The 72,089-nt window shown below is 42.7% G+C and overlaps 2 protein-coding genes and 1 pseudogene across 4 annotated transcripts in view; 2 read left to right on the forward strand and 1 right to left on the reverse strand.

Moving 5' to 3' along the window:
* Positions 1-16,509: 16,509 nt before the first annotated feature.
* On the forward strand, positions 16,510-25,982 carry LOC139415160 (uncharacterized). Of its 3 annotated transcripts, none has more exons than XM_071163032.1 (15): positions 16,510-16,591; positions 17,316-17,454; positions 17,715-17,770; positions 18,021-18,094; positions 18,316-18,641; positions 18,729-19,307; positions 19,544-19,668; positions 19,757-19,843; positions 19,922-20,020; positions 21,685-21,852; positions 23,385-23,579; positions 23,693-23,794; positions 23,912-23,974; positions 24,165-24,263; positions 24,420-25,982. In XM_071163032.1, the coding sequence occupies exons 2-15, from the start codon at positions 17,343-17,345 to the stop codon at positions 24,852-24,854; spliced, it is 2,520 nt and encodes an 839-aa protein (XP_071019133.1). In that variant the 5' UTR covers positions 16,510-16,591; positions 17,316-17,342; the 3' UTR covers positions 24,855-25,982. The 3 variants fall into 3 exon arrangements, with proteins under 3 accessions (XP_071019133.1, XP_071019132.1, XP_071019134.1); XM_071163031.1 differs by having other exon boundaries at positions 16,543-17,058; XM_071163033.1 differs by lacking the exon at positions 16,510-16,591 and adding an exon at positions 16,619-17,149.
* An 8,313-nt stretch (positions 25,983-34,295) lies between these two features.
* LOC139415420 (general transcription factor 3C polypeptide 2-like) lies at positions 34,296-42,439 on the forward strand (annotated as a pseudogene).
* A 20,118-nt stretch (positions 42,440-62,557) lies between these two features.
* Positions 62,558-72,089, reverse strand: part of LOC139415601 (proton-coupled zinc antiporter SLC30A2-like) — an 11,412-nt gene continuing 1,880 nt past the window's right edge. Inside the window, exons 2-8 of the mRNA XM_071163715.1 lie at positions 66,829-67,037; positions 64,922-65,068; positions 64,593-64,746; positions 64,137-64,374; positions 63,224-63,329; positions 62,896-63,030; positions 62,558-62,703 (exon numbers count right to left, since the gene is read on the reverse strand). Of these exons, the coding sequence (XP_071019816.1) occupies positions 62,558-62,703; positions 62,896-63,030; positions 63,224-63,329; positions 64,137-64,374; positions 64,593-64,746; positions 64,922-65,068; positions 66,829-67,037 (1,135 nt within the window). The remainder of the gene's footprint in view (positions 62,704-62,895; positions 63,031-63,223; positions 63,330-64,136; positions 64,375-64,592; positions 64,747-64,921; positions 65,069-66,828; positions 67,038-72,089) is intronic.

Here is a 72,089-nt window from a genome sequence, read left to right on the forward strand (position 1 = left end):
TGGTTGGATTGTCCTCGGGTTTTCGCCTGCCATATCAGTTGTTATACTGACAGACATTATTTTAACAGTTTTGTAAACTTTAGAGTGTTTTCTATCCAAATCTACTAACTATATGCATATCCTAGCTTATGGGCCTGAGTAGCAGGCAGTTTAATTTGGGCACGCTTTTCATCCAAAATTCCGAATGCTGCCCTCTACCCCCCTCAAGCCAATGTCTCCACGCCTTCAAAGCCTTGACGACAGCCAACAGCTCCCAGTCCCCCACTTCATAGTTTTGCTCCACCTGGCTGAGCTTCCTCGAGAAGAAGGCACAAGGGCGGAGCTTCGGTGGCGTACCCGAGCGCTGAGAGAGCACGGCTCCTATCCCAGCCTTGGACGCTTCCACCTCCACTGTGAACGCCAAAGAGGGATCCGGATGGGCCTGCACGGGAGCCAAGGTAAACAGAGCCCTTAGGTGTGGCAGGGTAGCCTAGTGGTTAGAGCGTTGGACTAGTAACCGAAAGGTTGCAAGTTCAAATCCCCGAGCTGACAAGGTACAAATCTGTCATTCTGACCCTGAACAGGCAATTAACCCACTGATCCTAGGCTATCATTGAAAATAAGAATTTGTTCTTATCTCACTTGCCTAGTAAAATAAATTAGGTGAGTGAGAATTTTAACAAAGATAATCTGAAAACAAGGCTCCCTAAATTTTAACAGCATATCGAATGCGCGACCCGGGCAGGCAGCATTCTGGATCATTGCTCCTCTAACTTCCCGCGACGCATACAAAGCCCTCCCTCGCCCTCCTTTTGGCAAATCTGATCACGACTCCATTATGTTGCCCCCAGCCTATAGACAGAAACTAAAACAGGAAACGCCCGTGCTCAGGTCTGTTCAACGCTGGTCTGACCAGTCAGATTCCACGTTTCAAGATTGTTTCGATCACATGGACTGGGATGTGTTCCGGATAGCCTCAGACGACAACATTGAGTTAATTAGCAAGTGTGATGTTGTACCAACGGTGACAATTAAAACCTTCCCCAACCAGAAACCATGGATTGATGGCAGCGTTCACGCAAAACTGAAAGCGCGAACCACTGCTTTCAATCATGGCAAGGCAAACGGAAACATGACCGAATACAAACAGTGTAGCTATTCCCTCAGCAAGTCAATCAAACAAGCAAAGTGTCAGTTTAGAGACAAAGTAGAGTCACAATTCAACGGCTCAGACACGAGACGCATGTGGCAGGGTCTACAGTCAATCATGGATTACAAAAAGAAAAGAATCTCCGTCGAGGACACCGATGTCTTGTTCCCAGACAAATTAAACAACTTCTTTGCTCGCTTTGAGGACAGCACAGTGCCACTGAATGGCCCGCTACCAAAACCTGCGGGCTCTCCTTCACCGGGGCAAACAGGAGTAAAACATTTAAACATGTTAACCCTCGCAAGGCTGCCGGCCCAGACGGCATCCCTAGCCGAGTCCTCAGAGCATGCGCAGACCAGCTGGCTGGTGTGTTAACGGACATATTCAATCAATCCCTACCCCAGTCTGCTCTTCCCACATGCTTCAAGAAGGTCACCATTGTCCCTGTTCCCAAGAAAGCTAAGGTAACTGATCTAAATGACTATCGCCCCGTAGCACTCACTTCCGTCATCATGAAGGGCTTTGAGAGACTAGTCAAGGACCATATCACCTCCACCCTACCTGACACCCTAAACCCACTCCAATTTGCTTACCGCCCCAATAGGTCCACAGACGACGCAATCACACTGCACACTGCCCTAACCCATCTGGCCAAGAGGAATACCTATGTAAGAATGCTGTTCAATGATTACAGCTCAGCATTTAACACCATAGTACCCTCCAAACTCGTCTCGACCCCGCCCTGTGCAACTGGATCATGGACTTCCTGACGGGCAGCTCCCAGGTGGTTAGGGTAGGAAACAACATCTCCACCCCGCTGATCCTCAACACTGGAGCCCGACAAGGGTGCGTTCTCAGCCCTCTCCTGTATTCCCTGTTCACATACAGTGAGGCAAAAAAGTGTTTAGTCAGCCACCAATTGTGCAAGTTCTCCCACTTAAAAAGATGAGAGAGGCCTGTCATTTTCATCATAGGTACACTTGAAAAATGACAGACAAAATGAGAAGAAAAAAAATCCAGAAAATCACATTGTAGGATTTTTAATGACACCAGAAACAACATTGTAGACCTGCACCAGGCTGGGAAGACTGAATCTGCAATTGGTAAGCAGCTTGGTTTGAAGAAATCAACTGTGGGCGCAATTATTAGGAAATGGAAGACATACAAGACCACTGATAATCTCCCTCGATCTGGGGCTCCACGCAAGATCTCACCCCGTGGGGTCAAAATGATCACAAGAACGGTGAGCAAAAATCCCAGAACCACACGGGGGGACCTAGTGAATGACCTGCAGAGAGCTGGCACCAAAGTAACAAAGCCTACCATCAGTAACACACTACGCCGCCAGGGACTCAAATCCTGCAGTGCCAGACGTGTCCCCCTGCTTAAGCCAGTACATGTCCAGGCCCATCTGAAGTTTTCTAGAGAGCATTTGGATGATCCAGAAGAAGATTGGGAGAATGTCATATGGTCAGATGAAACCAAAATATAACTTTTTAGTAAAAACTCAACTCGTCGTGTTTGGAGGACAAAGAATGCTGAGTTGCATCCAAAGAACACCATACCTACTGTGAAGCATGGGGGTGGAAACATCATGCTTTGGGGCTGTTTTTCTGCAAAGGGACCAGGACGACTGATCCGTGTAAAGGAAAGAATGAATGGGGCCATGTATCGTGAGATTTTGAGTGAAAACCTACTTCCATCGGCAAGGGCATTGAAGATGAAACGTGGCTGGGTCTTTCAGCATGACAATGATCCCAAATACACCACCCGGGCAACGAAGGAGTGGCTTCGTAAGAAGCATTTCAAGGTCCTGGAGTGGCCTAGCCAGTCTCCAGATCTCAACCCCATAGAAAATCTTTGGAGGGAGTTGAAAGTCCGCGTTGCCCAGCAACAGCCCCCAAACATCACTGCTCTAGAGGAGATCTGCATGGAGGAATGGGCCAAAATACCAGCAACAGTGTGTGAAAACCTTGTGAAGACTTACAGAAAATGTTTGACCTCTGTCATTGCCAACAAAGAGTATATAACAAAGTATTGAGATAAACTTTTGTTATTGACCAAATACTTATTTTCCACCATAATTTACAAAGAAATTCATTAAAAGTCCTAAAATGGGATTTTCTGGATTTTTCTTCTCATTTTGTCTGTCATAGTTGAAGTGTACCAATGATGAAAATTACAGGCATCTCTCATATTTTTAAGTTGGAGAACTTGCACAATTGGTGGCTGACTAAATACTTTTTTGCCCTACTGCACATAGGTATCTGGTTAGACTGTAATCTCTCCTTCCAGACTCACATTAAACATCTCCAATCAAAAATTAAATCTAGAATCAGCTTCCTATTTCGCAACAAAGCATCCTTCACTCATGTTGCCAATCATACGCTCATAAAACTGACCACCCTACCGATCCTCGACTTCGGTGATGTCATTTACAAAATAGCCTCCAACGCTCTACTCAACAAATTGGATGCAGTCTATCACAGTGCCATCGGTTTTGTCACCAAAGCCCCATATACTACCCACCACTGCAACCTGTATGCTCTCGTTGGCTGGCCCTCACTTCATACTCGTCGCCGAACCCACTGACTCCAGGTCATCTACAAGTCTCTGCTAGGTAAAGTCCCGCCTTATCTCAGCTCACTTGTCACATTAGCAGCACCCACCCATAGCACGCGCTCCAGCAGGTATATCTCACTGGTCACCCCCAAAGCCAATTCTTCCTTAGGCCGCCTCTCCTTCCAGTTCTTCCAGCTGCCAATGATTGGAACGAACTGTAAAAATATCTGAAGCTGGAGACTCTTACCTCCCCCACTAGCTTTAAGCACCAGCTGTCAGAGCAGCTCACAAATTACTAGACCTGTACATAGCTCTTCTGTAAATAGCCCATCCAATCTACCTCATCCCCATACTGTATTAATTAATTTATTTATCTTGCTCCTTTGCACCCCAGTATCTCTATGTGCACATTCATCTTCTGCACACCCTACCATTCCAGTGTTTAATTGCTATATTGTAATTACTTCGCCACCATGGCCTATGTATTGCCTTTACTCTCTTATCCTACCTCATTTGCACATGCTGTATATAGATTTTTCTACTGTATTATTGATTGTATGTTTGTTTATTCCATATGTAACTCTGTGTTGTTGTGTCGAACTGCTTTGCTTTATCTTGGCCAGGTCGCAGTTGAAAATGATAACTTTTTCTCAACTAGCCTACCTGGTTAAATAAAGGTTAAATAACACAAATTTTAAAAAAAATAAAAAATTTGATTGGACATTATTTGTAATGGCACACACCTGTCTATATAAGTTCCCACAGTTGACCGCCCATGACAGAGCAAAAAGCAAGCCATGAGGTTGAATAAATTGTCTGTAGAGCTCAGAGACAGAATTATGTCAAGGTACAGATCTGGGGAAGGGTACGAACAAATGTCTGCAGCATTGAAGGTCCCCAAGAACACAGTGGCCTCCATCATTTTTAAATGGTAGAAGTTTGGAACCACCAAGGCTATTCTTAGAGCTGGCCGCCTGGCTAAACTGAGTAATTGTTGGAGATTAGCCTTGGCCAGGGAGGTGATCAAGAACCTGATGATCTCCAGAGTTCCTCTGTGGAGATGGGAAAACCTTCCAGAAGCATAACCATCTTCACAACACTCCACCAATCAGGTCTTTATGGTAGAGTGGCCAGACGGAAGCCACTTTTCAATAAAAGGCACTTGACAGCCCGCTTGGAGTTTGCCAAAAGGCACGTGAAGACTCTCAGACCATGAGAAACAGATTCTCTGGTCTGATGAAACCAAGATTGAACTGCTTGGCCTGAATGCTAAGCGTCACGTCTGGAGGAAACCTGGAACCAGCATGATGTGGGGATGTTTTTCAGCGGCAGGGACTGGGAGACTAGTCAGGATCGAGGGAAAGATGAACTGCGCAAAGTACAGAGAGATCCTTGATGAAAACCTGCTCCAGAGCACCCAGGACCTCAGACTGGGGCGAAGGTTCAACGTCCATCAGGAAAATGACCCTAAACACACAGCCAAGACAACGCACGTGTGGCTTCGGGACAAGTCCCCAAATGTGCTTCAGTGGCCGAGCCAAAGTCCGGACTTGAACCCAATCGAACATCTCTGGAGGGACCTGAAAACAGCTGTGCAGCGACACTCCCTATCCAACCCGGCAGATCTTGAGAGGATCTGCAGAGAAAAACTTGTAGCATCATACCCAAGAAGACTCAAGACTATAATCGCTGCCAAAGGTGCTTCAACAAAGTACTGAGTAAAGGGTCTGAATACTTATGTAAATGTGATATTTACATTTTTTTATTTAACCTGTTTTTGCTTTGTCATTATGGGGTATTGTGTGTTGATTGAGGAGGGGGAAAAAATATTTAATCCAATTTAGAATAAGGCTGTATTGTAACAAAATCTGGAAAAAATCATGGGGTCTGAAAATTGTCCGAATGCACCGTATAAAAGTTACTGAAAATAGTGTAATGTTGTAGAATTTTGTTTTAATAATAATAGACTTACAACACCTGACTGCCCTGATGCAACCAAGGATCCTGGAACACACCATCTGGAAATTAAAACAATTGGAAAAAGACACATTGGCTTCAGAACCCTCAGAATAGTATGGAGGTTGTACTGTATATTTACTACATTACTAGCAACACGTAGACCTCTGAATGGGACTTTGACCAACAATACAAAAGAAGAAATCATGAAAATAAAGAGACCCTGCTTGTAAAAAAAAAATCCAATATGAAAGTTGGTTGAGAGGGTATAATACAGTATATTTCTGATGTATTTTGTAATTTACAATATTTTTCCATGCCCTGAGCAGACCCATACATACAGATCCAGATTCAGTCTGTAAAAGAAAGATTAAAACATTATCTTTAGCTCTCATAGTACAAAATTAGCAGAGTGAAATTCAAAATGTTGGTGATGAATTAATACCTTAGGATGTATACTGGGCTTCTTCAAAATCTCTTTGACTGCTGCTTCATTGCGATGACACTCCAATAGTCCCTGGCTCTCATGGAAGAGACAGTCCACTGTGAGTATTACATCACCTCTGGTCACTAGTCTGCTGCTGTCAGGTACAGTGTCTTCTGAGTGGAAGCCAGTATCTCTCACATAACTATAATGAGATTCACTTTCTATGATCTATCTCCCTCTCTGCTCTGATACACATGAGCCTACAACTCTCATCTCTCCACGTTGCACTTTGTCATTTCTTTCCTAATAGTGCAATAGCCGCGCGAAGGGTTCTGAAGGAACTGCAGCACCCCTGATGAATTTAAATACATTTGACAAAGTTATAGAATTACTGCTGTCTAATCAGAAATACAGTGCATTGCGAAAGTATTCGGCCCCCTTGAACTTTGCGACCTTTTGCCACATTTCAGGCTTCAAACATAAAGATATAAAACTGTATTTTTTTGTGAAGAATCAACAACAAGTGGGACACAATCATGAAGTGGAACGACATTTATTGGATATTTCAAACTTTTTTAACAAATCAAAAACTGAAAAATTGGGCGTGCAAAATTATTCAGCATGCAGACAAAACAGACCTTTAGCAAAATTTCAAATACAATTGAGGGAAAACACAGGTTGTAAAGCAAATCGTTCCTGCTGAAAAGAGAAGACTTATCCGTCTGCTGTAGGAGAACAAAATATTGTTTTACAAAAGAGGATAGGCTTTTGGAATGAATGAATTGGCCATCTCCAGTAAGTAAACTGTACATCATTGGGTGAGTAAGGAATTTTAGGACTATAATTTCATCCTCACAGTGTAGCCTGCATTATGAGTCTCCACACACATAAACCTAGGCTATTGATGGATTCAAGACAAGGTCGTTTTTATTGATCTCAGATTATCAGTTTGTCAGTGTCAAAGTAGCCTGCCATTTCCATAATTTGTGCGGTATTAAAATATATTCTGCCAAAATCTCCAGTCATGTAAAATGAAGTAGAATTGCATGAAATGCATTTATAAAAGGCCACATTTTTCTCGGATGCAAGGCTACTAAAATGTTCTCTATGTCTGCAACTTCTGTAAGTGCCTCTGCTCTACTGCTCTATATCACTTCGGAAATGTGAGGACATGAATGCAATGCTTTATTATAAAGGTGTTTTTTTTCATGCGTTCCAGTACCTCAGAACTCCCCAGGTCACCCCACTCTTGCGCTCACTGATGTTCAATCTACATCAACTCTGATATGGAAATAGAACAGATAGAAGAGATGTGTGTGTTTCAAAAACAAAGGGAAGGGGTGTGTGTTCAACAATGCCGGCTAGTGGCTAGTGAAACAGCTACTAACCCCTCTGCACGAAAGGCATGAGTCAGGGGCGACCGATGAAAACCGGTTATCACAGATATCGTTAATTAACCAGATGAATGAGAGCATTAGATCTTCTACACAGGACACCCCATAGACCCCCGCCATTAAAGCCCATGTCCGAAGAGTCTGAAACGCAATACAATGTTTTTGAGGAATTGGAAAATTGTCTAATAAATCAGGAGGGAGATGGTATTGATAGAAGTGTCCAGGTTGTGTACCGAAAGAAATTCAACAATACAGAGATTCGACAGTTTTTCAATTTCACATGGGTGAATCAGAACCTTGACTATGTGGTGTTTTATGTGATGATATTGGATACTCTGAACGTACTGTTAGACAGGGCAAGAGATTATGGCGAACCTCGTGATGTCTTACAGTTGGAAATTTGTGGAGATAGCCTGCATAACACTGTATCTCTTATTTTACCCAATGGTGAAGCAGATCTTGAACAATTTATAGCCCTGCTGGAACGACTTGTTCAGTCAAATTTATCCGTCATAGCCGATAGGACCCTCGAGCTTGTAGTGCAAATAATACGTCAACCCCAGGGTGGTGGGGGTCAGAGAAGGAAGCTAGATAGCCTAATGCAATCAGAAAACATAAGCAATAAAAGAGCCTACCTCATAAATGTTCACAATCCTGGTAATAAGCTATGCTTTGCAATAGGCCTAGCATATTTACTCAACCCTGGGTGTTGTCGTGTCTTTACTATCATTAACTGAAGACTGATAGTTTTTATCAAAGATTCTCTGTAATTAGTTATTACGCGATTAGACTGATTAATCATGTAACCGTAATTACTAGGAAGTCGGGGCACCAAGGAAAAATATTCAGATTACAAAGTTATAATTTCCTAAAATAACTTTTCAGATATTTTATCTGATCAATTAGTCTTTGAATTCATGAATGATTTACTTTACCTCAAAGTAAGTCTCATTCCAAACATCGTAAATTGTTGGTTATCTGCACAAACCCAGTAATCCCGATCTTTCAGGGTGGTTAGACTTTTGAATGACTTTTGAATGACTATGATTAAATTCAATTTAACATTTGTGGCATTCTTGAAACATTTGACTTGAGCATAGGCCTTGATTACACGGTCTTAAAGGACACATATCTTGCACTTGTATGATGCTGTAGTATATCTTTGATCCGTTTTTGGTCATTTTTGGTCAAAAATTCTTTAATAGATTTGGGGAAATGTGAAAAACCGGGGGGAAAGCCGTAGGAATAAAATAAAAAAAAATGTTCTTCCTCCTTCGTCTTCTAATGTCACAGCTTGCCAATGTTCACCCGGCATGTGTTTAGGATGGGTATTGACAATAAGCATGGCCGGCCGCTCCGGCCATTTCTCAATAAGCAATTCATCACAAGCCAACACTGTCACGCCCTGACATTAGAGATCCTTTTTATGTCTCTATTTGGTTTGGTCAGGGTGTGATTTGGGGTGGTTATTCTATGTTCTATTATTTGTATTTCTATGTTTTGGCCGGGTAGGGTTCTCAATCAGGGACAGCTGTCTGTCGTTGTCTCTGATTGAGAACCATACTTAGGTAGCCCTTTCCCACCTGTCTTTGTGGGAAGTTGACTTTTGTTTATGGCACATAGCGTGTAGCTTCACGGTTTGTTTTGTAGTGTTTATTGTTTTGTTCGGCGTATTTTCTAAATAAAATAGTATGTACACTCACAACGCTGCACCTTGGTCCAGTCCCTTCAACAGCAGTGACAGAACTTCCCACCACCAAAGGACCAAGCAGTGTGGTCAGGAGGAGAGGACACGACAGAAACCTGAGAGGCAGCCCCAAAATATTGTGGGTGTCAGTGGTGCGGGGTGAGTCCGAGACCGAGGAGGAATTCTTGGACCGTTTGAGCGAGGAGTGGTTGGCAGTGGAGAGGGACGAAAGAGTTTGGAGGGGTTGGAGTGTGGAGCAAGACAGTCGATTTGAGGAGCATGTGACCCTTCAGGCACCATGGTTTGTGGTTACACGTACTGTGTCGCCGGTACGCATCCACAGCCCAGTGTGTCCTGTGCCAGCGCCCCGCAGTTGCCGGGCTAGGGTAAGCATCCAGCCAGGATGGGTTGTGACAGCTCTGCGCTCCAGACCTCCGGTGCATCTCCACGGCCCAGTATATCCTGTGCCAGCTCCACGCACCCAGTCTCCTGTACATCTGCCCAGCCCGGTAAGCCCTGTGCCAGCTCTACGCACTAAGCCTCCTATATGTCTCCCCAGCCTGGTGAGTCCTGTGCCTGCTCCCAGAGCCAGGCCTCCTGTGTGTCTCTCCACTCGAGTGATGATCCATGGCAAGAAGCCTCGAGTGATGATCCATGGCAAGAAGCCTCGAGTGATGATCCATGGCAAGAAGCCTCGAGTGATGATCCATGGCAAGAAGCCTCGAGTGATGATCCATGGCAAGAAGCCTCGAGTGATGATCCATGGCAAGAAGCCTCGAGTGATGATCCATGGCAAGAAGCCTCGAGTGATGATCCATGGCAAGAAGCCTCGAGTGATGATCCATGGCAAGAAGCCTCGAGTGATGATCCATGGCAAGAAGCCTCGAGTGATGATCCATGGCAAGAAGCCTCGAGTGATGATCCATGGCAAGAAGCCTCGAGTGATGATCCATGGCAAGAAGCCTCGAGTGATGATCCATGGCAAGAAGCCTCGAGTGATGATCCATGGCACGAAGCCTCCAGTGATGATCCATGGCACGAAGCCTCCAGTGATGATCCATGGCACGAAGCCTCCAACGAAGGCCTACAGTCCGGCGCCTCCAGCGACGTCCTCCAGTCCGGAGCCCCCAGCGACGTCCTCCAGTCTGGAGCCCACAACGAGGGTCCCCGCACCAGAGGTGCCACCAAAGTGGGGTGAGCCTGTGGTAGAGCGGAGTCTGCGTCCCGCATCTGAGCCGCCACCGCGGATAGATGCGCACCCAGACCCTCCCCTATAGGTTTAGGTTTTGCGGCCGGAGTCCGCACCTTTGAGGGGGGGGGGGGGTACTGTCACACCCTGACATTAGAGATCCTTTTTTATCTCTATTTGGTTTGGTCAGGGTGTGATTTGGGGTGGGTATTCTATGTTCTATTATTTGTATTTCTATGTTTTGGCCGGGTAGGGTTCTCAATCAGGGACAGCTGTCTATCGTTGTCTCTGATTGAGAACCATACTTAGGTAGCCCTTTCCCACCTGTCTTTGTGGGAAGTTGACTTTTGTTTATGGCACATAGCCTGTAGCTTCACGGTTTGTTTTGTAGTGTTTATTGTTTTGTTCGGCGTCTTTTCTAAATAAAATAATATGTACACTCACAACGCTGCACCTTGGTCCAGTTCCTTCAACAGCCGTGACAAACACTCCACAAAATTGTTTTCCAATCAATCGGTTCATGAGCCCTTCCAACTCTTGGGTATTCATGTCTTTGCGCAACGATCCTTAATATTAATCCACTAAGACCTGTCTTCGGGCATTCACTTCCAAGATTGAATCAGAGCATGCATAAACAATCATGCTAATGGTACAGGCTAAAGGTGTACGGAAACATTTCCAGCCTGAGGTTACCTTGGGACACCACAGACAGATTTCCTGAGGTGTCATCAGGTGATAAATTGAAAGCATACAATGTGTAACCCTCTGAAAAATAATTTCTGTCAATAGCTAAAGAGATCTTTTAGATGCCTCCCGGTAGCCAGGAATAGATTGTAAAATTCTCGCACAGATATGTTATTAAATTGCAGTTGGAAAGCCTTATCAGGGACCTGACGTCCGACCTGACGTCCGTCCTGTCCATACTCTGCATTGAAGTGTTAAATTAAATGGGTTTTTATGTAAGCTGCCCGTATTAGAGGCGTTATCCCCCAATCCTATAACAATGTATCAGGGTAAAGGACCTAGAAAAAGGTTTTCTTGACTGCAGATTCTACTGGCCACAGGTATGCGAAAGGTTTTCATGGTAATTCTTTGGAGGGGTAAATGGCCTTTCCTTTCATCAAAGCCTGTGAGTGACCCAGACGAACTGCTGGAGATACAGACACTTTTTAAATAAAAAGCGTTGCTCCAAACACGTTTAAACTAAAGTCCCCGTCCTGGGCAGACATCAGGCAAAACTCATAATTGGCCCTGGTTAATATTAGTCTTATATCAACCGAATTTAAGAGTAAACGTTCTTGAAAGAAAATGTCAGTGTATAGGCCCTAGCAGATGACACTCTTGAGATTCGGCACAGTAGAGTATTCTTTTTGTCGTTTTTGGTCCAGACCTCCTCACTTTACCACGTCTGACTTACTGAGTTTCTTTTAATGGTTAACCTCTGCTTTTTAGGGGCAGGCCTGCGCCTTATACCCGGAGGTCTCTTTTTTTGGTCTTCGAGACAACATAAGCCCCGAGCCTTCTTGATGCTCGACATCTGGTGACGCCCTTCTGGTCATAGCATTGGCTACAACCTCACTATATTTTTAGCCGCTGATTTTAACTGTGGTTTGGCTATGCTGAGGCCTCTCTTCATAAACGGTAAAACCATCCTAAAGAGGTTACGAAATATACCTCCTATCCCCGAACCGTATATGGTCAGGGATCCATAATAGCCGGGTAACCCATTACCCACTTGAGCAACATAGTATGAGACATAGCGGTTAGGGTCGAGATGTTGGTGGTCCATAACCCTTTAAATGTATTTGTATTATGTATATAAAATATATATAATACTAATATTATATTATATATGTAGAAAGGTTTTTGTGGATCTAAAGTGGAGTTTTACCATAAGTTAATTCAAGTTTTCGTTCTGATCCGTTTTAAGCTCAATCAGAATGTTTTCAATATATTTCTTGCTTACAGGTTCGTAGTGTGGCTTGTCGTAGTTGACAGTGACTATCGCCATCCTTTCCATCTATATGAACTGTTCTCAGGAGGGGCACACAACTGTCTCCGACCCTTTGATAGGATATGATGTCAGTATAAACAAATATGTTATAAAATCCTACATGTATATCCGCGGGGAATGGGAATAATTTATCTTTCACATACGTCCATTTATTGGGACCCATCCCCAACATGTAGGCTAAATTACAGCTGGTCTTTATACCCCCACCAGCATCCCCTGAGATTTGTAGACTTTTATGTATAGGGTTGTAGAGCAAGAGTATTTCCATATTGTTCTGGGTTAGGAGTTCATTCAACTCTGAGACGATCCTGTCGACGGTTCTATATAACCCTTTTTTTAAGCTTAAGTTTTGCAGGTTCCGATATCCTTTTGCAAAAAAAAATCACGGTCCTTATCTTTGATATTATACCAACTATGGGGGTATGTAAGCTCGCTGAGACCTACTTCCCAGGCCTCTGATAACTCTATAGGCGTTGGAAAATTGGTTGTATAATTCAAACTTTGGTTATTACGGTATATATGTGAAAACGCATTACTGGGGAGAGTCAGGTAGAAGCCGCTGTGTTCCATGATGCACTCCTGTGTACACGCAAATTATGTTGTATTTATCATGCATGAGAGTTTAAGTTAACCCCTGATGCCTCCACCACATCGTGCTCTAATACCCAACTGTTGAACTTTTAGGGCCAGTTTTTCCAGCGGACCAACACCCATTTTTTTACCCTTTTCTCTCTTTTGATCTAGAATCTCCTCCAAGTGTACCTTCCCAACTGTACCTTCTGTAATTCCTTCTCATAAAAAAGATCCATCTATAAGCTCCCTGTCATAATCTTCAAACTTGTAGACTTGTATGCGCGGTAGACATTCGGTAACGGTGGACACCTCGTCGCTGTAACCTTGCTCATATATTTTGCCGAAAAAACACCCCTCAACTTGGATATACACACCAAGTCCCCCACTATGAATTTAAAATGTAAAATAATTATTACGACGAAGGGGGAACAAACCATACAGATTTTTAAAGACTTGAAAAGAGTTTTCAGAAGAGACCTCGGAGGGCTTCATCCATATACTCATATGGTAGCTGTTGTTGTACCCCTTTACTAAATCTTGAACTATATCGATATATCTATGCATGTTGTGAGCTGTAAAATATTGCCACATCCGCTCCTTCAGAGTTCTGTTAAAGCGTTCAACAACTGAAGCTTTCAAATCCGAGCCTGTAGCAAAATGTACTATATTGTGCTTCTTCATGAGTTTCTGAAAAGTATTATTAAAAAATGATTTTCCGCAATCAGTCTGCACTTTCTGGGGGCTCCTTCTTCCTTCAAGATAGAGTCGAAGGCCAGGGTCACCTCTGCCCCTCTCTTATTTTTTTAAGCCCCTTACAAATGCTATTTTAGAGAAAATATCTATAACCGTTAGCATATAGCGATTTCCATAATTTCTATCTGCAAGGGCCTGCATGTCACATAGACCCACCTGAAACTGGACAAGGGATGAGTAGAAAAAACTCTTTATTGGAAATTGTTTTCGTACAGGTTTATGTAGAGCATCCTGCTCGGCTAACCACTCATTCACTTTAGCAGCTACCTGTTTCTTCAGCTATAGCTCTCTGTAAACGCTCCTTACCACCATAAGACCCGGGGTTAGAGGGGTTATAATAAATGTTTTCAACATCTGCTCCGCCATCCTTCTTGCCGCTCTGAGGTACAATAACGTTAATGAGCCACATTCAAATAACGACAACATTTCATTTTCATTTTGAATTTAGATTTTTTTTTGCAAACATAAAGTATTACGTATACAGACAATTCAGGATTCGTTGCAGGATACTTGTCCCCGTTTTCTCAACAATCCCAGCATGCAACACCCTGTATATTTGGTATAGATTTACAGGCTCGTGTCGCTGAATTTTTAAAACACACACATCCACTATATAAGTATATAAACAACAAATACGATACGTTACAATTAAATGGTGTTTCAAACAAATAAAGTAAAATCTTAGACAAAGTTGTTTCTAGTTCTTTAGAATCATCCACAAGACGGGATACCAGTTGTGTCCAATGTAGACTCTCGCCCGTATGTCGTACATGATTCATGATTTGCTCCATTTTTAGCACACGCTCTACATTAGCCCAGGCATTGTGTGTTGTGTAGAACGATACAATGTTCACTTTATTTTCAATAATTTGATGCATAACATTTGTAAGTTCTCTCAAAAGAAAAAATGTATAACATCGTATGCATATAGTTGCCCATTGCTTTACATCTAAATAACAAATATGTATTGTCACTCGGTCTCTTGGGGTTTATTGAGCCAGAAAGTCATCACATCAGCCACCACAGCTTCCCTGTATTTGTTGTCCACCAGGGTGTGTCGTATTTCTTTGAGTTTCTCGTGGATGTAGATCGCCTCCTTCAGTTCATGTAGGAAAGCCTCGGTTACCCCGTAAACTCTGGGAATAGATGGCACAAGACCCATAGACTCCAGGGCTCTGACCAGCGAAGGTATAAACCTGCAGGACCACAGTCTTTTCACCAGCTCCTCAAAATGGTTGAAGAAGTAGTATCTTGGGGGCTCGTATAGGCACGGATGACGGTGCTGGCTGGGGTGATTGATCTCACAACCAATGCATTTTTCTCTTATATACTCTCAAATCACCACATCTAAAAGTGTGGCTACAGAGGCCTTGATGGTGTCCAAAAAAATAGTACTGACCACCCCATCAAACACATCCTCAGGCTGTGTACATGTAGGAGGTGTCGGGGGTCTTGCCTGGGGGGAGTAGAATGGTGGGCTGCGAGGCATAGAGTCCTTAGGGTCTGGCCCCCATGACGTATCGGAGTCCTGGTATGTTGTATGAATATCCATGGTATATGCTGAAATGAAGAACTGAAGGCTTTAAGGGCCCTCCTTTTATTGTTGAACCAGTCCTTTGGGTATCAGGGCGTGGTTAACGCAGCCGCGTACTTAGTTTTCTTCGGGGGCTGACCCTTTTGAGGATGTATCTTCTTGGGGTTCCTGTGAATCATAATCCTCAGGATTTGTATATATTATGCACTTCCTTAGAATGAACAATGCTCTGCCGCTGTTGGCTCTGTACAAAAAGAGCTTTCAACAACTCTAACATTTTCAATTCCATTAGATCCCAACTTTTAAAAGGAATAAGCATGCGCAACATAAAATCCCCAGTCAGGCCACCATCACGAATGTTTTGGTTGCGGGTTTCCTCGTTGCTGATATAGAACTCCACGCATCCACATGGAAGTCCATTCTTTCTTTGTATTTTCAACCTGTGAAATATTCTTCCCGAGGAGTCAGGGGCACCTTCCCAACGGGTCTCGTAGCCCGTGATCAAGCTATACCCCTTTGTGTTAACTCTCTGTTCGGGACACACAACCTTGCGAAAAACCGGCCAGTCTTCAAGCCCGTAGTTCACTCCTAAAGTCTATAGAGCTTCACTCTAAAGGCCAGGTAATCAAAATGATACCCCCATTGCTGTCCATTAGACATCATCACTTGATCTTTCAGCGCAGTTGCGGGTGGTATTTGGGTTCTATACACACTTAGAAACCACTTTTTGGTGCATCGTATATTGTGGCTTTATACTTGGCCCTTTCTCTATGTTTCAGCCGCGGCCCTGCTTCCGTTGTTACAGTCATCACTGCTTTGCCACTGACAACAACCCTAAGGGAAATACAATTGGGTGGGTGTGGGGTCACCCTCTTTGAAATGTTCAAACACAATATAAAGCACAGGTGGCACCTGAAGCCTATCTGCACCAGTCTCACCTATAAGGTCGTCAATAGTTACCACAGCCACAAAGTCATAAACCCCGCCTATTTCTATAATTTATCTTCTTAAAATGTGATTTTAAACCTAACCCTAACTTTAAACCTAACCTTGACCACACTGCTAACCTTATGCCTAACCCTAACCTTAAATTAAGACCAAAAAAACTAATTTTAGTTTTCATTACTTTTTTTTGCCTACATCCAGCTGCTATGTCTGGATCAGGTAGAGTACTACTAGGAGGCGGAGCCATCGTAAGGTAATATGAAGACATAACTGATCTGGAATCTGTTTTGCGTTCTGCTCAACAAAACCTGTTCGTACTGGATGGCTGTAAGTAACCGCCCCTTTTACAGTCGTGGTGAATGAGATGGGAATCTCATTTGTTGTCTCGGCAAAGAGGGCGTTTCGGGAATGAAGTAATCTCAAAGAGGGTATGCAATATAGATAATTGATACTATAGGTTTTGTCGGAGCATTATTTTTAATTAGATATCCTCTTGAAAATTTCAGCATGGCCATTTGATGGTCTTTCTATTCAAATAACCGAATCCAACGAGTGGTTAGGCGGATCGTTGTCGGGGGGAAATGACAGAGGGGGACTAAAACAGGAAGGAATGGCAGCTAACCTTGCTAAGGAGTGTGCGGTACGGGTAGACGTTTCACAATGTAACGTTAAGTGTATCAAACAATTCAATTAGTAGGTGGCTACATTGTAGCCAAGTTGTTTGAGCGCGTGTAGTGCAACGGTTAGAACGTTTACATTATATCAGCATCCAGAGTGTAGATTTGCTGCAACGTCACTGCAAAGCAAGCGTTCCCCTTTTTTGTGTGGCTATTCGTGGAAAATGATGGTGGCTGTGGCTCTAGAAACACTGCTACTGCAACACTGCTCGAGTAAGGTACACTGCTGCACTGAATAAAACAGAACCAATGAGTTCATATTAGGCCTACCTTTGTATTCACACGGGCTCATCCTGCGTTTACATAAGGGTTGGTATGCCACGTGATTCTTCTTAATGTGGACATCAAATGACTAACAGAATAGATGTTCCCCAGACGAAATAATATTAAAGGCCTTTTATCAATTATGTGACGGTGATGATGTCTATTGATGGACTATGTCATAGAATAATTCAGGCCTGGTGTTGTTTTGCAGTACTGATCGGTCAGGTCAACTGCAATCATGGATCATCATCAACTTCATCATCACACACAAGGAAGCATGTCACCATCATATGTGCCAAGGAAGAGGAAGGCTTCACAACCAAAACAAAAAAGTGGTGTTCCACTACCAGGTAAATGTCACTAAACCGTCACTGTCACTAGATGATTGACAAATTGTCAGTTTACTCAGCAAACTTTAGAGTACTGATAAATTACATTATATCCAAATTTGTATCTGGCCAGTTGCAATTGCAGATGTCTTGAATCATAATTATGGTTCATGTATGATCTTCATTTATGTATTTCATGCAGAATGTCTTGGAAACGCTCCTTCACTAGTGTTTTGTAAGGAAAGAGATTAACTAATGAAAATGTGACCATAATCCAACAGCTATCCAGAAGATGCCAGATATGAGTGTGATGAGCATGATTGGTGTTCCACCTAAGGTAAGAATAAATACATAGTATTTTCTTTCAGTTCTACTTGGCCATTATGAGTGTTCCTACCAAAGCATGGGTGCACTATTCCAGTCCTCAACATGAAAACTAAAATAACAACCATCATGAGGATCTAGAAAGGATTTAGCATTAAGCCCTTCTACATCAACATATGATGGTGCAGTGTTCACAATAAACCTTGTAAGATCCTGTGGGACACTGGATCTCTTCTTTACAGTTCTGTACTTGAATATTATAGAATGATGACCCCCATGCCCAGGCGACCCAAAAGATGAAAAGATCATATGGCAGAAAAAGGTCAATGGGCCCACTGTGAGTTTCCTTTATTTTAATTGCCGATTGCTGTATGTTTTCCTTCCCATCACTGACTCCTACCTGTCCAATATTCTCAGATCTCCACAAGTTCAAAGTGTGTAGGTGATAGAGGCATTTGATCTGGGAAATAGTCTATGCTTGTGCACAGTTTTCACTGTGCAAAAGCTGACCAGAGTAGTTGTTGTCATGTGAGTTTGGTGCTGTGTGTCACTGTCTAGGTATGAGGATCTGCAGAATGTCTCTCTGGGTTCTGGTGTGGAGGATTCAACCAGCGAGACGTCCTGCTGCTCCGTGGTGTCTTCCAGCCTGGCTGTAGCCAACGGTGAGCTGCCTCCTCCTCCACCACTCTCTGCCAGACTGCCTCACAAGCTGGTGGCTAAAGACTGCTGGCCCAACCAGGCCCCAGGCACAAGCAGGGCCCAGGGCCGGGGTCAGGAACCACACTTGCCCTCCGATTTTGCGATTAAGAAAATGAGGAGAGTGGAGGTGGACAACAACAGCACACCTTCTGCTACAAATTTCCCTCAAGAAGTGAGACAGTCAGGTAGTTATGTTGCAACCATCACTTTATTGTCTTCTGACCCTTTCTCTCTCAAGTTTTAGTTCATCTTAAATGTTTCCTTTGATGCAGTTCCAGTTCCTGTTGGAGGTGGGCATGTTCATAGCCATGTCCATAGCGGTCACTCAGTGGGAGGTGGGCATAGCAATATCTACAGCAGTCTCTCGGTTGGAGGTGGACATGCCCATAACCATGTCGACAGCAGTCACTTGGTAGGAGGTGGACATGCCCATAATCATGTCGACAGCAGTCACTTGGTAGGAGGTGGACATGTCCATAGCCATGTCGACAGCGGTCACTTGGTAGGAGGTGGACATGCCCATAGCCATTTTGACAGCAGTCACTCGGTTGGAGGTCGGCATGTCCATAGCCATTTTGACAGCAGTCACTTGGTAGGAGGTGGACATGCCCATAGCCATGTCCAAAGCGGTCACTTGCTTGGAGGTGGGCATCTCCAGAGCAGTTACCCTATTGGAGGTGAACTTGTCCAGAGCAGTTACTCTGTAGTAGGTGGACATGTTCATAGAAGTCACACTATTGGAGGTGTGACTATCCAGAGCAGTCACAGTCACCCAGCAGAGCCTACCGAGGAAGAGAAATCTAAAGTCTTCACCTTCACAACCAAGAAGGAACCCCCAGTCTACCCCCCAGGTGAGAGGACTCCCCAGGTGAAAAGATTAGCAAATAAAATATCACCATAGATACAATCCCTAGCAACACTTTACATTAGTTCATCCTATACCTGTGTAATAACACACATTATTTTAGGAACCATGTTGTATTAACAATGTTACGTAATACTTTGGTAATTGTATTGTAATGGTAGGTATGGTTCCTTATTCCACTTGTACAATAACAAAAAACACTCCACTTCCTGTGTGGAACAGGAAGTCAAGAAGAGAGGTGGCAGCTGATGATCCTGGGCAAAGGCCGAGTCACGTGCCCCAAGTGTAAAAGTGTGAGCAGGAAGACTGTGGATGGCCTGAAGAAACATATGGAGAGCTGCCGATTGGTGTGTGTGCCGTACTTACAATAACAGCCTCCCATGTTGCACTTGGTTCAACTGAATCTCAAAAACAAAACTAATGTGTTTCTTGTAGAATCCCTTCACGTGTCAGCAATGCGGGAAACAACTGAAGTCTTCCACGGGAATGAAGTACCACATCATGGCAGACCACAATAACCTGGTAAGGCCATTCTCCCATCTGACGCTGGTTTTGGCGTGTTCCATGTTGACATTGGTGTTAACTGTCTTGTTTTTCCAGCCCTCACCAGATGACATAAATGGCCTGGATGACCAGTCCATGAAGGAAAAATTGAGGAAGGTGCTGAAAAGGATGGGCAAATTAAAATGCTCGAAAGAGGTATGATTCCTTGATGGTGTCTGTATCTGAAATTCCAGTCACATTAACCATTGTTGGTAGTCTCCCTAGGCAGTCTGGTTGCCTCTCACATTAACAATGTTCTGACATACAGTACCAGTCAAAAGTTTGGATACACCTACTAATTCAAGGTTTTTTCTTTATATTTAATATTTTCTGTAGAATAATAGTGAAGACATTACATCTATGTAATAACACATATGGAATCATTTAGTTACCAAAAAAGTGTTAAACAAATATATTTTCTCGATGACAGCTTTGCACTCTCTTGGCATTCTCTCAACCAGCTTCACCTGGAATGCTTTTCCAACAATCTTGAAGGAGTTCCCACATATACTGATGCCTGTTGGCTACTTTTCCTTCACTCTGCGTTCCAACTCATCCCTAACCATCTCAATTGGGTTGAGGTCAGGTGATTGTGGAGGCCAGGTCATCTGATGCATCACTCCATCACTCTCCTTCTTGGTCAAATAGCCCTTACACATCCTGGAGGTGTGGTTGGTCATTGCCCTGTTGAAACACAAATGATAGTCCCACTAAGCGCAAACCAGATGGGATGGCATATCGCTGCAGAAGGCTGTGGTAGCCATGCTGGTTAAGTGTGCCTTGAATTCTAAATAAATCACAGATAGTGTCATGAGCAAAGCACCGTCACTCCTCCTCCTCCAAGCTTCATGATGGGAACAACGTATGCAGAGATCATCCGTTCACCTACTCTGCGTCTCACAAAGACATGCCGGTTGCAACCAAAAATCTCAAATTTGTACTCGTCAGACCAAAGGACAGATTTCCACCAGTCTAATGTCCATTGCTCGTGTTTCAAGTCTTCTTCTTATTGGTGTCCTTTAGTGGTTGTTTCTACGCGGCAATTCGACCATGAAGGCCTGATTCACGCAGTCTCCTCTGAACAGTTGATGTTGAGATGTGTCTGTTGAACTCTGTGAAGCATTTATTTGGACTGCAATTTCTGAGGCTGGTAACTCTAATGAACTTACCCTCTGCAGCAGAGGTAACTATGGGTCTTCCTTTCCTGTGGCGGTCCTCGTGAGAGCCAGTTTCATTATAGCGCTTGGTGGTTTTTGCGACTGCACTTTTCCACATTAACTGACCTTTATTTCTTAAAGTAATGATGGACTGTTGTTTCTCTTTGCTTATTTGAGCTGTTCTTGCCATAATATGGACTTGGTCTTTTACCAAAATAGGGTTATCTTCTGTATACACCCCTACCTTGTCACAACACAACAGATTGGCGCAAAAGCATTAAGTTATCTTTTTAACAAGGCACACCTGTTTTAATTGAATTGCATTCCAGGTGACTTCCTCATGAAGCTGGTTGAGAGAATGCCAAGTGTGTGCAAAGCTGTCATCAAAGCAAAGTGTGGCTACTTTGAAGAATCTAATATACAAAATATACTTTTATTTGTTTAACACTTTTTTTTGGTTGCCACATGATTCCATATGTGTTATTTCATAGTTTTTATGTCTTCACTTTTATTCTACAATGTAAAAATAAGGAAGAACCCTAGAATGAGTAGGTGTGTCCAAACTTTTGACTGGTGCTGTAGGTCTGGGATTTCATAGTCTACATCGTTGGTACATGGGAACTATAGATGTGTTTCACTCTAAAGGACTGTGTTACATTACAGGGCTGCACTGGTAGTTTCACCAGCATCATGGGTTACCTGTACCACATGAAGAAATGTGGGAAAGAGGAGTCTGAGCTGGAGAAGCTGCTTCTCAACTGCCAACACTGTGGCAAGGTCTACAAGTCCAAGGCAGGCCTGGAGTACCACCTCAAGTCGGAGCACGCACCAGTGAGTTCGCTATATTGCACTGCCTTTACAACAGGGATCTTCAACTAGATTCAGGGGTGGGTGGGGAGGCACAAAATTGCAAATCATCTGTAGACCGCAAATTGACCACAATAATCAGAAACAGATATAATATTTGAATAAAACAATCATTTTAAACCTTGCTTACATTTGTACATGATCACATCTCTCTATTTTGCGTGGGAATACTTGGGAGCAGATTTCCAAAATTATAATCAATTGGAGCTGATTTCCTGGTGTTTTTACGGTGTTTTATTTATTTATTTAACCTTTATTTATACAGGTTTTTTCTCATTGAGATAAAATCTCTTTTCCAAGAGAGACCTGGTCCAATAGCAGCAGGGGGAACAATGTTTCAGAAATAACAACTTACATACACTGACACAACATTAAACAAAACTATAAGCACACATACAGTACAACAATTACATATTACATTAAAAACACAAACATCTTGACTAAAAACAGCTGGCCTAAAAACAATTCCACTCTTCTATGATATATACATCGATCAAGTGTTTAAACTCCACCAACGAAACTAGATCATCACATTTTAAAATGTTCAGGAGAGGATTCCAGGACCACGGTGCTAAGTAACTAAAACTATTTCTACCATGACCTGTTCTAATTTTTGGTACTGTTAGAAGCAAATCAGAATGGGACCATAATTTATATTTATTTACTGACCTGACTAAAAAAGAACAGAGATAAAATTTCATTTTACCCAATAAGGCCTTATAAATCAGTGTATACCAGTGTTTAAGCCTACGCAATGTCAATGACGACCAGCCAACAGAGCTGTAGAAATCACAATGATGTGTTAGACGTTTCTGATTTGTAATGAAGCTGGGGGCTGCATGATACACTGAATCAAGTGCTCTCAGGGTAGTGGCTGAGGCCTGCATATATATAACATCACTAAAACCGACCGTAATGTACATTGTACCAGCTCCTTCCTGGTCTCAAAAGAAAAACAAGCCTTATGCCGGTAATAAAATCCTATTTTCAGCTTGAGCTTCCTTATCAAGTTCTCTACATGCACAGTGAAATTCAGCTTATCATCAACCCACACACCCAAATATTTGTACACTTTAACTTGCTCTATAGTATGTCCAGCCAATGTAGCAATGACATGATTTGTAACATGGCATTTATGTCCAACAATCCAGAACTTGGTGGGGTCTGTGCGCCAAATTCGTCCTGGGAGCTACCAGTTGGGGAATCCTGTTTTACACTATACACTTGTCCACTAACTAATAAGACAGTCTTTCAAGGTTACAATTCACTGGGTGACATTCCATCGCACAATATGCCATTGTGCTCACAATCTGTAGCAATTACATTCTGGCAACTTCAATGTCACAAATATTTCTCAGTATACCCACCCATTTCCCAGAGCACCCCATTCCTTGGTCTCTTTTTTTTTTTTTTTTTTTGCCAGTTTCTCCTCTCTAAATTATTTGAGCTTCTCTTGAATGGGTGATGATAGACAGCTGTCTCCCTCTCCCCCACAGGTGCCTCAGAATGCAGAGGAGGAGGAGGTGAAGGTTCAGAGAGAGCCCAACCCTGAGAGGACACCCAGCGGCCGGGTCAAACGCATGTCAGCCCAGGTGGCCTTTTTCCACCTACAGGAGATTGCTAATGACGAGCTGGCCAAGGAGTGGCCCAAGAGGAAGGTCATCGGAGACCTTGTCCCAGACGATAAGAAGGTGAAGACACTTCAACACTAAGAAAGTCCTAGATGTGTGCTCATGTACTGTATCTATTCCTGTGGGTACATTGACCTCCAGATGTACCATTATTTTTCTGTTGGGTTCCACAGCTGAGATATGCCCGGCCAGGGCTGCCTGCCTTCAGTCAGGAGGTCCTTCGGAAGTGGAAAAACGAAGTGAAGCTGCAAAAAAAAGTTCAGTGCCCAAACCTGGTACGACCCATCGTTTTTTAAATGATATTTTATCCCATATTACGTATAGTTGAGATGTTGCTCACTGTACTATACTTGTGTTATAATGTGACTAGGAAACTTTCTGGTTTCCCTCAGGGCTGCGGCTCGGTCTACACCAGTGTGTCTGGACTGAAGGCTCACCTTGGGCTCTGTGGAAGGGTATGGAATAGATTTACTCTCACTGCTCTGCTGTCTTTCACTTCCAAGTACTGCAACGTATCCAGAAGACAGGGAAAGTTATTCAGCTGAAACTGAGTCAATTCTTCAGCATAAAAATCTGATGTATGCACAGGAATTAATTCCATTATTAAGCATCTATATCAACCAAATATTTTCTCTCATTATGCAGGGGGACTTTGAAGCAGGGAAATACAAATGCCTAATCTGTAAGAAAGAGTTCAACTCAGAGAGTGGGGTGAAGTACCACATCAATTCTGTCCACTCCCAGGTCAGAAATGTATTTGTTTTAGACTTTTAACCTCCATGATGACCTACTGTATCATATTAATGTATACTGTTTCGCCATATGAATAAAGTACTGCAAAAAGTCATGTTGTAGTGCTTTTTGGTGGCATACTATACTAATTTCCTTTGTCCTTCTTAGGACTGGTTTGTGGTGACCTCAAAATCCAAGAACTTTGATAAGGTCCTAAAGACCAAGCCCAAGGTGCACAGCACTGTGAATGATCCCACTGACCAGCTCCAGCAGCAGACCCTCCATGTCTTCACCCCCATCCTAGAGCCCTGGCAGGACATGCAGATGGGACCCCCACCAGCAGTGCCCGAGTCAGCCCTGCAGGTCAACCCTGAGGCAGCAGAGGGGAAGAGGAGGGGGAAGGGGAGAGGGAAGGAGAAGGACTGCTATGACTTCACTGGCAGCGATCATTCCAGCAGTAGCAGCAGTGGCAGCTCCAGCAGCGGATCAGAGACAGAGGAGCCTGAGGGCCAGAGACAAAACGTTGACCAATGGGCACTGCAGAGACCCAGTATCATCGAGACCCACCCTGAAGCCGCCAAGCGACCCAGAAGCAACCTCTAGTTCGGTTTGACTTCAGATCAGGGGTCCGTTCAGGAGGGTGCAACGTTACAGAACGTTCAAATAGAAATGCATTCTGCATTGGTCCTGGGATGTGTAGTCTGTGTTTCAACTGTAACTATGAGATCATCTTAGCCAACTTTTAATGTCTCATTTTAATAAGATTTATAACTTTTTTGTTTACTTAGACTTTTTTAACCCCTATTATCGGTAGACTTGTGTTCCTCTACAGATTGTGCCTAGTGTATGGATTTATTATTTCATACAACTCCTTATTATAACTGAACTGTTATCAGACCTCTTTTTACAATGCATATTTAACCAAAGCATGTGGTCTTAATGTAGCGTTGCATTTTATATCATGGATTGTGAAATGTTAACGCAGGATGAATTTGAAATACGGTGGTTGTCGGTTATAGTTGTCCGTGATGTGTTAACGCTGCATTGTTTGTGGATGTACGGGCCAGATGGAAATAGGTGCATTTGTCATTTTATTTACTCTCTTTGTGCCCCTCTGCTGTAAGATTGTATTTAGTTTATTCTTCTCCTGTTGAGATTTGTCAGTGCGCTTCTGTTTAAGGTTTTGAATAGATTCATCTGTTTTACTTACTTTTGAATAATGAAGCTGCCCTTAATTTTTTTAACGATCCCTAACACATTGATTGTTAACAATTGGGTTTCCCTATTTGATGGCTTAGAAAATGTTACAAAGACAACCAATGTCTTTCAGATCAAAGATTCTGCTTGCGTCCGTGATCCCTGTAACAGAAACGGGCATAGTGCATGCACTTTTATGGACTGAAATGAACTGCTCAGTCTAATCATAGGCATATTCCCGTAACCCAACCTTGTGAAAGTTGACAAGCGTGCCATCATTTTTGTCTGGCATTAGACAATGCTTCTTGAGATGACTTGTGTTCCGTGTTTAATGAACCAACTGTTAGTCAAATGAAAGGGAACACACTTCAATTCACCATTTGGGTACATTTGTATTAATGGAAAAATTATTGTTTCAAGATTAGAAAACTGCATTATACCTTTTTCTAGAAGTACTGTAATGTACTCCTTTTTTTAACTACCAGCAGTGTTAGCTATATCAACAGGTGAAATAAAAATATTTACATAATTCTACTAATTTTCCATTCTCATTTTGCCATTGTTTACACAGTAAACAAACCATATTCTAATAACTGCAGGTGTTAAATTAAAGATAAGTGATGCGTCGCCTGAACAAGCTCTGGTTCTATTCACTTCAGTACTTTGGCCTCCACCTGTGGCAGAAATGTGTGTCACAGCCATGCAGCGAGGCAATATATTACTGAACAAAAATATAAACAAACATGTGAGGTGTTTGTCGTGGAAATTTCCTCTATTTACCAAATCATGAGAGCAAACCACACACAAGTCAGAGTTAGTTATCACAAAGTCCATCTTTAATTATATGAGCTCTATCACAACCCTGTGACTAAGATCAATTCAGTGTCTATCAATGAATTCTCTGAGAGCCCCTCACACATTGTTACTGAGATCCTTTATAGCAAAGACACACATATCCAGACAGCATAGGCATAATTTATCATTCAGCTTTGTCTCCTAAACTATGTTATTTTCTCAAACTCAGAACCATAAACCAATCCTCCATATCAACAGGCATATATCAAATCCATCCTATCTTGACAAGATCACAGAGACACCCTGACTGGCACACAGACATTGTGGAGACAAGAGATACACGCTTGACCTCTCCCCTCTCTCCGGCCCAAGCAACTTAGTCTTGACATAGAACAGATACTGCAACCCCGCCACAGTATTATACAAAAATAACATTCTGATGAGAAGTAACTTACAAACATATGATGAATATAAAACATCTTACCTATGTTACCAACCAATTCTGATTATTCCCCAACATGTTGGTTTCATGAGCTGACATAAAAGATCCCAGAAATGTTCCATGTGCACAAAAAGCTTATTTCCCTCAAATTTTGTGCACAATTTTGTTTATATCCCTGTTAGTGTTAAGGGCGCTGTACTGCAGCGCCAGCTGTGCCACCAGAGACCCTGGGTTCGCGCCCAGGCTCTGTCGCAACCGGCCGCGACCGGGAGGTCCATGGGACGACGCACAATTGGCCTAGCGTCGTCCGGGTTAGGGAGGGCTTGGCTGGTAGGGATATCCTTGTCTCATCGCGCACCATCGACCAGCGCCACTCCTGTGGCGTGCCGGGCGCAGTGCACACTAACCAAGGTTGCCAGGTGTACGGTGTTTCCTCCGACACATTGGTGCAGCTGGCTTCCGGGTTTAATGCGCTCTGTTTTAACTAGCAGTGCGGCTTGGTTGGGTTGTGTATCGGAGGACGCATGACTTTCAACCTTCGTCTCTCCCAAGCCCGTACGGGAGTTGTAGCGATGAGACAAGATAGTAACTACTAAAACAATTGGATACCATGAAATTGGGGAAAAAAATTGGTAAAAATTTAAAATTAAAAGGTATGTAAAACATCACAGCACAATTGAAAAATATATGGCACATGGTCTATGGTGATAGGTGGGATGGGCTGAGAGTGGCTGAGGATTGGGATTAAAGAGCTTATGTTTAGTAATGTATTGTTATGTGACTGCTTTATATAAAAGTACCATGTACTGTATGTCAAATGTGTATGCAAAATGTAAAATGCAAAATGTAAAATGTAAACTGAGCAAAAAAAGGACCCTGTCTTTCAAAGATGATTTGTAAAAATCCAAATAACTTCACATTGTAAAGGGTTTAAACACTGTTTCCCATGCTTGTTCAATGAACCATAAATAATTAATGAACATGCACCTGGGGAACGGTTAAGGTCAAAGTTATGAAAACTTAGGACACTAAAGAGGCCTTTCTACTGACTCTGAGAAACACCAAAAGAAAGATGCCCAGGGTCCCTGCTCATCTGCGTGAACGTGCCTTAGGCATGCTGCAAGGAGGCATGAGGACTGCAGATGTGGCCGGGGCAATAAATTGCAATGTCCGTACTGTGAGATGCCTAAGACAGTGCTACAGGGAGACAGGATGGACAGCTGATCGTCCTCACAGTGGCAGACCACATGTAACAACACCTGCACAGGATCATTACATCTGAACATCACACCTGCGGGACAGGTACAGGATGGCAACAACAACTGCCCGAGTTACACCAGGAATGCACAATCAGTGCTCAGACTGTCTGCAATAGGCTAAGAGAGTCTTGACTGTGGGCTTGTAGGTCTGTTGTAAGGCAGGACATCCCTGGCAACAACGTCATCTATGGGCACAAACCCACCGTCGCTGGACCAAACAGGACTGGCAAAAAGGGCTCTTGGTCGGATTCGTGTTTACTGTCGAAGGAATGAGCATTACACCAAGGCCTATATTCTGGAGCGGGATCGATTTGGGGGTGCAGGGTCCGTCATGGTCTGGGGTGGTGTGTCACAGCATCATCGGACTGAGCTGTGCGTTACAGGGGAGACATCCTCCTCCCTCATGTGTTTATCATCCTTCAGGCTCATCCTGACATGACCCTCCAGCATGACAATGCCACCAGCCATACTGCTCGTTCTGTGCGTGATTTCCTGCAAGACAGGAATGTCAGTGTTCTGCCATGGCCAGCAAAGAGCCCGGATCTCAATCCCATTGAGCACGTCCGGGACCTGTTTGATCGGAGGGTGAGGGCAAGGGCCATTCCCCCCAGAAATGTCCGGGAACTTGCAGGTGCCTTGGTGGAAGAGTGGGGTAACATCTCACAGCAAGAACTGGCAAATCTGGTGCAGTCCATGAGAGGGAGATGCACTGCAGTACTTAATGCAGCTGGTGGCCACACCAGATACTGACTGTTACTTTTGATACATCATTCCATTTCTGTTAGTCACATGTCTGTGGAACTTATTCAGTTTATGTCTCAGTTGTTGAGTCTTGTTATGTTCATACAAATATTTACACATGTTAAGTTTGCAGAAAATAAACCCAGTTGACAGTGAGAGGACGTTTATTTTTTTGCTGAGTTTATATGTAAAATGTATATGTAAAATGTATGTATATGTAGCAGAAAAGCTGTACCAAAAAAAAAAGAAATTGAAATATTTGTTCTCCGAAGAGGGGTTAAAATAATTGTGGAACGCTGTCGTCACCTTGTAGAGTCCATGCCCTGACGAATTAAAGCTGTCCTGAGGGCAAAAGCGGGTGCAACTCAATATTAGGAAGGTGATCCTAATGTTTTGTGCACTCAGTGTAGAAGTGGGTTTTATTGCTCACTGCCAGTAGGGGGTGCTCAATGTAATTACATTATTCATGTACTTTGGCAATGATTTATAATCTAGATGACTGATAGGGGTGCTGTGTTGAAGCCTCCGTGCCTCCATCTTGGCACTCTCTCACCGTTGTAAAAAATACACTGCTCAAAAAAATAAAGGGAACACTTAAACAACACAATGTAACTCCAAGTCAATCACACTTCTGTGAAATCAAACTGTCCACTTAGGAAGCAACACTGATTGACAATACATTTCACATGCTGTTGTGCAAATGGAATAGACAACAGGTGGAAATTATAGGCAATTAGCAAGACACCCCCAATAAAGGAGTGGTTCTGCATGTGGTGACAACAGACCACTTCTCAGTTCCTATGCTTCCTGGCTGATGTTTTGGTCACTTTTGAATGCTGGCGGTGCTTTCACTCTAGTGGTAGCATGAGACGGAGTCTACAACCTACACTCAGATAGTGCAGCTCATCCAGGATGGCACATCAATGCGAGCTGTGGCAAGAAGGTTTGCTGTGTCTGTCAGCGTAGTGGAGGCGCTACCAGGAGACAGGCCAGTACATCAGGAGATGTGGAGGAGGCCGTAGGAGGGCAACAACCCAGCAGCAGGACCGCTACCTCTGCCTTTGTGCAAGGAGGAGCAGGAGGAGCACTGCCAGAGCCCTGCAAAATGACCTCCAGCAGGCCACAAATGTGCATGTGTCTGCTGAAACAGTCAGAAACAGACTCCATGAGGGTGGTATGAGGGCCCGACGACCACAGGTGGGTGTTGTGCTTACAGCCCAACACCGTGCAGGACGTTTGGCATTTGCCACTGGCACCCTGTGCTCTTCACAGATGAAAGCAGGTTCACACTGAGCACATGTGACAGACATGACAGAGTCTGGAGACGCCGTGGAGAACGTTCTGCTGCCTGCAACATCCTCCAGCATGACCGGTTTGGCGGTGGGTCAGTCATGGTGTGGGGTGGCATTTCTTTGGGGGGCCGCACAGCCCTCCATGTGCTCGCCAGAGGTAGCCTGACTGCCATTAGGTACCGAGATGAGATCCTCAGACCCCTTGTGAGACCATATGCTGGTGCGGTTGGCCCTGGGTTCCTCCTAATGCAAGACAATGCTAGACCTCATGTGGCTTTAGTGTGTCAGCAGTTCCTGCAAGAGGAAGGCATTGATGCTATGGACTGGCCCACCTGTTCCCCAGACCTGAATCCAATTGAGCACATCTGGACATCATGTCTCGCTCCATCCACCAACGCCACGTTGCACCACAGACTGTCCAGGAGTTGGCGGATGCTTTAGTCCAGGTCTGGGAGGAGATCCTTCAGGAGACCATCCGCCACCTCATCAGGAGCATGCCCAGGCGTTGTAGGGAGGTCATACAAGCACGTGGAGGCCACACACACTACTGAGCCTCATTTTGACTTGTTTTAAGGACATTACATCAAAGTTGGATCAGCCTGTAGTGTGGTTTTCCACTTTAATTTTGAGTGTGACTCCAAATCCAGACCTCCATGGGTTGATAAATTTGATTTCCATTGATAATTTTTGTGTGATTTTGTTGTCAGCACATTCAACTATGTAAAGAAAAAAGTATTTAATAAGAATATTTCGTTCATTCAGATCTAGGTTTGTTATTTTAGTGTTCCCTTTATTTTTTTGAGCAGTGTATTTTCAAACTTATAGAAATTCATTTATTAATGCCACAATCATTCGATTAGATAAAAAAAACTAATTAAAATCCTTAAAGTATCATTTTTAGAGATGGCTAATGATACTTCCCCACTTCAGCAACAAAAAAAATGTAATACATGTATTTTTGTCCTTGAAACATTGAATTGAAATACTGTATAATAACATTCATTCCTATGGAGGACTGCTCCTACTGAGGAGTGCCAATATGGCCGACAAATGGCTTCAAAGCCTCTCAATGGCCAATAAATAGCATCAGCAATCCAGGGTTTATATACATACTTTGTATTTGGTCCTGGCTCTTTCTGATTGTCATTTGCAGCTGTGATGAACACCGCAATGAATGGGTCTTTGCTAAGTGGATATCTTCAGAGAAGGTTTGGCATTGCTTGTCGGACAGGAAGAAATATCAATACACATTTGATTATTACATTATACTTGATCTTCTGGGGAAAAAAATCTGAATCTAACTCAGGAAATATCAAGTAACCCAAGAATACATAAAATGTTTGGTATGTGTTTCCCCTCCCAGTGAGGCTGAGAAGTACCTGCTGCAGGAAATGGTGTCTGCAGCCTTCACCTTCTTCAGAGAGACAACTCCTCTGCACAAACTGAAGAGGTAGATCCTGTGTAGCTCAACTTGTAATAGTGTGGTGCTAGCAACACCAAGGTCTTGGTGTGTCTAACTGATGTTTACTGTTCAGGTTTGAGTGCCTTCCCGCCCACCCTGAACGCTGGGACATGCTGTTCTATATGGGTGTTCCGGTGTGGGCCATGAACTTGTGCCCCACCCCTGATGGCACCCCTGTCAGCCAGTACGCTGCCATCTACTGCTACTGAAACCTGGACTACCAGTACAGGTTGAACACCCTGATTTGGGACAACACCAGGTAGGAACCAGACAGGTAATAGGGGATCAGTGTAATATCATTATGTCTCTTTTTCGCTCCCAGTTCTCTTGATTTACTCTCTTTCTCCATCTGCTCTCTTTCTCTCTTTACTCTCTTTCTCCATCTACTATCTTCTTGGTCTTTCTCTCCCTTTTCTCTGGGCTATTCGCCCCCCCCCCCCCCCACAGAATATTTAGATGTAACATATATATGCCTGATTATGCCTGAATCAAACCTTATACTCTGGTGTTGTAGTTGCAATGTATGTGCTGCTCCAGAAGGGAGCAGTATTGTCATTCAACAGCCTGAGCTTGGTCCTGCAAAAAAGCTGGAAGTTTTTTAAAAATCAGTTTTCATGCTGCTCATTGAAGTCGCAATTGTAAAACAAATTCAAGTCAAATAAATTCATATTTGCTTCATCTTTGTGTTTCATGCAAGGGCACATCAAATTCATGTGTTGTTATTATTATTACATCATATAGAGGGGTTAGCTGAGAACATCACAAAAACGAATCGCACGCTTCAATTTGCTAGCTAGCTAATCAATAACTGTAATGATGTATTTGAGAGGCAACAAATGCTCATTGTGCAACTTTATTTATGTTGTCAATAAACAATGGAGACAAAATATAGTTTACATGTCAATAATCTAAGCCAACCCGTCTGTTTTGCCCCATAGTTGCGCATGCATCGGTTTTGTTGCTAAACAACCAACCCATGTATGCCTTAGGCTATTTACTACCGGAATATTTGTATGATCCATATTCCATATCCTCTCCCTTGGGATCACATGATCTGTAACCAAGGGAATAGTCACTGGGCTTTCCCCCCACTGCATTGTTCTGCTGGTGCATGGACTCTCCACACCACGAACAGTGTATCCTCACACATCTATCAGTGTGTGTGCGTGCATGCTCATCCTCCTATGACTTTCTATTCATCTCTGCAGAAGAGAGACCGATGGAGGGAGGTGATACAAAGAGTGGATGGTAGGATAAATAGAGGGAGGCAGAGAGAGAGAGAGAGAGAGAAGAAGAGAAAGAAAAAAAGACAATTGCTCGCCTGAGGTCATCCCTCACTGATTCTGCTCTCCAACCACATTCTGTCATCCCAAGCGGTCTGTAAGGGCTCCCATTTCCCCCATTTACTGGAGCGTTCAAATCTGTCTACAAGACAATACACTCCAGAGTGCCATCCACATGTACTCCATAGCAGTATCAAACTCTGCATTACAGCGTGTTTATCATGAGGCGCATATGTTTTATGAGACATCGATCTTCAGCCTGTGATCATTAATGCATTAAGCCCTAGGGTATCCATTCCCTCCATCGTAATGGATTCACAGGGTTTTAAAGGTGACAGTACTTGGCAGTACCAACAGTTATAATAGATAGATTAGGGATGTAATATGACGCCACCACTCTTTTCTACAGTCCACTACTCCCTTATGAGACTCATCAGCCTCGGGGCAGTGTAATAAAGACTTCGGTCATTGGGTTGATGACATGTTTATCTGGTCCATCCATCATTTACACTAGAAAATTCTTGCTGCATCCCTCACAGTTTTGGCAACTTAAAGTCAGTTTGAATGCATATTCTAATTAGACTATTCAAACAACAACAAAAAAATGAACCATTTCAGCAGGAAACAGTCAAATTACACACACTGGTACACACACATAAAGGGCGGACTCACTCCAGGAGATAAGAGCAGCACTGCAGAGAGAGTCTGATTCATGAACTTGAAGGTTCTTTTGTGCAGACTCTTTTTAGCCTTTTTCTCTCTCTATAACATCAGTCGTTATTATCGATCCACATCAAAGGTTTTAGGTCTGTAGGATCACAGCTTTCGGTGTTTGTCAGCCTTATATAGACAGCTCAGAAAGCTGCAGACATCTTTTGACCATGGGTTTAGAATGCTCCCTTCGGTATATCAGGTTGGGGTAAACTTTTATGGTGCGCTTTTTGAGCAGTTTGTGGATGCAGCATTGCGTTTTTCTTTTTTCACAGACAGACTGTTCTTTTCCTCTTTTAGTGCCCTTTCTATCCAGTTAATAGTTTTCTGCCTCATTGTACACACTTCTTTTCACAGCAGCCTCCCCCTTGCCCAGGCTCAGAGCTGGGGGATGGAGAGATTACAGTACATGCCATGGTCAGTGCCTTGGGAGGTTACATTGAGGTTTTGGACCGTGGAGGGAACATTGGGCTCTGTCTAGCCATCCTTCATGTCCTGCCAAGACCTCGTCTGGGAGAGCCTAGCTGGGTCACTAAGCTGAACTATGACCCCCTCCCCTTTAGATTCACAGCGGTCAGGGCAGCCACACCTGAGGGACGAGTGACATGTAGGGCCCCTGGTGCTGCCTGTATGGAGGGCCAGGTGTGAGGCTAAAAGAGAAATCGGGAGAGGGAATGTGGAGAATTTAGTCTACATGGAGCTAGCGAGAGAGGGGAGAAATGGGGGCTTTTAACAGACTGATAGGAAACCTACCACGGTGGCTGGATGAAATGCAAATGAGTTCATCAAAATCCCATTCTGTAATGCCATCACTGTAATTTACTAATGATGTGAGCCAGCTTTGTCTCTGTGCAGAAGTGAGATGGTTAAGGGTTCAGATGCGTGTGCACGTGAGTGTGTGCTCTCCGTCCGCACATCCATATCACAGAGTGGTCAGACACGGCCTGGGATTCTGACGGCTAGCCGATTCCATCTTAAACGACAGACTGGCTTTGGAGAGGGACTGTGATTCCTCAGCTCCATGTCTCTCTCTCCCTGTCTCAGTGCTATCTGACTGCACTGACTGCAGGGTGAATAAGAGTTGAATTAGATGGTGTGTGTGTGTGTTCGCATGCCAAATAGCCAAGTTTGTTTAATTACAGTCAGTAATAAATCTGTGTTCATGTATTGAGTTATAATCTTCCCATCAATAATCATAAAGAGTTAATAAAGACTATTTATGTGTTTCCCAATAGGTGGAGCCAGACCAGCACTGATGATCTGCCAGGTAGGCTAATATCTGTTCTCTCATCCTCACACAAAAGACTACAGCTGTATGGAAAGTTGAACTGTAATCTTCAACTCTCAGCAATTCTGAGAAAGAGAAAACACTGTCCAGCCACATGCACACAATGTTTTATTTTAATCTTATGATATGCTTGTCCTGCTGATGTGTACACATCTCACTATTATCCTTCCATGTGTGTCTGTAGGTGCATGGTGTGATCACCCTGAAGAGAGGCTCCCTCCAGGCCAACCATGATGAAAAGAATAACCAGGTCTTCTCCACGGACTGGCTGCTGGCTTCTATGATGGTACTCAACAACAACGCAGCCTTCTGTACATCTGTGGCTCATTGATTGATTGTTATTCATTTAATCAAGGATTGGTAGCGATTTGGTGGGGTTACATGTAGTCTAGAAGTACTAGTCTGATTCTGTTCAAACTAAATTTGTAAACATTGGGTTATGAGCCCCATTCTTATAGTCAGTGTGGTTGACAGACATGTCTGTGTTTTTGTGTACATTATACATTGTTCCAATCTTTCAGCTGTAGTACATGTCCTGTTGTCTTTACCCTGCAGGTACAGTGGCCCTGTGGGACCTGTCCAGTAAGTCTGTTCTGCAGCGGGTCCGTGCTCCACACCACTCCTTTGCCCTCTACCCCTACCACTGCTTCGTTGCCCACGACAACGCCACCTGCGCCCTCAGCTTCTGCCACGCATCCAGGTAAATGGCCAATCAGAACGAAGGACTCAAGGACCTGTCTCAAACCACTAGTTGAGGCTCAAAGTCACCCTAGGATCACAACCAACTGCACTGCAGTTGTAGCTATAAGCCCATATGCGGTATGACTTACATTATCAGACTGAGACCCAGGGAGGTAGGCTACATTACCGCCTGCATCAGAGCAACCAACCAACCATTGTCATTCTGAACATGTAGCCTTGTTTTTATCTCCAACAATCCAATAAGGCCGTGGACTGTAAAAAGCAGTGACCATCCGACTGTGAGCGCCATGCTGCACCTAGCAGCTGTCTGCGTCTGCTGTAGGGCAGACACACACCTTCACGCACACATCTTTAATTGAACACTTATTTACCCCTGTAGTAAAGTCTAAAAGAACTGTAGCCTCCCGGGCCATGCATCTCCTGTGTAACAGAGCAGATAAATCTAATTAGCTAGAAGAGTTAAAGGCTCTGTGATCCCCATCTCATCTCACTCCTCAGTCTGCTGCATACTGAACAACCACCAGCAGCTTAAAGCACCAGGGTTATGTGTGAGGTTCATCTTTATTAGAAAGCTGTAAAGATATCAGGAGTCACGGGTTAGAGTATAACATTGATAGGCCATAACAGCAGGTTCTTTTCCAGTCTATGGGCTGGTGTTGTCGAGGCACTTGGGGCCCTGCTCTGGGTTGTTTGGCAAGGGGCAGGCATCCATCTTGTCTGTCTGGCTGGGTGGGTGGGTTTTAATTAGGGCCGGGAAGATACCAGTTTCGCGATACTCATTAGTATCGTGGCAGGGAAACAAAACGCGAAGTGGATTTAACTTCTTGAGGGAAAACAGCCCTAATGTTGGAAATATACATCATTATGTTGTCATCCAGAGTCACATGTATTTATTTTCCACAATATTTGACAAACAGCAGGTTTTTAAATGACCAAACAGTATGATCTGCTTCGTGTTTTCATTTTTGCCATGGAAAAAAATATTGCGACAATGGTATCGTCCCTGGGCAGGCAGACTGGAGCGGTCCACTCCCACCTTTTCATCCTCCTTCATTTCCCTCCATCTTATATCCACATTTTCTACTCTCCATCAGCTCCCCTGTCCTCCCTCCTGTTCTATTACTTTTTCTTTCCTCTCCTCCCATGTCCTCTCCTTATCCCCTCATATCTTCTCCCCTCTCCTCTGCCCTCCCTCTCTAGAGACCTCGTGGTGATGGTGGGGGATGATAGGAGGGTGAAGATGTGGGACCTGAGGAGGACCTGGGAGCCCTGACAGTCCTTCAAGCACTTCTTCTCTACTGAGACGGCCTGGCCCCTGCACTGGCCTGGGGTCTCCATCTCTCAGGAGAGTACCTAGGCTACTGGCCTGGGGTCTCCATCTCTCTGGAGAGTACCTAGGCTACTGGCCTGGGGTCTCCATCTCTCTGGAGAGTACCTATGCTACTGGCCTGGGGTCTCCATCTCTCAGGAGAGTACCTAGGCTACTGGCCTGGGGTCTCCATTTCTCAGGAGAGTACCTACAGTGCCTTGCAAAACTATTCACCCGCTTGGCATTTTTCATATTTTGTTACATTACAACCTGTAATTTACATAGATTTTTATTTTGATTTCATGTAATGGACATACACAAAGTAGTCCAAATTGGTGAAGTGAAATTTAAAAAATAACTTGTTTCAAAAAATGCAACAATTTATTTTTACAGAAAACTGGTGCATGCATGTGTATTCACCCGCTTTGCTATGAAGCCCCTAAATAACATCTGGTGCAACAAATTACCTTCAGAAGTTACATAATTAGTTAAATAAAGTGCACCTGTGTGCAATCTTAGTGTCACATGATCTGTCACATGATCTCAGTATATATACACCTGTTCTGAAAGGCCCCAGAGTCTGCAACACCACTAAGCAAGGGGCACCACCAAGCAAGAGGCACCATGAAGATCAAGAAGCTCTCCAAACAGGTCAGGGACAAAGTTGTGGAGAAGTACAGATCAGGGTTGGGTATAAAGAAATATCTGAAACTTTGAACATCCCATGGAGCACCATTAAATCCATTATAAGAAAATGGAAAGAATATGGCGGCACCACAAACCTGTCAAGACAGGGCCGCCCACGGAGGTTCACCTTCCAGCAGGACAATGACCCTAAGCATACTGCTAAAGCAAAACTCGAGTGGTTTAAGGGAAACATTTGAATATCTTGGAATGGCCTAGTCAAAACCACCTTTCTTGTGTTGATTGGTCTACCTTGGTATTTCTGCAGAGCCTGTCTATATCTGATTGGCTAAACAGCTGTGACTGCAGACATGGTGGGAGTTTGATCATGATCCTACTACCCAACCTATTCAACAACCCTTGCTACCTCAAACAATTCATTGAGCGCAGATTTGTGTGTACCTTTTCCGCCCCTGCCTCACACCACACACCGATATCTTCCAAAATACACTGACTTGCACAACAATGAATACAGTATGAATGGTAATCAAAATGGGTACATGTCAGTGGAGGCTCCATAGAGGAAGGGGAGGACCATCCTCCTCAGTAAATTGAATAAAAATAAAAATTGTGAAACATTAAAGTGATCCTTTTTAGATAAAACTATACTAAAGACATTCACATGTAATCAGATAATTGATTAAAACACACTGTTTTGCAATGAAGGTCTGCAGTAGCCTCAACAGCACTCTGTAAGGTAGTGTCCGTCCTCCTCTGGGTACATTGACTTCAATACAAAACCTATGAGGCTCATGGTTCTCACCCCCTTCCATAGATGTACACAGTAATTATGACAACTTCCGGAGGACATCCTCCAAACTGTCAGAGCTCTTACAGCATGAACTGACATGTTGTCCACCCAATCAAAGGATCAGAGAATGAATCTAGTACTGAAAGCATAAGCTACAGCCAGTTAGCACTGCAGTGCATAAAATGTGGTGAGTGTTTAACTCAGAGAGAGTGAGAGACAATAGTTGAACAGTTTTGAACAAACTTTTTTTTTTTTACTTAGCTAGCGAATGCAGCTAGCTAGTTTAGCCTACTCAAACACCCGGCTCAAACAGAAAGGGATGCTATGTTACCTAAGTGGCTATGGCTATCCAACACTGGAACTCTTACAAGTTAAGCTTTTGGTTTTATTCATTTATTGCCATGGGAGCCCGCCGGTGTAACTGCTAAACTGCTTGCTTACAGATTACTCCAATTTGACTCTCTACCTGTGTAGCTACTTTGTAATCTTTCATTCGTAGGCTAGGTTGTAGCAACCTCATGATGGGTATAGGGAAAATTTGAGTATCACGTAGTAGCCTAAACCTAGCCATGTTATATTGAGCTGTGTGAATGGCAAATGAATAACGGAAGTACTACTTCCACTAACATGACATTTACATGGTGGGACAGAGTTAGAACAGAGGGAGTAAGGGAAAGGGGGATACCTAGTCAGTTGTACAACTGAATGTCTTCAACTGAAATGTGTCTTCCGCATTTAACCCAACCCCTCTGAATCAGAAAGGTCCGAGGGGGCTCTCTTAATTGACATCCACGTCTTCGGGCTCCCGGGGAACAGTGGGGTAACTGCCTTGCTCAGGGGCTAAACGACAGATTTTTACCTTGTCAGCTCGGGGATTCAATCCAGCAACGCTCTAACCACTAGACTATCTGCAGTTAATGAAAATACTTTCTATAGGGGGGGAACACTCACCGCCTGTCTTAATCTCACTCTCACAGCTGCTTTGGATCTGCTATGGTGAGTGTCTTTTAGAGAGCAACATTTAGAGAGCACTGAGATGAGATCAGTGAGTGGCTGACTGACTGAGGTAGAGTAGCAGTGAGGGAACAGTATTTTTGCCATGCTTATTGTTAACCTTTGACTCTCTCACTTTGTGATTGTCTCAGCTGTCTGTTTCTGTTACATCACAGCACAAACATATTTGGCTGCTTGTGTGTGTTAAACCATGGAGTATTACAAATGTGTTGCAAAATGTTTTTGCTTTTTCGAGATATGTGCACACAACTGCCTAAACTCTGCATTGTAGCAAATTGTATGTGTGTTTTAATGTGTGTCAGGACCCGCCTGCAGTCCCTGAGCAACCGATGCCACACACCAATACACGCACCCAGTGTGTTTGTATACGCAGCGTGGCTTGCTAGGCCGACAGATTTATTAGATTAGTCTCAGACACACCTGAGTAAACTGGAGTGCCCAGGGAGCATCTGCAAATGCTCTCCCTGCTCACAATTGTGGCGTTGGTTTCCACGACAACTCAGCAGTGCACCCAGCAGTGGCCCCTAGTGACAGCAGGCTCCCGAGTTAGGACTTTCAGTGTTGCACCCTTCATTCATTCATTTAAGAACCACCATCCATCCTTCCCCTTTTCCCTCTCCAGCCCTCCTCTCTCTAGGGCTCCTCCATCTGTTACCCTGCCTTCCGCTCCACCGACCATGTCACTGCCCCCCACACACACACACCACTCATGAGTCTCCCAATGCAGCATAGCTATGGGGCCATGGCCTTCTAAGCACAACCATTACCCACAACTCACCTGGCTAGGGCCCCCTTACCTCTGGTGTGTCACCTCACTGGGACAGTAAGGGATTAAGGTAAGGGCAGGAAGCTCTTAATAGGAATAAACTTAAAGCTCCTCGCACTCAACCCCTGAGAGGAGAACTACCCTAGCCTCAATCTGTCTCCCCTTCTCTCCAGTGTGGGAAACATGCTAGGGTAAGGTTCACTATTTCACAAAGTTCAGAGGTATAGGCCAGGGAAGATGAGGCGTATTCATGCTGAGAGAGAAGAAAATGAATCTTACTTTTAGTTTATGATACAGTAGTATATAATAGCTTTTTTTATTTTTTATTATGTTTTAGCCTGTAATCAGACTCGATTGAACTATTTTTCTTCCAGAGGACTTTTAAGAATGTCCAGAACCAAGCTCCTTTTGAAACACATGCAGGCTGCAGAGACCACATGGAGACTAAGCCTGGACCTGATGCCTTTGGCTTCACTAACCAAGGTGAATCTAATACTGCCTAATATCACAAAACCAAACGACTCTTCCATAGTAATGTTCTTCATTGCTGGAGCGGCCAGGCTGAAAGCTGTGTGAATGTGATCTATGTGACTGAAGTTACACCCCCCGCCCGGTCTGCATTAGGCTCAGCTGGGATATAGGGAGGAGAGGAGGAGATACTCTCAGATGACCAGGCAGAAATAAAGAGAGACACAAAGTAATGAGCTGTAAAATGAGGAAAATGTCACCCTGGGCCTCAGTGGAGAGATGGGGGGATGAGAGGACAATAGAGTGCTATAGTCATGATGTGTGGTGTCTGGGTCGTGACAGATAGAGTGATGGAGATGAGCGGTGCGCTCCCAAGTGACACAGGGGAGGGGAGCGGGTGTGGACACTAGTCATCAAGGCACAGTCATATCTTAAACTAGCTCATTGTACCACTGAGCCTTCTGTCTTAGTTTAAATACAATAATTGTCATGTGTGCTCCCTCTCCGGCCTCTAGGTCACCAGGCTGCCCGTTATTGCGCACACCTGTCGACATCGGTACACTTGCATCAGCGCATAATGACACTCACCTGGACTCCATCACCTCCTTGATTACCTGCCCTAGATATGCCACTCCCTTTGGTTCCTTCCCCAGGTGTCATTGCTTCTGTTTCAGTTTCCCGTCTGTACGTTGGTCGTGTTTAATTATGTTTCATTATTAAATGATTCACTACCTGAACTTGCTTCCCGACTTACAATAATGTAGGCCTAGTGCTATAACAGTGATAGCAACCCATAGCTTGGTCATGGAGCCAGTCACTCTAGCTTAGTGTTAGATCTTGACCATGTAGGGAAGCAGAGACTGTGGATTAAGCAAATATTCTGATTGTAATCGATCGGCTGGGTAAAGAGTTGCACTGGAGCTCAACACTGTCAGGATGTGTTAGCCCTCTGGCTAAACTCTGACAGTCATGCCTTCCGAGACCATGCCTTCAGAGACCATGCTTTCAGAGACCACAGCTGGCAATTTGGTTGCATTAACGGGATAGACTCAATCTCTACTGTCTCTCAAGCACTGTTCTTTATTGGTACTGTATAGAGCAGTTAGATTCACCTGCGGGACCATTTTTTTCCTTGAGCGAATGGTCGTGGGCCAGAACAACATAATTACAAATAATTTGTAGACTGCAAATTGACTGCAAGAAGCCCAAACATGTATCATATTTGACTAAAACATAATAATTAACAACTTTGCTTACATTTGTATACGATCACGTGTCTCTCTTATGTGTGGGAATACTTGGGTACAGATTTCTTAAATTAAAATCACTTGGAGCTGATTTTCTGGTGTTTTTACAGTATTTTATGTCCAACAATGATAATTAAACAAAAATTTTTTTTTTTTAACTTAGAGGGCCAAATAAAACCACCGTCAGTTGGTGAAGCCTGGTATCGAGGTTGACAGGTTTTCCCTTAATCCCTCATCTCTGTGTACATGTTTGGTATGTTTTAGCCTGTGAGGGATATTTCTAGTTGTGGATGTGTGACTGTTGAATTGAGGACATTATTTATCCTTGAAAGGACAAATATAATATGGTCATTTTTATCCAGTTGACTTAGTTGCCCATGCAGAAATAAAACCTACAGGTCTGGCGTTGCAACCATACTACTGAGCCATCTCTTAATCAACATAAATCATCATCCCAGTGTGCGTTGACTGTTCTCACCCTGTTCTTCTCTGTAGATCAGTATCAACCCCAGCCTGTGTGCCCGGAGCTGGGTGTTGTCTGCGGGCCAGGCAGACCTGGTGAGAGACCACTGCCTCAGGGCCTTGAACAGTTCCCACATTAACAAGATGGTGCAGGAGACCCAGGCCCAGTTCAGCACCATGTTCAGCCTGGAAGCCACAGACAGCCAGGGGGACGCCAGCACCGTCAGACACCACAGAGAAGCTATAGGTTCCTGGAGTTCTGCTCCTTGTAACTCCCCCTCAGTACTGAAATGTGCTCCTCTCTCCACTTCCTAAAGAATAATATTAGGGCTGCATTCTAAATTGGAATTCACACATGGAACATACATGTCAATATAAGATTTGCATGGAAATTTGAGTTACAGGAGGGGATCTCAAGGTAGGATCCAGCCCCCAAGGAATATAATTGACTGCTTTGTTTGGACAGTAAAAGCCCATTATAATTTATAATAGTATATGCCATTTAGAAGATTATTTTATCCAAAGTGACTTAGTCACGCGTGCATGCATTTTATGTATGGTTGGTCCCGGGAATTGAACCCACTACCCTGACGTTACAAGCACCATGCTCTTCCAACTGAGCTACAAAGGACCACAATTGTTTTATATTGAGCTTTTTTTGAGAAGGAAAAATAAATGCTATTTTACTAGAACTTTTATTTGTATATGAATACATTGTAAACTGAGGACTCACTTGAAGGTTCTTATAGAACCCATACACTGCGTCATTGCAACGCCATGGCACTTTAGGGTTTTTCTGGTCATTCATTCTTATCTTCTGCCTTTCTTGCCACCGTTCCTTTTCTATCTCACACTTTCAGGTGCACCGTTTCAGTTTATCAGGCATACACCATGTTTTACATTTGTCTCTGAGCCAATGAGTTAATACTTTGTCTGAGGGTTTGTCTGTCAATCTAATTTTATAAAAATAAATATTTTCTGTCCTTTCTAAATCTCTGAGCCCTTTTTCCTCGTATTCCCATTTCCCCTATAGTGTAGTACCAGGGACCTAGGTCAAGGCCTCTGGGAGTTAGTGATTGTAATGAAAGTCTGTAGTTAAGCCTGTAGTGAGTAACTAACTGTAAGGAACGCCTAATGTGTGTAATCGTGGGCTATCTGCAGTGATCCATCCCTGTCTGATTGAATGTAGCCACCATTTGACTTCTACCCCATTTGAGAGCTGTTGATGGTGGGAAAGGGTCCAGGGAGGAATGGACTTGGAGGTAATAAAGCAGCAGTATAAGACTATCAGCAGCACTGCCTTATATCAACCTGGACTCAGGGGTAGACGATTTCTACATTGGCCTCTTGACCCGATTTCCACTAGATAACCCAGCCACAAAGTCAAAACAGCTTTCCCATTTTGACAACAGATGCTGCTCCGGCGTGAGAAATCAATAGGTGAATATCACACAACACTGGAGGGTAAGTAATACTGTGAAACACTATCATTCCACTATTAATGCAGATATATTAGGGACATTTTCAGAAATTGCAATGCTTGTTTTGATATATAATCATGTGTAGCACCTTTAAGTGACCATCTGTCTTATGCAATCATACCAAACATAACATATCCTACTAATTGAGCGTCTCAAATTTACCTTTACTATGTTACGTCTAGCATATGAGACCAGCCTGCTTGTATATGCTGCTGCATATCAGTGGTGAAGCCTGATCTTTTCTCAGCAGATTGAATCGAAACTCGATGTTTTACTTTATGTCCATTATTCAGCATGGAAGACAAAAAGATGACACTGATCAACCAAATGGACATTGGTGATCGGGGTGAGAAATAGGGTTGGAAACATGTTTATTTCAACATTACGAAGAAATACTCTTATAAACAATGAAAACACTGTCATGTTGCACTGAGCCTCGCTGTTTGAAAACCACATCAGTTTTGTAGGTGCACCTTCCCGACTTTCACTTCTCGACTTCCGTCTGCAGTCAGTTGCTTCAGTCTTACCACTCAAACTAGCCCAATGATAGGCCTACTCTTAAAATGGCAGTTTCTATACTGTTGGATTACCTCATGGGGCAAACATATATTTCATTTGGGGCTAAAGCAGGAGCATTGCCTGTAAATTTCTAACACACTGTGAAGCTGAACATCCGCGATGCGGATTGAATAGAGCCCTTAGTGACGGAGCCTTTTTTTAATTCCAAAGTTCCATCTGAAACTAGTGATAGTAGTTGAGAAGACAATGGTAACTTCCAGGTTGAGAATTAAGTATCACCCAAAACATCTTAGTTGAAAAACTGCTGCCGGTGCTTTACACTAGCTAAGGTGTAATGATAGTATGAAAGCATTCACATCAGTGGAGGCTCCTCAGAGGAGGAATAGGAGGACCATCCTCATTGAATTTAATAAAAACCTAAATAGTGAAACATTAAAGTTATCCTTTTTAGGAAAAACTATACTAAATATATTCGCATCACCAAATAATTGATTAAAATATTGTTTTGCAAGGAAGATCTACAGTAGCCACAGAAGCACTCTGTCAGGTAGCACCATGGTGTAGCTAGCTTCTGTCCTCCTCTGGGTACATTGACTTCAATACAAAATCTAAGAGGCTCATGGTTCTCACCCCCTTCCATAGATGTACACAGTAATTATAACAACTTCCAGACGTCCTCCAACCTATCATAGCTCTTTCAGCATGAACTGACATATTGTTCACCCAATCAAGGATCAGAGAATGAATCTAGTACTGAAAGCATAGGCTACAGCTAGCTAGTACTGCAGAGCATAAAATGTGGTGAGTTGTTGACTCAAAGAGAGAGAAATAGTTGAACAGTTTTGAACAAATGCATTCCTTCTGAATTTAAGGAGAAGCATGAGGGAAAGAGCTAGCTATATTTGGTTGTATTATTGTTTACTTTCACTTCGCTAGCAAATATCACATCTCCAAGATGGCATAGCAGTCAGACGTCTTTTGTCCTCGTCTTGTCGTGTCCCATATATATATATATATATATATATATATATATATATATATATATATACAGTGCCTTGCGAAAGTATTCGGCCCCCTTGAACTCTGCGACCTTTTGCCACATTTCAGGCTTCAAACATAAAGATATAAAACTGTATTTTTTTGTGAAGAATCAACAACAAGTGGGACACAATCATGAAGTGGAACAACATTTATTAGATATTTCAAACTTTTTTAACAAATCAAAAACTGAAAAATTGGGCGTGCAAAATTATTCAGCCCCTTTACTTTCAGTGCAGCAAACTCTCTCCAGAAGTTCAGTGAGGATCTCTGAATGATCCAATGTTGACCTAAATGACTAATGATGATAAATACAATCCACCTGTGTGTAATCAAGTCTCCGTATAAATACACCTGCACTGTGATAGTCTCAGAGGTCCGTTAAAAGCGCAGAGAGCATCATGAAGAACAAGGAACACACCAGGCAGGTCCGAGATACTGTTGTGAAGAAGTTTAAAGCCGGATTTGGATACAAAAAGATTTCCCAAGCTTTAAACATCCCAAGGAGCACTGTGCAAGCGATAATATTGAAATGGAAGGAGTATCAGACCACTGCAAATCTACCAAGACCTGGCCGTCCCTCTAAACTTTCAGCTCATACAAGGAGAAGACTGATCAGAGATGCAGCCAAGAGGCCCATGATCACTCTGGATGAACTGCAGAGATCTACAGCTGAGGTGGGAGACTCTGTCCATAGGACAACAATCAGTCGTATATTGCACAAATCTGGCCTTTATGGAAGAGTGGCAAGAAGAAAGCCATTTCTTAAAGATATCCATAAAAAGTGTCGTTTAAAGTTTGCCACAAGCCACCTGGGAGACACACCAAACATGTGGAAGAAGGTGCTCTGGTCAGATGAAACCAAAATTGAACTTTTTGGCAACCATGCAAAACGTTATGTTTGGCGTAAAAGCAACACAGCTCATCACTCTGAACACACCATCCCCACTGTCAAACATGGTGGTGGCAGCATCATGGTTTGGGCCTGCTTTTCTTCAGCAGGGACAGGGAAGATGGTTAAAATTGATGGGAAGATGGATGGAGCCAAATACAGGACCATTCTGGAAGAAAACCTGATGGAGTCTGCAAAAGAGCTGAGACTGTGACGGAGATTTGTCTTCCAACAAGACAATGATCCAAAACATAAAGCAAATTCTACAATGGAATGGTTCAAAAATAAACATATCCAGGTGTTAGAATGGCCAAGTCAAAGTCCAGACCTGAATCCAATCGAGAATCTGTGGAAAGAACTGAAAACTGCTGTTCACAAATGCTCTCCATCCAACCTCACTGAGCTCGAGCTGTTTTGCAAGGAGGAATGGGAAAAAATGTCAGTCTCTCGATGTGCAAAACTGATAGAGACATACCCCAAGCGACTTACAGCTGTAATCGCAGCAAAAGGTGGCGCTACAAAGTAAGGGGGCTGAATAATTTTGCACGCCCAATTTTTCAGTTTTTGATTTGTTAAAAAAGTTTGAAATATCCAATAAATGTCGTTCCACTTCATGATTGTGTCCCACTTGTTGTTGATTCTTCACAAAAAAATACAGTTTTATATCTTTATATTTGAAGCCTGAAATGTGGCAAAAGGTCGCAAAGTTCAAGGGGGCAGAATACTTTCGCAAGGCACTGTACATATATATATATATATATTTACAACTTTCTTCGCATACCTTTTTATATATCGTTTTTTATTTTCCATAAACTCATCTTCAAAATACTCCCCTGCAACCCGCCTCACCAATTTATATTTTTAAAAAAGAAAGTATTATTTACCTCAAATCTGTAATCCTCCATAGAAGCTAACCAGAAGCTAGCCAGAAGCTAGCCAAAAGTTAATCCAGAAGCTAACCAGAAGCTAATCAGAAGCTAGTTAGCTTCTTTACTGGCTAATCGTTAGTATTCAGCTAACCACGGTTTGTGGTCATCAGCTATCCTTTAGCTCGAAAATCTATCGCCAGTTTTGTACGGCGCGGCTCGGACCGGAACATACCGCACCTTTTTTTCTCTCCATGTCCCCGGATTTCAACCGCTAACTCTGGACATTTATACCTGGACCTCGCAGCTAGCTGGCTGCTATCCGTGTGACTATCGGCTTACGTTCCATCAGTCACTCCTGGGCTACAATCACCTATCCGGACCCGTTTTACTGCCAACGCGGAGCCCCACCGGGCCTTCACAACTGGACTACCGACGTTATCTGCCCGAGGGAGTTATCCGGCTGGCTCCTCCGTCGCGACGTTACCTGAACGCCCATCTGCGGTCCCCTAATCGTTAGCTGTCTTATCGGCTGCTATCTGAATAGACCTATCGGACAATTTTATTTATTTTTATTTTTATTTTTTCTTGGGCCTCTATAACTATATCTACCACTCTGAACCCCACTAATCCTACCGACGGAAATGCACGAGGTGGCTAAAAACAGACCTCCATCCTATGCTAGCTTGCTACCGATGGCCCGGCTAGCTGTCTGAATCGCCGTGACCCCAACCAACCTCACTACTCATTGGACCCTTTTGATCACTCGACTAAGCATGCCTCTCCTTAATGTCAATATGCCTTGTACATTGCTGTTCTGGTTAGTGTTTATTGGCTTATTTCACTGTAGAGCCTCTAGTCCTGCTCACTATACCTTATCCAACCTATTAGTTCCACCACCCACACATGCGATGACATCTCCTGGTTTCAATGATGTTTCTAGAGACAATATCTCTCTCATCATCACTCAATACCTAGGTTTACCTCCACTGTATTCACATCCTACCATACCTTTGTCTGTACATTATACTTTGAAGCTATTTTATCGCCCCCTCCTTTTACTCTCGGTTCCAGATGTTCTAGACGACCAATTCGTATTGCTTTTAGCCGTACCCTTATCCTACTCCTCCTCTGTTCCTCTGGCGATGTAGAGGTGAATCCAGGCCCTGCAGTGCCTAGCTCCACTCCTATTCCCCAGGCGCTCTCTTTTGATGACTTCTGTAACTGTAATAGCCTTGGTTTCATGCATGTTAACATTAGAAGCCTCCTCCCTAAGTTTGTTTTATTCACTGCTTTAGCACACTGCCAACCCGGATGTTCTAGCTATGTCTGAATCCTGGCTTAGGAAGACCACCAAAAATTCTGAAATGTTCATCCAAAACTACAATATTTTCAGACAAGATAGAACTGCCAAAGGGGGCGGTGTTGCAATCTACTGCAAAGATAGCCTGCAGAGTTCTATCCTACTATCCAGGTCTGTACCCAAACAATTTGAACTTCTACTTTTAAAAATTCACCTCTAAAAACAAGTCTCTTTTTAAAAAAAATACAGCTAGCAAGTTTAGTCTACTGAAACACCCAGCTCAAACAGAGAGGGATGCTATGTTAGCTAGCTGGCTCTGGCTATCCAGCACTGGAACCCTTCCGTCAAGGTAAGCTTTGGGTTTTATTCATGTATTGCCACTGGGGTCTGCTAAACTGCTTTCTGACTGTACACTGCACTGCATGATTGTAGCGGGTTTGCTAATGTGTTAGTTCTAGTAGTTCTGGTTGACTATGACGTGACAATGATGTGTAGCGGTTAGCGGTCATGATATGAAAGTTTGGCTTGCCTGGTCACGGACAGCTGATGTGTTGTGCACTGAAGTCCACAAACAAAGTGAAAAGGTGAGAGGAGGAGAGCACGTAGATAGTTGCGAGAAGGAATTATATATACAATAAGCAAAGTGATCATTCTGCTTTTATGTGGCTACTATGAAAGTGAACTGTTTGCATGTGATCAGGGGTGAATTCATTCCACCGATACGGTTAAAAAAAGTTTCTTAAATGGAAGTAAACGGGCATAAACATTGTCCAATAGATACTCTCATTTGCAACTGATGGACTAATGATTACACCCTAGAGAGGCTAGATGCAGGCCAGAGTGTTCACGGCGGTATTGAATGTGTAACTGTCGGTCACCATTAAATCAAATCAAATCGTATTTGTCACATGCGCCGAATACAACAGGTATAGATAGTGAAATGCTTACTTACATGCCCTTAACCAACAATGCAGTTTTAAGAAAAATAAGTGTTAAGTAAAAAATAAATATTTTTTTTAAATAAAAGTATCTAACACATAATGAAACGGCAGCAGTAAAACAACAATGAGGCTATATACAAGGGGTACCGGTACAGATTACTCAAAATTCCCTCGAACTGTGCACCTACGTTGTAAACTTTCATTCATAGGCTAGGTTGTAGCAACTTCATGGTGGGTGCAGGGAAAATTTGATTATCATGTAGTAGCCTAAACCTATCGATGTTACATTGAATTGGGTGAATGAATATGACTGACAGTCATCCAATATGCTATAATAGGACTAAGGCCATGCTCATTAAAAAAATATCAACCTCCCTCATCTTAAACGGCACCGACCGCCACTGAGTCACATATCACCATTACTACGGCCATGTTCGAGAGGATCAAAACCACAATGTATCATGAGTCAATTCTGACTTACTGATCTACAAATAATAATGAGTCGTTATTTATGATGCAAGGTGATTTGTAGATCAGTCAGTCGGCAGTCGCCTTGATGCTCTCGAACACGGCCAAAGTGTAGGTAGGTGAGGAAGTGATAGCCACCTCTGGCCTTGTTTGACATTGCAACTGACCGACTCATTACTATTTGCAAATCAGTCAGTCACAATTTACCCACGATACATCATTGATTTGATGCTCTCGAACAAAGCCGTAGTAATGGTGATATGTGAATACTTCCTGCTGCTGCTCTGTACAGTAAACTACAGTAATCTCATGATGTAATTAGTTGTCCTGATAATGACTGGAGATTTATGACTGCATTATCTGGATCACACTAATGAAGAATAGTATTGGCCTGTAAAGTTTACAGCTCTGAAAATAATGAAATAATTCATAGCCACCAGTTATCATCTGCACACTTTTATTTTAAGTTTTACAAAAATCTCACCAAAAATAAATAAAATATCAAACAGCAACCACTCATTTTAATATATCACCAAACATTTACACACAAGACTTCAGACTGATTTTATACAATAAATCAAATTCATTTACACTTAAACAATACTGATATTTGCAATTTTCATACAATACAAGACAGCATTCTGAAACATTACACTTAGTTGGTGAACAAATAATGTTATTTATTTTAAATTTGAGTAGACTTGCCTGGGTGAAAGATGCTTTATAACCACTTTCTGGTCCAAAAGTAATACACTGGCAGTTGGTTCCTGTTGTTTTGACCTGTTGCTTTGTACCATTTCCATATGGTTCACAAATGAAAATAAAATATTTACATTTGATTTAATATATATTTTCCTTTTATCAAAAGTGATCCAAATAGATTTGCGGATAGTTCAGTGACATTTAGAAGCGTAATCCCTCCCAAATAGTCATGTGAGCAGTCGTATGAAGATATCCTTATTACACAATCTGAATGATAAACACTCATGCAAGTGTTCGGTGAAGAATGTGTGTCCATTTCTGTTAATTTTCAGTGCAGGTTACAATATTGACACTTGGCTGCAGGCATTAAAGTACAACAAGAATGGCGAGTGCCATTTATATTTCAAAGTGTCAGCGTGTCACAGGTTGGACTTTTTTGTACAATACACTTATCACTGTACATTTTCTGAAGAGATGCACTATTATTTGCTGGTTTGTTTTTATGATGCTGTCAGGTGTGCGTGCTCGCATGTGGTGGGAGTGTATAGGTACGGAGTAGAAGGCTGACTGACTGACCCTCTCTGGAATGTAGGAAGGTTGTTGAGGCAGTGTGGAGGCATTGGAACTACAAACAAAAACCCTGGGCAAAGCTCCATGGCATGTAAGGCCTATGACAGCGTGGGAGTGGGTGAGGAGTGTGTATGGGTACGCTTTTTGAGAATGTGGATAGGTGGGAGTATAGAGATGGGATTCGTTCATTTGACCTCTTGCTTGTGTCATCCCAAACCAGTGAAAGAAAACGTCCAGGCGTGGCTATGATGTCAACGAAACTGCATAACTGGAGGGGCAATTCAACACATTCCAATGTAGCCTACCTCCAGTGAGTTTCAAATGAGGAATATAGCACTGTGAGTATCAGCCAGTCTATTTGCTATATCTGCCTAGGGCATATCCCGGAGCATAGATGAACACAGCCCACAATGCTAAAACTAAATCGACCAACTCCGTTTGTAAATTGGTCTGTCTTAAGGATTCCTCCTCTGAGGGAGATGAGTGAGCTTGTAGGATGATTTCTCACACTGACATAATCCATTTTCTAATTTGAACCAGAGCTCTTTTCCATTGTGAACAATATAAATGCTACCATATGGCAGACACCCTCAACTGAAGCACAGATAAAGGCCTGGGTAAGACAGAAATCTCATTGGTTTCAGGGTTCTTATGTCAATATCAATGTACTACTCCAAATAACTCAGAGACAAGCTTTTACACTGTGCTGTTGCCCTAATGCACCATGCCAATGAGGGATTGCTAAGTCTAAAAATGCACGACATCAGCACAGACTAGTGAAGCAATGGCATACAGTACTAGAAATATGTGCTGATACATTCAGAATATTTTCCTATTTAACATGTCCCCCTCCCCGAGATGCAGTTTCTTGGCATGAAATGCATTTTCTGGAATATCAATAGCTCCTGAATGGATGGTATTTATATTGAAATATTTGGCATGATATGGTGCACATACACACAGTATGTCCTGTAACCCTGATGGATCAGAAAATGTTTTTTTTGGTCTCATGATGGTGCACAGTGTTTCCATTCCTAGCTTACATTGACAATTAGTGCCTTCAAAAGTATTCACACCCCTTGACTTTTTCCAGATTTTGTTATAGCCTGGATTTCAAATGGATTAAAATAAAATGTTGTCACTGATCAAATAATTTTATGTTGAAAGATTATGAAAATTATTAAATATGTTGCATATTAAACAATGTATCTATGTAGTGGAAAAACAGACTGTCTAAGCAAGGCGTAGCTAAAGATTATAACACACAAACAAGTTCAAAAGACTGGGTTTGCATTTTTGATGTTAGGATGTCCTCGTGAATAAACATTTTGACTATTGTAAGCTGATAAATATGTCTGTTTCATTTAAACCAGAATCTTACAAACTCTGGGTTGTGGAGTAGATTAATTGAGGTTTATGAACATTGATAACAAAATTCTCATAACAATTTGGTCCTTCGAGCCGGATTCCGATACCGGTCCATGTCGTCCGAAGGTAACATGCTGAAAACCGTGCACGGGCAGGTCGTTGACCCGTAAATTAAATACCTGTCCCCTGACATTGGGGTTCCATAACAGGCCGATATATATTTCTAAGGTCGACAGAGACAGTGACGGAATCCAACCAACATTGCTTTTCCCAGCCTACAAGACGAAGGTCAGTAAATCTTTATTCACAAATTTGGGGGAATATTTTAAGACATCTTGGACTTGATATTCTAAACACCTAGAATTAATCAAGGATAGGAACTTAGGTATTCTAAACAGATTCACCGTGACTGTTTAATACTTTGTGTATTAACAAAATCAAATCAGGTCCGCAAAGACCTGAGGTACCTGTGCACTACCATAAATAAAACTAGCTTAATAATTGAGGTCTGTGAGAAAAAGCTGAGAGGTTATTAACAAGGGATATGAGATAGGGCAGTGATTTTGTGCAAATAGGATAACTTAAATGGTTAACATGGTAAATTAACCATAGATCCAATTCATAGATCCAAACCTAAATAAAGTCCTAAATTGAAGAGAGGCGAGGATGTAAAATAGGACGGTTCTATGCGAACAAGATCTCATCCCCAGAAGATAAGATATGCATAGTATTAGTAGATTTGGATAGAAATCACTGAAGTTTCTAAAACTGTTTGAATCATGTCTGTGAGTATAACAGAACTTATTTAGCAGGCAAAACCCCGAGGACAAACCAATTCAGATTTTTTGGGGGGGGTCACTCTTTTCAATGGGTTTTCATTGGGAATCCAGATTTCTGGATGTCAGTCTTTTGAAATTGGTTGAGGTTTTTCCTTTGTGTAATGAAGAAGTAGCCCTGTTCAGAACGAGGGTCACTTGTAGTGTACTGTTAGAGGCGCGTGACCAGAAAGCTAGCTACAGTTTGTTTTCCTCCTGTATTGAATACAGATAATCCAGTCTTCAATTTTATCGATTATTTACGTTAAAAAATACCTAAAGTTGTATTACAAAAGTAGTTTGTCAAAACATTTCAAAGTTTACAGGTAACTTTTGAGATATTTGTAGTCACATTGCGTAAGTTGGAACCGGTGTTTTTCTGGATCAAACGCGCCAAATAAATTGACATTTTGGATATATATAGACGGAATTAATCAAACAAAAAGGACCATTTGTGATGTTTATGGGACATAATTGGAGTGCCAACAAAAGAAGCTCGTTAAAGGTAAGGAATAAATTATATTTTTATTTCTGCGTTGTGTCGCACATGCAGGGTTGAAATATGCTTCTCTTTGTTTACTGGTGTGCTATCCTCAGATAATAGCATCTTTTGCTTTCGCCGAAAAGCCTTTTTGAAATCTGACATGTTGGCTGGATTCACAAGTGTAGCTTTAATTTGCCATCTTGCATGTGTGATTTAATGAAAGTTAGATTTTTATAGTAATTTATTTGAATTTGGCGCTCTGCATTTTCCCTGGCTTTTAGCCAGGTGGGAAGCTAGCGTCCCACATATCCCACAGAGGTTAATAGCTTGTTTAGGTTCAATTGAAAGACTAATTCATTCAAAATAATAGTGAGGCAATTGATGTAATATGGAGTCATATTTAAATAACTGAATCACAGATAATGGTGAAAGAGTTGTGCCCACCAAAATGTTTTTTATTCTTATGGATTGACAAGAGAATTATGTTCTCCAGGTACATCACCCAATTTAATTATATTACTCTGTCTGCAAACCAGAATTTGTAAGATCCTGGTCAAAGTAAAGTTTGTTTTTAATCGTACGATAGACGTAAGGCAGAACGTCGTTTGGGCAGAGGTTATATTTTTGCCCACGGGTAAGAGGAGGAGAGTTGGTTGTGCGTGCTGGGATATATTTGGCTGTACGGGATTCAGGTCTGAATAGTTGAAATCGTAAAAGTTGTGATAGTTCCTGGTTATTGATTCTTGGTTTGATTGTTTAGGTAACACCAGTGAATTTGAACAGGAAGTTAATGTATCCTAACATTATAATCTGTTTCCATTACGTGGAACAATGTCAGGTCAGTAAAGTAGATTGCAGGTTGAGTTCATTTTATTTTACAGGGACAGTGCACATTAATCACAGTTGTGTGTGTAATGGCAGGGTATTCCTATCAAGCACTTTGAGAGACTGTTTGCAGACAGACTGAATGGGTTTTAATGTTGCAAAGCAAGCTTGGGCCAAACTAGTCAAGTAGTATGTTAAGTAGGGGAATTTCATAGATTTGAAGTACAGTGTTGTATCCATGTTCAATTAAGTACATATAACCATTGAGGAAATGTTAAACTAATGATTGGAGGGAGTACAATGGAATTATCATTAAGTTTTGTTTGTAGTCAACGTTTGGGTTTCTGAATCGGTGGAGTATAATGAAATTCTGACCAAGTGGTTGTGTTTTTTTTCTGGGAAAATGAGTGCTTCATTGTCTCTCTTTGGAATTGTTTTCTGGGGGCTGTAATCTTGAAGGGAGTGAGAGAGGCATGTTTCTACCAAATTGAAAAGGCCTGGAAATGTTTTGTTTGTTTAGAACCTGGGGGTTGCCTTTGGGTTGAGGAAATTTCCATTTTTCCTAGACACAATATCTTAAAGGGGTACACACACACAGAATTTTAGAAGTTTTTGTTTTGTTTTAATTAAACATGTGAATTATTTTGATAAGGGAATGTTCTGGGAACCTGGGATACAACATATAGAAAATGTTTGATGGTTGTTCTTCAATTTGTCTAATATAGTAAGAAATACTTATTTGAAAGGGTGGTATGACTTTTGACCTCTGTCGTGGCTCTCCTGTGTGGTCTGATCAGCCTCAGGGGAGGGCCATTTGGATAATGAATTTGAGGTCATTTGTGATACTGATTTTAAGGTAATTTGTGTAATTGATCGTTATAATAGTTTTGTTGACATATTTGTAATTTGAACCAATGAGAAGATCGGGCATAACCTTTGATGATGAGAAGACTTCCTTAAGTCTCTCTTCCTATGGCCATAAGGGTACAATAATTTCTTTGTGAAAGGTTTCAGAGTAGGGATTTTGATCTGATTATGTCATTTGAAACTGTGTTTTAGCTTTTGACCAGTAGTAGTATTTTTATACAATGCTCATGGAGAATTATGGGTTAAAAATGGGGTGAAGGAGGGTTTATAAAAAAACTGTCATAAGGTTATTTTGAAACTTTTTGGCTTAAGTAATGTTTAGTAATCTAGCAAAGTTTTATGTTCCCTTAGGTAATCAGCTGTTGTTGTATGCAGTGTAAGAAATTTAACACAAGGCTGTGAAATTTATATAATAGTATTATTATATTTTGTTGAATAAGGTAGTAGAAAAGGCAGGCGGAGAAGGGCTCCCCCGCCCTATGTGGAGGCCTAAGATGACCTTGATGGTTTGGGAGTTTTAGGAGGCGGGGGGGGGGGGGGGGGGGGGGGGGGGGCAGGAAGTGAGGAAGCTAGAAAGGGAGCAGGAATTTGAGGAGAATGAGAGACGGAGTGAGGATCAGGAGACCTGGAGAGTTACGAAAGGTTAGAATCTCATAAGCCAGGATTGAGAGAAGATAGAATAATTCCCACTCATAACCTTATCCAACCCCAGAGCTAGGGACGGAGCATAACCAGACACGATAGAAGTCTATAGGGCATGGACACAGAGGGATGTAGCAAGGGCGTTAGGAGTCGCACATCCTAAGACAGGAATAGGGGGATTCAGAAGAGATTTGGTACAAGGATAAGTTGCCCATACTACCTAAGTCATTGTTTAGATATGCAGCAATATTGATACTTGGGCAGAGCCACTCGATGGAATTAATTCACCCAGGGGAATGGCCTGTCTGGTAAAGCTGTTCATGAAGGCAGGGAAGCCAGACAATGACAGTTGCACTGATCTGCATCCCAGGTTCACATTACATCCAGGCTTCCCCCCTTTCACAGTTGCAGGAGGAAACTATTATTGTATGGTTCGATACAGCACACATGGACGTAGGGGAAGTAAGAACATGCAATAGGACAGAGAATGTTACAACCGACGAGACAATGAGGGACCTAACTGGGTGGTTGAGTTCCAAGGACTTTAGTAAGATAAAAAGGCCTAGAGCGGAAGTTTGGTGGTTGTGTGGAGGTATGAAGCTGTGGCCTAACCTGCCTACAAATTGGGCCGGTATTTGAGAATTAGTACAGTTAGACATGCCCTTCACCCTTATCAAACACAAAGACCCAATGCCAGGTAGAAGAGAGAGGAGGGCTCCGTCAGGGTCTTTTGACAGTAGTTTACATTGGGGTTCCAAGGAGGGTGCCTGATGAGTTCAAAGCTAGGAATCAGATATTGGCTGGATTGGAATCAAGCATCTTCTGGTGCTCAACTCTCAAATGTAGATTGGATAAATGATCTACTATAACCAACAGCGTTTCATCAACTATACTAGAGATGCGACAAAAGGGTTAGCAGAACAAACAGCTGCAACTAGTTTGATGGTATGGCAGAATAGAATAGCATTGGATATGCTACTGGCTGAGAAGGGAGGGGTGTGTGTGATATTCGGAATGTTGTACTTTTATCCCCGATAACACAGCTCCAGACGGATCAGTGACCAAGGCCCTGGCTGGTTTAACCACATTAGCTCACGAATTAGCAGAGAACTCTGGGGTGGATAATTCTAACAAATTTGTTTGACCATTTGTTTGGGAAATGGAAAAATGTCATAATCACTGTGTTGTGGGCAACTTTCACCTGTATGAGTGTTTTGGTCCCATGTGTGAGAGGTTTGATCACCAGGAATCTGGAGAGATCAATAACGCAACAGATGGTGAGATATGGACCGATTCCGAGCTCCGACCAGTGGGATGACAAATATAGAGCTCCAGGTCTAGGAGAGGGCTCTGTTTCTTTTAACTACGAGGAACCAATGTTAGATGAGACCATTTTCAATGTTTAGACAATACTTTTCTTTCATGAAGATTATAAATGAAAATCCTAAACCGGAAGAGTTATGATTGGATACAGGCATAGAACAGTCATTGATGAGTATTCGAATGTCATTACATGTATTAGTTTGGTTTATTCTTGTATAACATTTGTTTCCATGTAGTGTTTAATATAATTTTAATTATTTAGTCATTAAGGGTTGATTGATAAAATAATTTCACTCTGAAAACATTAATTGTATGAAATTGATTATAATCTGTGTGTAGTTTTAGTCAAAATTAGAACAAGGACCTTTTGTCCTTTTTTAGTATGTAAACAGGGTGCAAGTGTGAAACAAATTATAAGAGGAGCTATCGACAGACAAGCTGGACTACGGTGTTCCTTACAGGACATTCTGTCTCCACCCGTGGAGGGGAGAAACTGTTAGGCTTGCAGATAATTATGAAACATATTGCAGATTAAAATATGTAGTGGAAAAAGAGACTAAGCAGGCAGTAGCTTAAGATTTTAACTTGTTTGTGTGTTATAAGTCTGGGTTTGCATTTGATGTTAGGACATCCTCGTGAATAAACATTTTGACTATTGTAAGCTGAGAAATCTGTCTGTTTCATTTAAACCATAATCTTACAAACCCCGGGTTGCATACTGAGTAGATTAATTGAAGTTTACGAACATTGATAACAAAATTCTCATAACAGTTACTGACCTACACAATATCCCATGTCAAAATGGATTTTTATTTTGTTGAATTTTTTACAAATACATAAATGATTTGGCACAAGTCAATTTGCCACAAGTTGCATGGACTCACGATGTGCAATAATTGTACACACATTAAACCACAAAGACCAGGTAGGTTTTCCAATACCAAAACAAGACAGACATCCCTTTGAGCATGGTGAAGTTATTAATTCATTTGGGTGGTGTATCAATACACCCAGTCACTACAAACATACAGGCGTCCTTCCTTACTCACTTGCCGGAGAAACTGAGGATGGATCAACATTGTAGTAACTCCACAATACTAACCTAATTCACAGAGAGAAAAGGAAGCCTGTGCAAAATAATCAATATTCCCAAACATGCAATCTGTTCCCAACAAGGCACTAAAGTAATACTGCAAAGAAATGTGGCAAAGCAATTACTAACTTTTTGTCCCGGATACAAAGTGTTATGTTTGTGGCAAATCCATTACTGAGCACCACTCTACATACAGTGCCTTGCGAAAGTATTCGGCCCCCTTGAACTTTGCAACCTTTTGCCACATTTCAGGCTTCAAACATAAAGATATAAAACTGTATTTTTTTGTGAAGAATCAACAACAAGTGGGACACAATCATGAAGTGGAACGACATTTATTGGATATTTCAAACTTTTTTAACAAATCAAAAACTGAAAAATTGGGCGTGCAAAATTATTCAGCCCCTTTACTTTCAATGCAGCAAACTCTCTCCAGAAGTTCAGTGAGGATCTCTGAATGATCCAATGTTGACCTAAATGACTAATGATGATAAATACAATCCACCTGTGTGTAATCACGTCTCCGTATAAATGCACCTGCACTGTGATAGTCTCAGAGGTCCGATAAAAGCGCAGAGAGCATCATGAAGAACAAGGAACACACCAGGCAGGTCCGAGATACTGTTGTGAAGAAGTTTAAAGCCGGATTTGGATACAAAAAGATTTCCCAAGCTTTAAACATCCCAAGGAGCACTGTGCAAGCGATAATATTGAAATGGAAGGAGTATCAGACCACTGCAAATCTACCAAGACCTGGCCGTCCCTCTAAACTTTCAGCTCATACAAGGAGAAGACTGATCAGAGATGGAGCCAAGAGGCCCATGATCACTCTGGATGAACTGCAGAGATCTACAGCTGAGGTGGGAGACTCTGTCCATAGGACAACAATCAGTCATATATTGCACAAATCTGGCCTTTATGGAAGAGTGGCAAGAAGAAAGCCATTTCTTAAAGATATCCATAAAAAGTGTTGTTTAAAGTTTGCCACAAGCCACCTGGGAGACACACCAAACATGTGGAAGAAGGTGCTCTGGTCAGATGAAACCAAAATTGAACTTTTTGGCAACAATGCAAAACGTTATGTTTGGCGTAAAAGCAACACAGCTGAACACACCATCCCCACTGTCAAACATGGTGGTGGCAGCATCATGGTTTGGGCCTGCTTTTCTTCAGCAGGGACAGGGAAGATGGTTAAAATTGATGGGAAGATGGATGGAGCCAAATACAGGACCATTCTGGAAGAAAACCTGATGGAGTCTGCAAAAGACCTGAGACTGGGACGGAGATTTGTCTTCCAACAAGACAATGATCCAAAACAAAAAGCAAAATCTACAATGGAATGGTTCAAAAATAAACATATCCAGGTGTTAGAATGGCCAAGTCAAAGTCCAGACCTGAATCCAATCGAGAATCTGTGGAAAGAACTGAAAACTGCTGTTCACAAATGCTCTCCATCCAACCTCACTGAGCTCGAGCTGTTTTGCAAGGAGGAATGGGAAATAAATTCAGTCTCTCAATGTGCAAAACTGATAGAGACATACCCCAAGCGACTTATAGCTGTAATCGCAGCAAAAGGTGGCGCTACAAAGTATTAACTTAAGGGGGCTGAATAATTTTGCACGCCCAATTTTTCAGTTTTTGATTTGTTAAAAAAGTTTGAAATATCCAATAAATGTCGTTCCACTTCATGATTGTGTCCCACTTGTTGTTGATTCTTCACAAAAAAATACAGTTTTATATCTTTATGTTTGAAGCCTGAAATGTGGCAAAAGGTCGCAAAGTTCAAGGGGGCCGAATACTTTCGCAAGGCACTGTATTTTCAAGCATGGTGGTTGCTATGGGTATGCTTGTAATCGTTAGGGACTAGGGAGTTTTCAGAATAAAACGGAATGGAGCTGAATACAGGCAAACTCCTAGAGGAAAACTTGGTTCAGTCTGCTTTCCACCCGACACTGGGAGAATTCACCTTTCAACAGGACAATAACCTAAAACACAAGGCCAAATCTACATCGGAGTTGCTTACCAAGAAGACACTGAATGTTCCTGAGTGGCCAAGTTAGTTTTGACTGAAATCTACGACAAGCCTTAAATGGTTGGGAAGCAATGATAAACAACCATTTTGACCGAGCATGGAAGAGATGGGCAAATGTTGCACAATCCAGGTCTGCTGCAATCGTTGCCAAAGGTGCTTCTACAAAGTATTGACTCAGTGGTGTGAATACTTATGAGATATCTGTATTTAATTTGTAATACATTTGCAACCGTTTCTAAAAACATGTTTTCACTTTGTCATTATGGGGTATTGTGTAAGTGGGAGAGAAATACACTGCTCAAAAAAATAAAGGGAACACTAAAATAACACATCCTAGATCTGAATGAACGAAATATTCTTATTAAATACTTTGTTCTTTACATAGTTGAATGTGCTGACAACAAAATCACAAAAATTATCAATGAAAATCAAATTTATCAACCCATGGAGGTCTGGATTTGGAGTCACACTCAAAATTAAAGTGGAAAACCACACTACAGGCTGATACAACTTTGATGTAATGTCTTTAAAACAAGTCAAAATTAGGCTCAGTAGTGTGTGTGGCCTCCACGTGCCTGTATGACCTCCCTACAACGCCTGGGCATGTTCCTGATGAGGTGGCGGATGGTCTCCTGAGGGATCTCCTCCCAGACCTGGACTAAAGCGTCTGCCAACTCCTGGACAGTCTGTGGTGCAATGGTGGATGGAGCGAGACATGATGTCCCAGATGTGCTCAATTGGATTCAGGTCTGGTGAACGGGCGGGCCAGTCCATAGCATCAATGCCTTCCTCTTGCAGGAACTGCTGACACACTCCAGCCACATGAGGTCTAGCATTGTCTTGCATTAGGAGGAACCCAGGGCCAACCGCACCAGCATATGGTCTCACAAGGGGTCTGAGGATCTCATCTCGGTACCTAATGGCAGTCAGGCTACCTCTGGCGAGCACATGGAGGGCTGTGAGGCCCCCCAAAGAAATGCCACCCCACACCATGACTGACCCACCGCCAAACCAGTCATGCTGGAGGATGTTGCAGGCAGCAGAACATTCTCCACAGCGTCTCCAGACTCTGTCACGTCTGTCACATGATCTCAGTGTGAACCTGCTTTCATCTGTGAAGAGCACAGGGCGCCAGTGGCGAATTTGCCAATCTTGGTGTTCTCTGGCAAATGACAAATGTCCTGCACGGTGTTGGGCTGTAAGCACAACCCCCGCCTGTGGACGTCGGGCCCTCATACCACCCTCATGGAGTCTGTTTCTGACCGTTTGAGCAGACACATGCACATTTGTGGCCTGCTGGAGGTCATTTTGCAGGGCTCTGGCAGTGCTCCTCCTGCTCCTCCTTGAACAAAGGTGGAGGTAGCGGTCCTGCTGCTGGGTTGTTGCCCTCCTACGGCCTCCTCCACATCTCCTGATGTACTGGCCTGTCTCCTGGTAGCGCCTCCATGCTCTGGACACTACGCTGACAGACACAGCAAACCTTCTTGCCACAGCTCGCATTGATGTGCCATCCTGGATGAGCTGCACTACCTGAGCCACTTGTGTGGGTTGTAGACTCCATCTCATGCTACCACTAGAGTGAAAGCACCACCAGCATTCAAAAGTGACCAAAACATCAGCCAGGAAGCATAGGAACTGAGAAGTGGTCTGTGGTCACCACCTGTAGAGCCACTCCTTTATTGGGGGTGTCTTGCTAATTGCCTATAATTTCCACCTGTTGTCTATTCCATTTGCACAACAGCATGTGAAATGTATTGTCAATCAGTGTTGCTTCCTAAGTGGACATTTTGATTTCACAGAAGTGTGATTGACTTGGAGTTACATTGTGTTGTTTAAGTGTTCCCTTTATTTTTTTGAGCAGTGTATATTTATTCTATTTTGAATCCAGGATGTGACAACAATGTGGAATAAGTCAAGGTGTATGAATACTTTCTGAAGGCCCTGTATGCTTTTGTATGTATACAGTACCCACTTCCTTTCAAAATGACAGCTCTCTCCTGTCTCCATGGTAGTTGTGAGTCTTAGTCACAGGAGGTTGGTGGCACCTTAATTGGGGAGGATGGGCTCATGGTAATGGCTGGAGCGGAATAAGTGGACTGGTATCAAATACATCAAACATGGTTTCCATGTGTTTGATGCCATGCTATTTGCTCTGTTCCAGATATTATTATCAGCCGTCCTCCCCTCAGCAGCCTCCACTGCTGTTAGTCCATGGGATCCTGGCAGTGTGTGCAGTAGGCCATGTCATCAGAGTAGGGCTCCACCTGGATGGTGGTTCTGTAGAAACCAAACTTGGTTTGGAGGATCTCTGTAGCCTCCTTAAGGACACTCTGGGGATCGGCATTCTCCTCTGGGAAACAATGGCCATAACAGATGTCAACAATCATGCTTTTTGGGCTGTAATGTCTAATAGTTTAGTTGCTTGTGTCAACTGGTTTCTGTTGGCCACTACTGGCAGCATGTGAATCAACATGGTAGATGGTGCACGCACAATCTAAATGGAGTGATGTCATGTGTCAGACTAAGGAAGGCTGGGTCTCACCGATGGCTACATGGACGGAGACCAGGGTCTGTCCCGCGGTCAAGGCCCACAGGCGCAGGTTGTGCATAGACTTCACCATCTTCAGAGACAGCAACACCTCCTTCACCGAGTTAAACTCTATTCCCTTAGGAGCCCCTGTAGAATGAGGACAGAGGCCTAGCCCATTCAAAAAAGCTAATGGAACACAAGGCAATGCTTTATTGTGCATTTTTATATAAATAAATGAATTGACAAACTGAGGAAAATGTCTGAATAAACAATTTTATTGTTTTGAATTCACCTTGGCTCACTTCAGAGCAGGAGAAACAGAAAAGGCTGTTGAGTTTACCTTCCATGAGTATCCTGAAAACATCCCTGAGTATGGTGATGGTGGTCCCAAGGACAAACACAGAGAAGAGGAAGGTACAAATGGGATCTGCTACTTTGTATTCAGGCTGCAACAGAAGGTCCACAGGAGAGAGAATGACACAAGCAGAAGACAGTGGCATCAGAGGGTGATGGGGTGCTGCTCTACTGATGCCATAGCACATTAGGCCACTTGGATCACAGGGAGGGTTTCTAATGGAAGAGCAACATCTTGCAGGGTGATGAGACGTTAACCCCTTCCTACTGAGACTGAGCGACATCAATAGCACAACAGTTGTATCTCTCCAAATGGTATATTGTTAGATGTCAATGTATGACTTTTTGCCCAAGAACCTGACATTTTCAGTGAACATGAATATGTTGCACTGTAAATAAATACAGTATGGGCCTCCCAAGTGGTGCAGTGCTAGCTGTGCCACTAGAGACCCTGGTTCGAATCCAGGCTCTGTCGCAGCCGGCCACGACAGGGAGACCCATGGGGCGGCGCACAATTTGCCCAGCGTCGTCTGGGTTAGCAGAGGGTTTGGCCGGCAGGGATGTTCTTGTCCCATCGCCCACTAGCGATTCCTGTGGCCGGACGGATACAGTGCACACTGACACGGTTGCCAGGTGTACGCCGTTTCGCAGACACATTGGTGCGGCTGGCTTCCGGGTTAAGAAGCAGTGCGGCTTGGCTGGGTTGTGTTTCGGAGGACGCACGGCTCTCGACCTTCGCCTACAGCGATGGGACAAGACTAACTACCAATTGGATACCACGAAAACGGGGAGTAAAAGGGTTCCAAAAATGTTATGTTATACTGTAAAATAAATACAGTATAACACAAGCCATAATGTAAGTGTACTGTAAGGTGTAAACACTAGTATTTGTTACTGACCCTGTAGAAGATGACGATGGCAGCCACTAGGACCCCAACACTCTGTAGGAGATCTCCCAACACGTGAATGAAGGCTGCTCTCACACTGGTGTTGCCATGGCCATGGCCCAGCAGGGTGTGGGAGTGGCCCACATGGGAGTGGCTGTGACCCAAAGGGCTCTGCCCGTTCTCGTCTATTTGCTGGTAGCCTGAGCTCTGGGCATGGAAGGTGGTGGAGTGGTGGAGGATGTACGCCATGCTAAAGGAGGGAGGGAATAGAGGATGATACATGTCCATAGTCTAAAGTTCCTTTATCTTTATCCTTCAGTTTATATGCGCTGATGAACATTAAAAAAGACAACATAGCTGAATGGCTGACCCCAGCTAAGGTATTTACTTCACTATGTGCATTTTGTTAACCAATCAAGTGCAGATGATTATAACTAAGCTATAAAGCCGTGAGAATGAACCACTCACATGATGTTTACTATGACGGCACAACCGGAGGTGATGAGCATCGCTTGACTGTTGATCTCAAAGTCGTTCTTGACTATCCTCTCCATGGCCAGGTAAACCAGCACCCCAGTCACTATCCAGATGGACATCACTGACACCAGCGCTCCTAGGATCTCTGTGGGGGTTGGAGACAGTGACAATCAGTACCACACATCTGTTGATCCATCATTTTAGAGAATTGAGACCCTAGCTATTACTATTCAGCTATGACAACATTCACCATGTGTTCTGGGGACTAAATGGGAAAGTATCTTCAAAGATGTTTGAAGCTGGTACGTCATGGGCCTAACCTGAGCGGTGCCATCCAAAGGTCATGGTTTTGGTGGGTGGTCTAGAGGAGATCCACAGGGAGAACAGGCTGACCATCATGCTTCCGAAGTCAGTCAGGAGGTGAGCTGCATCTGTCATAATAGCCAAACTGTGGGCCAGGTAGCCACCTGTAGATACACAGACAATGGAGATGTCTCAGAGAGACATAATATTCATGTTTGTCAGGCTTCGACCCCTGGTATCATATAAACACGTAAGATATGGAAAGATGTGTAGAATTGCAGGAAAATAGCTTTAAAACAGCAAAACAAATCTCATCCCCATAAAACGTGTAGAATTGGGCGAAAGTTGCTTGAATTTTTTTTTGTCCGTCAACAAGAGGGGTGTGAACAGTTTGGGGTCACATGGGTTCAGAGGTGGAGGTTTATTACTACGCCGATAAACAACAATATCCAGCCGGACCTTTACCACCTAGGAAATGTATAACCGGACCTTTACCACCTAGGAAATGTATAACCGAACCTTTCCCACCTAGGAAATGTATAACCGGACCTTTACCACCTAGGAAATGTATAACCGAACCTTTCCCACCTAGGAAATGTATAACCGGACCTTTACCACCTAGGAAATGTATAACCGAACCTTTACCACCTAGGAAATGTATAACCGGACCTTTACCACCTAGGAAATGTATAACCGGACCTTTACCACCTAGGAAATGTATAACCGAACCTTTACCACCTAGGAAATGTATAACCGGACCTTTACCACCTAGGAAATGTATAACCAGACCTTTACCACCTAGGAAATGTATAACCGAACCTTTACCACCTAGGAAATGTATAACCGGCCCTTTACCACCTAGGAAATGTATAACCGGACCTTTACCACCTAGGAAATGTATAACCGGACCTTTACCACCTAGGAAATGTATAACCGAACCTTTACCACCTAGGCCTAGCGTCGTCCGGGTTAGGGAGGGATTGGTCGGTAGGGATCTCCTCGTCTCATCGCGCACCAGCGACTCCTGTGGCGGGCCGGGCGCAGTGCGCGCTAGCCAAGGTTGCCAGGTGCACGGTGTAGCCTCCGACACATTGGTGCGGCTGGCTTCCGGGTTGGAGGCGCGCTGTGTTAAGAAGCAGTACGGCTGGTTGGGTACGGCTGGTTGGGTTGTGTATTGGAGGACGCATGACATTCAGCCTTCGTCTCTCCCGAGCCCGTACGGGAGTTGTAGCAATGAGACAAGATAGTAGCTCCTACAACAATTGGATACCACGAAATTGGGGAGAAAAAGGGGGGTAAAATAAAAAAATAAAACTAAAAAAACTAAAAAACAATCACTTTCATTCCAAATGTCAAGGGAAAGAATTATAGAAACAATTCTGAGTTTCAGCTTCTCCCACAGTAATAGTCGCTGACTAGGAGATAAACGTTGAATATCTTTTTACAACAGTCAGTGTGAAGAAAGTGGATGACTCCAAGCCCCGGAAGGAAGTCTAGACATTAAATATAGAATCTAAAATGTCACCGTCATGCTTTCCTCACTTTTACCACTTTTACCTCCTCTCCATTGTGCTGACAGGACATTTGTCTTTTTTCCAGGGGAGGATTTCGACATGAAAGACTGGACACATTTCTAGTAGCCTCTAAAACGTCATTACAGAGAACTGCCCACGGTGCTACTGACTCAGATGGCCTTAAACCTAGTTTTCACTGGCAGTGATCACCAAAAAACTTCACCTTGACTTCAAAGTTTAAGGAACCTACTCATAGTTTGTATAGATTACAGTTTATGGACAATCGTTTTTCCTATATGTGACCAGGAATTTAAAAAAAAAACATTACTCTGATCTCAGTAGTCAATAGCTTCTAATAAGGGGCCTAATAAGAGCATTTTAGACTGAGGAATATTATCACCCAGCCTTACCTATGATCTCTCCGATCATGAAGATGAGGCACACAATGGAGGCGATGTACAGCTTCTTCTTAGCCAGCAGCGCGTCATGGTTCTCCTCACTCACTGCTTTGTTATCGTGGCAATGGGCGCCAACAGGCTGCTTCAGCTTAATGGCACCAGCCACATCTTCCTTCTCAAGTGGGAAGTTGGGATAGTCTTCTTTGGAGTCTGAAGAGGAACTGGGATGGGAAAGGAAATGACAACGTCATTTCTGAAACATACATACAGTAGGTCTGCCCTGTCTTATGATCTTTTCATAAGATGATACTGCATAACAACCTAAAGTATATCGAATGGACTTGGATGTTTTCATATGTATATGCATTGTAAAAATACACATGGTTTTGTTGGGGTTAATGTTCAGCCCCTGTCTGCTTGTATCATCAGAATGTAGCGCACTCCCACAGAGATCTGATTACATCTCAATCAGCAAATCTCTCTCAATTCAATAAATGCTTTATTGGCATGAATGGGTGGTTGCCACCGTTGCCAAAGCAATGTATATCAAGTATTACATAAATGAACAATATGTTTGAGTATCTATAATAATATATATAAACAAAAATAATTATACATGGAAAATAATACACAAAAAAGAAAACATACCGCAACTATTCTCTCCCCATGTGCAATGAGGATGATGAGACTAAATGAAGTGGAAAAACTCTAATTTTGTCTTCCAGGAGATAACCCAGCTCTGGGCCCCGACTCCATCAGTCCAGCGACACGCAGGTTAAAAGAAGCCGGCCGAGTGGAAAACAGCTTCTGTTTAATCACACCATGGGGACATGAGAACAAATACACCCCCTCACATCCTAACCCAACGCATGGAGGCTATTCAAATGTCCGTCTGTCATGCATAAGTGGCAATGGCTGGAGCGGAATAAGTTGAATGGTATCAAACACATGGTTTGATACCACTCCATTGCAGCCATTATATTGCGCCGTCCTCCCCTCAGCAGCCTCCACTGGTTCATCAAAATTCTAAGATGGATATTTGACAAAGCCGCAACATAGGCTCATTACAGTTTTACACAGGGATTTCTTACCCACAGTAAATATTTGACATCTTGTCCAATCTGGATGAATTCTAGAGCATAGATTTAGAATCAAACATGAATGCAAATTTGTTCAATGTTCTACAATGGTTCTGCAGCAGTGTCTTGTACACTACTGGGCTCTCTTCTCCCTCCCAAACTGTAACTCACACTGCATTAAGTTATTTCCTTCAACTGTCTTGCTACTGTAGATTTAAAACGAAAAATACAATTGTTTTTTAAAACAAGTAAAGATACACATAATGTATTTGGTTTGGACTATGATTGATCAAATGTATTTCCAGGTTTCTGTGCTCAAGACAAGCAGACTAAAGAGCCTGAGGAGAGACTCGGCGTATTCACACCCCTCAACTTTTTCCACATTTTGTTGGGTTACAGCCTGCATTTACTCCACAATACTAACCTAAATTAGAGTGAAAAGAAGGAAGTCTATACAGAATATAAATATTCCAAAGCATGCATCTTGTTTGCCATAAGGTACTAAAGTAACAATGCAAAAAACGTGGCAAAGAAATACAGTTTTGTCCTGAATATAAAGCATTATGTTTGGGGCAAATCCAACACATTAGTAAGTACCACTCTTCATATTTTTAAGCATAGTGGTGGCTGCATCATGATATGCTGGTCATCGGGAAGGACTATGGAATTTTTTTAGGATGAAAAGAAACGGAATAGTGCTAAGCACAGGCAAAATCCTAGAGGAAAACCTGGTTCAGTCTGCTTTCCATCTGACAGAGACAAATTCACATTTCAGCAGGACAATAACCTAAAACATAAGGCCAAATATACACTGGAGTTGCTTACCAAGACGACATAATGTTCCTGAGTGGCCTGCTTAAAGTTGACTTAAAATCGGCATGAAAACCTATGGCAGCACTTGATAATGGATGTCGAGCAATGATCAAAAACCAACTCGACAGAGCTTGAAGAGTAACATTTTAAATTTCAAAAAGAATAAGAAAAACAGGCAAATATTGTACAATCCAGGTGTGCAAAGCTCTTCGAGAAAGTCAAGGGGTGTGAATACTTTCTGAAGGCATTGTATGGTTTTAAACACTGGAAAATCACATGACTGCACTAGGCCTTTAAGAAATACATTTGAGAAGACAGCCTGAAGACTTCGTTTTTATTTGTTTAGGCCTGCTGTTTAAATGATTAGTCAGCAAACAATTAATTAGCTGGAAAATGAAATTCTGTTTGCTTTGCTCATCCTGGAGAGCCATTGGCACTGTAGATACGTTGGCATAGGCCTATCACATGCCATGTTGGATCATTTAGGGGCCTTTTGGGAAATGTAATAAATGATGGTGCTGTGTTGTTCAAAGGGCTGGTCAAAATATGATGAATCCACTGAAGTCTGATGAACTACTGTTTTCATGGCCCATTTTTACTATCATCTTCAATACTAGAGAGAGACGGGCGGGAGCAGGGATTCTTGAGGTCATTTGGTACAAAAGATCTTGACAGCAATCTGAAATGTGACGCCAGAGCACTATTACCTTGGTGCCTTTTATTGAGTGGGACGTCTGGAAATAGGTCTGTCATAAGGCTAATAGCCATTCATGTTAGCCAGACTGACAAGGCCCCAAATTCAAGCATGATTAATCAAAGAGTTTCAGATTTTCAGACACAAGGGAACTGGCCTGCTCAGCCTGTCTACAGAACCTGACACTGATGCTGGACAGCAGCCAGTAGACCTTGCACTGCTGTCTGCAATTATGTTCTTAGAAGAAGCTCTGCAGCTGCATCCACATTGTAGCCTATAACATTTTCTCTCCTAATTCAATTCTTAAATCTGTCATTTCGTCTTTATTCCGTCCATTTAAAATAAAGGTCCAATGCAGATGTTTTTATCTCAATATTAAATCATTTCTGGGTAACAATTAGGTTAAGTACCTTGCGTTCAAATAAAATGGTCAAAAATAAACAAAAATAGCTTCTTAGCAAAGAGCAATTTCTCAAGCAAGGATTTTGCTAGGACTGTCTGGGAGTGGTCTGAGTGGAGAGGGGAAACCTGAAAATTTGCTGTTATTGGCAGAGAGGTTTCAAACTCACTTTCTTATTGGTCTATTAACTCATTTACCGCCTGATGATGTCACCAGGCAGGCCAAGACGCCATCCCACCAAAACAGGCAGAAATGTAAGGTGTTTATTCCCCAACAGCTCTTACACTAAAAGGGCATTATCATAACTTTCACAGTATTATTCTAACCTCAGTGGGAATATACACTACATGACAAAAAGTATGTGGACACCTGCTTGTCGAACATCTCATTCCAAAATCATGGGCATTAATATGGAGTTGGTCCCCGTTTGCTGCTATAACAGCCTCCACTCTTCTGGGAAGGCTTTCCACTAGTTGTTGGAACATTGCTAAGGGGACTTGCTTCCATTCAGTCACAAGAGCATTGGTGAAGCCGGGCAATGATGTTGGGAGATTAGTCCTTGCTCGCAGTCGGCATTCCAATTCATCCCTAAGGTGTTCGACGGGGTTGAGGTCAGGGCTCTGTGCAGGCCAGTCAGGTTCTTCCACACAGATCTCGACAAACCATTTCTGTATGGACCTCACTTTGTGCACCGGGGAATCATCCTGAATCAGGAAAGTGCATTCCGCCAGCTGTTGCCACAAAGTTGGAAGCACAGAATCATCTAGAATGGCATTGTATGCTGTAGCGTTAAGAACTCCCTTCACTGGAACTATTCCTTCTCCACCAAACATTACAGTTGACACTATGCATTGAGGCAGGTAGCGTTCTCCTGGCATCTGCCAAACCCAGATCCGCTATCGAACTGCCAGCTGGTGAAGCATGATTCATCACTCAAGAGAACGCGTTTCCACTACTCCAGAGTCCAATTACGGCGAGCTTTACACCACTCCAGCCGACACTTGGCATTGTGCATAGTGATCTTAAGCTTGTGTGCAGCTGCTCAGCCATGGAAACCCATTTTATGAAGCTCCCGACATACAGTTATTGTGCTTACTTACTTACTTAGTTGAAGTGTACCTATGATGAAAATTACAGGCCTCTCATCTTTTTAAGTGGGAGAACTTGCATAATTGGTGGCTGACTAAATACTTTTTTGCCCCACTGTAATAGAACCCAATTAGCCTATCTGTAAAAAAAAAGTATCACTTTAGTTTAGTAAGGTATGTAAGGGTAAGTAGAATGGCAAATAGCGTTAGAAAATAACTATTGTGTTGGTGTTTATGGAGGGTCAAAATCCATGAGAGTTATCCAAAAGGTCATGAACAGTCAAAATCATATTTTACATTAAATTGGATGATATTTCGATGAAACCAGATCAAAGTATGACCAAAGTATAAACAATGACTGTTGCTTCTACACTGAAAGTTTGATCATAAAGTTACAAGCCAAACACTTAGATTCAGAATTCAGGATTATTATGGGGATAGGCTGACATCTCATTTTAATAAACCAATTCTATTAAGATATTCTCTTACCTAATTTAAATAAGTACCTAGTTGTAACCAACATTGGAGAATGTGTTTGCAGAGTGGAGTAGTATAGCTAGATAGCTAATCTACTGGTGCCAAAACTTGACTGTAGGGTGTCGACAAATTAAAGTTTGCACCATTCATCTATGACAAAGATACTTATATGTTTCTGGTGTTATCTAGTTACTGGCTAGCTAGGTAATTGATGCAATTTCAATGTTGTTTGAGTTGCATTGATTATCACCAAATTAGCTTGAGATGATTTTACTGCTACCCTGCTCCCTATATCCAAGTTTCTTGACATGGCATTTCGAAGAGCTATCAGTCAGGGAGAGCTCGTGAATATAAGCCTGGTAGCCTGGTAGTTAGCAGTGAGAGAAAAAGTACTTCAAAAAATTGTGAGCATTTCTATCACAAACAAATATTATGGGAATGAGAATAACTGTTCTGAATCTTTAACTAAAAATGAAATTATGTTATTAAAATCTAATAGCATTCTCGGATCATTTGATTAAAGACTTTAAACCCGTTCTTAGGCTCTATACAAATGGCTGTATACGTATAACACACACCTCGTATAACACGTGTTTGCTGACGCTAATATGTACAATTAGTTTAGCAATTATTCCATTTTTTGGGGGGGGGGGAATTATATGGTGGGGTTGACTAAGCAAATAATACTGCAATTTAAAAACAAAGGACAAATATGTGAGTCC

This window comes from Oncorhynchus clarkii, chromosome 8 (genome assembly GCF_045791955.1).
Source record: "Oncorhynchus clarkii lewisi isolate Uvic-CL-2024 chromosome 8, UVic_Ocla_1.0, whole genome shotgun sequence".
Classification (NCBI taxonomy): domain Eukaryota; kingdom Metazoa; phylum Chordata; class Actinopteri; order Salmoniformes; family Salmonidae; genus Oncorhynchus; species Oncorhynchus clarkii.

Coding starts and splice junctions, on each gene's coding strand:
- LOC139415160 (XM_071163032.1), top strand. CDS start 17,343: ATGGATCATCATCAACTTCATCATCACACACAAGGAAGCATGTCACCA. Junction 17,455..17,714: donor AAGTGGTGTTCCACTACCAG/GTAAATGTCACT, acceptor ATAATCCAACAG/CTATCCAGAAGATGCCAGAT. Junction 24,264..24,419: donor TCAATTCTGTCCACTCCCAG/GTCAGAAATGTA, acceptor TGTCCTTCTTAG/GACTGGTTTGTGGTGACCTC.